General features: G+C 39.1%; 4 protein-coding genes across 4 annotated transcripts in view; 3 read left to right on the top strand and 1 right to left on the bottom strand.

The window, feature by feature from the left end:
- Positions 1-3,634: 3,634 nt before the first annotated feature.
- LOC139475497 (uncharacterized) lies at positions 3,635-8,495 on the top strand. Its single transcript, XM_071258694.1, has 6 exons — positions 3,635-3,689; positions 4,608-4,640; positions 4,863-5,180; positions 5,794-6,129; positions 7,901-7,976; positions 8,288-8,495. The coding sequence occupies exons 1-6, from the start codon at positions 3,635-3,637 to the stop codon at positions 8,493-8,495; spliced, it is 1,026 nt and encodes a 341-aa protein (XP_071114795.1).
- Positions 8,496-11,316: 2,821 nt separating this feature from the next.
- On the top strand, positions 11,317-20,293 carry LOC139475496 (uncharacterized). The gene is made up of 7 exons (XM_071258693.1): positions 11,317-11,334; positions 14,122-14,197; positions 15,584-15,616; positions 16,843-17,160; positions 17,589-17,987; positions 18,989-19,070; positions 19,722-20,293. Exons 1-7 carry the CDS (start codon positions 11,317-11,319, stop codon positions 20,221-20,223), a joined length of 1,428 nt encoding a protein of 475 aa, XP_071114794.1. The 3' UTR covers positions 20,224-20,293.
- A 7,606-nt stretch (positions 20,294-27,899) lies between these two features.
- Positions 27,900-46,833, top strand: LOC139474055 (mucin-7-like). The gene is made up of 6 exons (XM_071256916.1): positions 27,900-28,268; positions 38,788-38,814; positions 40,686-41,024; positions 41,371-41,820; positions 44,022-44,103; positions 45,122-46,833. Exons 1-6 carry the CDS (start codon positions 28,199-28,201, stop codon positions 45,375-45,377), a joined length of 1,224 nt encoding a protein of 407 aa, XP_071113017.1. The 5' UTR covers positions 27,900-28,198; the 3' UTR covers positions 45,378-46,833.
- Positions 46,834-55,970: 9,137 nt separating this feature from the next.
- LOC139476005 (uncharacterized) overlaps positions 55,971-61,520 on the bottom strand; it is a 14,269-nt gene continuing 8,719 nt past the window's right edge. The window contains exons 6-9 of the mRNA XM_071259235.1: positions 59,472-59,537; positions 58,642-58,940; positions 57,391-57,495; positions 55,971-56,504 (exon numbers count right to left, since the gene is read on the bottom strand). Of these exons, the coding sequence (XP_071115336.1) occupies positions 55,971-56,504; positions 57,391-57,495; positions 58,642-58,940; positions 59,472-59,537 (1,004 nt within the window). The remainder of the gene's footprint in view (positions 56,505-57,390; positions 57,496-58,641; positions 58,941-59,471; positions 59,538-61,520) is intronic.

Below are 61,520 nucleotides of genomic sequence, written 5' to 3'. Positions count from 1 at the left end.
TTATCAGTTGTCTTGTGAGAAAACACATGGTCACTGGTCCAGAAAAGGATCGAGCAAAACCTGGACAACCTTGAAAACCAGTTCATGTCGCGCCCGGGTGCTGATTCGTTTGACAAGACGCAAGCCGATGACACAGCTGGGGAACTGCGTGACCAATGGAGAGAGGGCTTCGGACTGTTGAAGGCTAAGAGAAACAGGACTGCGTACACGTCAGATGTCACCTACACGTCAGATAGCACATGCAGGAACGTCTGACGTATTCCGCAGAGTGATCTACCTTACACAGTCAATATCTAACAGAACAATAACGATTTACAACGATCATGCAAACAACTCGCAAATAATCCGAAATGTAAACAGGATTACATTATCAGGTCTTACAGAGATATTAACATTGTCTTTTAATACAAACTGGCAGGGCATGCTCATACAGTTCTTGGTATTCCCAATAGACTAATGTGCCACATCAATCGAGAAACATACACCCTCTAACACATTTGGCGTTTCATTTCTCAATTTACAATACACAAGGACTTTAAATACTACGAGCTGACTTGTTGAGAGCGTTATGATTATTAGGACACCGATATGGCAGTGCGCATGTCAGACAATATGTAATGTGTCTCTCCGGATTCCTGTATACAATGACAAAACTATTTGTTGAGCAAACAAATTAGAAAACACTTAATGACATGACATTAGTTTGACAGACGTTTCGAAAGTCACGCTACGCTGTTAACAAACGGTTCAAAACAATTTGCCATATGCTTTGTTTTTAATTTGGAAACCGGGGAAAAATCTATAAAACATCATAAGAAATAAATTGATTTCCTGTTCATCCAAGAGCGCTACTATTTACAACGTTTTACAGCTGTGTAACCTGCATGGCATTTGTCAGTTTTGCATTAGTCCACTGACTGGACTTCGTATATAGTTCAATCTGTCAATACAGAGATGTTTATGTATCTGTCAACCATGCAACAAAGACACGTTCTTAGCATGCTGCTTTGTCTTGTATTCGCCATATTGACACACCCAACATTGATTAACTTCCGATTCCCCGCTGGGGATTTGAACATAAATGGTAATGTACATGTACGTGGTCACGTGATCATCGAATATTTAATAACAAATGTACACGTATTATACACACGTATATGTACAGTTCATAATATCGCCCTAAAGGTTAATATTGACAATACAACATGGGAAGACCTAAAGTGTGCTTAATCTAATATTGATCGCATTATATTAATCCTGCTTCTGTTCAATGCAACGTTAACGTTATTCTCCACCCATGCTGGCGTCTTGATAAGGGTCATATAGCTGTAAAACGTTGTAAATAGTAGCAACCCCGGACGAACAGGAAGACAATAGATTACTCGTAATGGTAATTCTCATCATCTTAAGATAGACAACCGGAAGATAAAATTGACTGTGATATTCCTATTACACCCTACTGTCTCAGACATATTGTATTAGTTGTCTGAACGCCTCGGTGGTCTATAGGTAGAGCATCTGTCCGGTGAGCGAAAGTTCGGGGGTTCGATCCCCGGCCACGTCATACCAAAAGACGTTAAAAGATGGTGCTTGTAGTTTATGATACGGGTATTCATGTTAAAACTGCGACATTGTTTCTCAGTGGGCTTGCATTATAAAATAGGCATTAGTCCGGACAAGTACAAGCAGCCACACCCACACGCGCGCGAATGCACGCACGACGCTAATTGCAATAATCAAGAGCGCGAGGTTAAACCCCATTTCACCTCACTTATTTGTTATATAGTTACAGTTTTGCCCAATATATGAAGAAGGTTTTTTTGAAAATGAATATCTCTCTAGATGATCTCTCTGAAATACAATCGCTAGTTTATAAATACTTATCTTTGTACAGACAACACAGCAAAAGCCACATGTGATTACGGCATTTACTAATGTGACAGTAAATATAATTACTAAGTTTGCAATGTTTGTTCATCATGTAAAGTGTATCATAAATGTACATAGTTAAGGTCAACATGTATAGCATTAATTATTCTATGCTTTTAAATGTTGCCTCTGCCAAGTATGTGAACATGGGTCAATGGCCTTCATGAATATGAATTGAATACTACGTATTTCTGTCACAATAACACCGCAATATTTTAATAAGTAATCACTGTAAAATGCACATTTATGATACTAGTTTTTTTCCAAAATGAGCCTCCCCAACCTTCAGCGGCCGCCGTGGGAGAAGGCACACTACATAAAGTTCTTTTACTGCCTAATGCTGTTATACGTGGATGACGATATTGTCAATGTCAATATGAGTCATGTAATAAACTTGGCAGATGAAAGCATGACATGGTGTGATAGAAAAAAACCTTCAGAATATCTGTATGTAGTCCATCATGACATCAGCACAGTCTAGGGGCAACTGCTCGTGGAAACCTTTCACCTCTTCCATTCCTCGACTGCAGCCTCAGACACCAGAATCACCTTAGTTTCAGTGTAGCGATGTATTCAACGATGTGTTATACACAAATCCACGGTCTGATTTAGCAATAATGTTAATACGTTTTGATAATGTGTTTATATTAAGGTGAAAGATACCTTTCTTTGTTTAACCTCCTTTTGTAGTTAAACTTCTTCTTTTGGTCTTCTCCCTTAGATCTGCCAAAAATATCGACAAATCAGCACATGTTATGTTTTTTTTAGGAATGGTGGTTCGCTGATACATGACAGGGATTAGCCTTTCATCCATTCATATCCATGCTTGTATTTTTGCCTTGTACACTCAATGGATTCTGTTTCGGCAGATGAGCAAGACTGATTATTATCTGGACATGGAGTTGACGTTTTGTGTTAACTTGGAAGTGTAAACAGAACATATGACGATCTGTAATACAATGGACTGTTCGGCACACCTCCTGATCAACCACTGTAGTCACGAATGTCCCAGGCCATCACTGCAAGGTCTTCTACATGTAGTAGCAAGTCCCCCAGCCACGACATGATATTTTCTGCGATTATGCAAACCAAGCACCTTCACATCAAACAGTATGTAGGATTAGAGAGTAAAGTTAGTTTAACGCTGTTTACGGCTTTGGTGAAACCCGAGAGCATGGGTATGGTGCTGAGAAATCAAGAATTGGGATTTGAACCAACGCCCAAGGAACACAACTCAGCATCGGAGTACAAAATTTGCTGTCCGAGATATAATAGCGTCTGCTCATGCAGCCTCCTGAATTTACAAGCTTGACAAAATGCAACCCCACAGACTAGTTTGTGTCAGTGTGTGTCACAACCGAGGAGAGAGAGTTTTATCACTGAAGAATACAATATACAAGGACGTTAAATATTTTTCCGCTTGACTGATACAGATTATGATTCTCTGCAAGAGGGTTAGTGTTTAACAATTCTATTAGATATATAAAAGTTTTATCAGCAGTTGAATATGATGTCAGAACGAATAAACTAGGATCCTATTTTCTTGGGCCGCTCGTTCACGGGTGACTTGAGTACGTAATATGTGTATACATTGTCCTGTTAAACACACACTATTCAACTTAGCACGCTAACAAGGAAATAGAAGAAGAGGTATTGCTGTATCGCCGATGTTACAGTGTAGTCTGTGAATGAGAGACGATCAAGTATGGCATTTGGACGCATCATGATTTCTTTGTTTCTCCTGATTATGATCAAGGAAGGTAAAGTGAAATCTCTTCTATTTTAGCGGCACATACACATGTCCTGCGAGGAGCTACTTACACGGAATTGTTTATTGTTCGCATAATGCACTGTGGTTGACAAAATGTGAGTATACAGAAGTCGTATATTGTTTGTGTCTTCTTCCTTCTCCTTTGGCATAAATGCGAATATTAATGCGGGATGATTCTAATGTTCTCCTCCCCTCCCTTAACACAACAAAATACACAACTACAGCATATTGGGATACTGTACGGTGCACCGACTGACCGCAGGTTATTCTTCGACATTTATCCACATTATCACGAACATCGTCCGTATCAGAAACATTAACAGCATCATGTACATCAACACATCGTAACTTACATGCTCGATGCTTCACATTTCCAAAGTATACATATGCACAGGCATCGACGCCTTATCACGTATTCTAATGGCTCGTGATCAGCGCATACTCATCAGAGTATATCCCAAATCCATACTCCCACAACTGGAGTGTTAGAGATTTCAACTGTGGATACCGTTCCATCTCACAACGTATTATCATGGCTCGCCAGCACAACTTGCAAACAACGCATAACATCCTAGTCACCATATGGACAGCAGCAGCTACTACACACATGAATAATGAAAAATTATAAATTAACCCGACTTGTACTTCAATCGGCATCATACACAACTGACATGTTTAATATAGCCAGCCCTACTGCACCGCACCTGAGAATGAAGTTTCAACTTCGCGCCTTTACTTATATAACCCTTACGAAATCAAGTTACCTCCCTTTGTTGTGCTTTCCGAAGTTAGGAGAAAATAATTTCTTTCTAATTCGTCGCTCACACGAAAGAAATTATATTGTCACTGTATGTGATTATAATCATATTACGACATACATGAAATTATTGTCTTTTATGTTTTACAGTGAGAGCATGTGGAACGAACTCGGCATTGAGAGGTAATAACTCAACTATGTACATGTAGGCATGCAACTAATAATTGATATTTCAACATTTATCATATCAATGATAATCGCATGATACGTTTGTAACCGAGGCGCTGTGGTACATACACATTATGATATAAAGCTTATTGATTGTCTGTAAGATTATGAAGAACAAAAGGCTTACTACGGTACAATCGTTACCGTAAAATACTGTAATGCTAGCACATTTATCAGTTGTAGAGATGTGTAAAGGAGGTTCAACCACGGCCCGTCACTTCTACCTACACGGGTCTCCAGCAGGGGATGTACAGCGGTGTGACTGTAGCCTGACTATCACAGGTGCACAAGGGTCAGTGTATTTTGCACCCGTCCCCTTGATTGACACTACAGCAACCTGTGGAGGAACACTGACACTGTCCAATGGTGGTACAAGAGACTGTACACGGACTTCCAGGCTAGATGAATTTTTGTATCCAGGTACCACGATGCTTTCCTTTGCCTACAACACTGCAGATGTTAGGTGTTGTGTGGAGGTAAAGTTAATACCATCAGGTGTGTAGTCTTTGAAAATTCATAATTCAGGTATGAAGATAAAGTATAAAATAAATATCATTGCCGTCGAAACAGAGATAATACCTCAGGTATTTTAATGTCGATAAAATGATTTCGTTTTCGTGAACAGATCAATGTTAGAATTGCACCTCACCTCTAGATGAGTATATCATCACTAAGTTAATGTACATGCCATCACTTGAATTGAAAAGAAACATGTGTAAAGTGTTTTGTGTCCAGACAACAGTGTGGTGTCCACTGTGGATGTTAGGTGTTGATTTGGGGGTACAATTATTCACTGCAACTATGATATAACGTGATCATAAAGGGGGTAAAAAAGAAACAAGTGTAACGCAATGAGAACCAATGTCATTGCACTCGAAACAGGACACCACATGTATACCACATGTACTGCTATGTCGATAACATGATTTCGTGAACTATATGGAAAATGCACTATCATACAAAACCTCAGTATACACATGCTCGTGTAATATTACACTCACAGCAGTTCTTTACTTGAATATATTCGTGAACACAAACCACAATTTTCGACATGGAATCTTATATAATAATCGTATAACCTCTTGTTGTATATGCCTTTCACCTGCAGCAACCAACATAAATATAACATGCCCTGGTTCTGCAACGACCCCGACACAATCATCGCCAACAACAACTACAACGGTATCTGAAAGGACACCAACAGCGTCAACTACTACAACATCTGCACTACATGCCGATAAGCTCACTTTCTCTTCCACATCGACACCTAGTGCAAATACATCTTTTTCGATGTCTAAAACTGTGCCAATGTCCACGCCGTCGACAATGACGTCATCGTCGGAAAGCCAATCAACCTCATACGTCAGAGAGACACAATCAGCCAATGACTACAGTGAAAAGAACAGCACAACAGTGGCAAGTCAGGCTGTTTCATCTTTCCCTGGTATGAGCATATAAAATTAACTGACAAATAACATACATTATTAATAAATAAAACTACAACATATATACTATGTAGAGTGCTATGATGTATTGTTACAAATCATAATCATATTGTTCTACATAAAGGGACTGCTGACTGTTGGAAAGTTGATATCATCCACGTCAGAGTATTAACATGATGAGGACTCTAAATACGTGTAAAGTATGGGACAAGAAACGTGCTTAGTTTTGTGATGGAATCTAAATATATTTTGTATTTAGTACACTTGGAACTCCCTGGCAAGTTGTGGACTACACTCTCAGTGACACAAATCCATTTATCCACGGGCCATTGTTGATAAAATCTTATTGTCAGTACAACACCAATAAGGAAATCGCGTTAGTATTTGCAAAGTGGTTTCCCATTTTAAAGTCGAAACAGATATAAATGTTATACTGAACCAAATTCAAAACTTCACAATCCTAAAATTTTAACATTTTTACCAGTTATCATTGTGGGCCCTTATTGTGTATTTAAACAGTAATGTCGCGTATTGTCTTCAGATAACACCAGTTTTTGTGCAGGTGAATCGATCAAAATCATGTGCACAGCACTATAGTGCCAAAAGTTTTTTTCTCGTGCAAGTGGTCACGTGGCCATAATACCGCATGTGTTTTCAACCATAGTTGTTAGCAGTCATTAACAAATAAAATAACACACAAGAAAACAACGTGTGACGTCACATGCACAAGGATCGTCAGATTGTCTTACGTCACCTCGTAACCGATTTTTGACGGCTCCATCAACCAGAAATGAACTGTTTAGGGATAGACTGTGTGCGCAAACTGTTCGAAACCGTCTGAGAACTGCTCACCTTCAAGCGCGACGGCCATACTGCGGGCTGATTCTGACTCAATTACACAGACGTCAACGTCAATTGTGGGCACAGCGACACTTACGATGGACTCAAGTCGTCTTCAGTGATGAATCCCGATTTAATCTTAGATTTGCTGATGGTAGGGGGAGGGTGTGAAGGCGCCGTCATGAACGTTACGCCCAGTGTGGTGTACAGGAAGTTGACTGATTTCGCTGCGGAATGGTGTGGGGTGCTTTCTGTGGCAATGCACGTTCAAGGCTTCTTGTCATCCGTGGCAACCTCAACGCTGCTGCTTACTGCGACCAGGTACTGGCACCAGAAATTCTGCCTTTTATGGCAGCACATGGACCCGGTTTGATCTTCCAACACGACAATGCCAGACCCCACACAACAATTTTGACAAGGAATTTCCTTCAGAATGCGGGAGTCAACGTTAGGACTGGCCGTCAAGGTCTCCCGACCTCAATCCCACCGAACACGTCTGTCATGCTCTTGGCAGAAGTCTGCGCACTCTCCAGAACCAACAACAGAATTTGCAAGATCTTGGCACCGTTTTGCAGCAACGATGGCGTCGTCTTCCCAATCATGTGTTCACAAGCATCACAAGGTCCATGCGGAGGCGTTATGTGGCAGTTGTCAAGGCACATGGTGGCCATACTCGCTACTGAACTTGTGTGCCATCAGATTCTCGTGCTTGGGACTTATGATTTAAACTGTTGATGTTATACGAATACCGTAGGTGCTTGGAACAAATTATTGTTACAACCGTTAATTAAAATCCTTCTTTGGACATTAATGATTAAAAATTACCATCTCTATACATTTGTACGTTGTATATCATATATGGGATTACTTTTATAAATGTGAAGTTTTTAATTTGACTCAGTATATTTTACGTGTGGTGTTTAGTTTCAGGTTCCTTCATTGCCGGATGGGTGACAGTGGCGATTCTTGTTGCTGTCATTGTTGTGATGTCTGTCTTACTGATAAGGTACATTATCGATAAAGATAATAAGCGTTGATCTCAATTAGAGTGACTTACTCTGTGCTGCAATAGTATTATTATAGTTGACTCCAATGTGCTGTTCGTTTAATAAATACCACAGTCAACATGAATGTACTTGTCACAGAGGACCTAAAAATGTTGTCCTTTGTAACCCCGACACGTACACTTCCGTATCTGAATAATATGAGTTAGAAGAACGATCATGTTAAATAGCCTTCATACTGTGGCCTTGGGAGCAATAACATTGCCATGCAATAGGTATCGCCGGTGCCGTACAAGTGTGTTTGTCTTTACAGAAAACAAAGGGAGTCCAACTTTAAACCTAGAGATACTTGTCAAAAGTCTGTGTCAACAGAAACAGATGGTGGCTCCATCTATGAAGGGTTGGACCGGATCAATGTGACAATACCTGACACCATGTACGAGCGACTTGAAACACAGCCTGCAGAACGTGAAGTGAAGGATTATTACAACATTGAGATGGACGGCTATGCTAACCCTTAGTTCTTCCATTTATAAATTCTATGATGTGATTGGTTTATTTGCTTCTCACATGACTCGTTCATTTTTCTATGTCCCGAGTTGAACATTTCTCTGCTTACCATGATCTGGAAGATCGGCAATATAGGAAAATATTTAACACTTCTTTTTTACTTTCATTAAAACACTTATGTACATAAATGTATTCGCATTAATCCCTTCGATGCCACAGGAACATATATCTCCCTCCCCTCAACCCTGAAGTCGGATAAACATTAAAAATACATGTAGGATCTATCATGCACTCAAATACACTCTGCTGTGGGACATTTCATGGTCTTTTATATCCACTGTCATGTTAAGCAGAGGAAAATTACTGAACATTAGTATCATCGAAAAATCCCGCCTCACGTTTGCCGGTTTTGAATCAAATGATCATTGGTCTTTGTCACCAATACCAACAGTCTAGATGAACTCAAGCGAATATATTAGGTGTGAAAACGAACGTTGTGCCCGGATTACTGCACTCTTCTTCTATTTTGAGAGATACATTCATCTTTTGGTTGCATACAATGACTAAATGACCCATATACATGGGACGAGTCAGGGAAATAGATATAGATACGTTACAATAATTTAGTAAATTCAACAGAAATCGTCAAAGTTTCCGTCCTGTGTGACGACATTATAGACGATATATCACACAAAACGACAACGGTATTTATTGGCATTTCTTACTATTTCTCTTGGTTACAATGAAAAACATAAAAACAAATAGAAATACGTAGATAGTCAGAAAGTTCCTGATTACTTTACGCTCCCTGAATCAACGAAAATCCCCTCATAAAATCCCTCATACTGATGTCAGTGGACACACCATTTTGTAAAAATCGATCAACGGTGGTGATGTCATATGTCAACATTTTGGTACATATTTGGTAATTTCTTCGAGGTGAAGGTCGGCGAAAAAAGTAAGTCTTTTCTGATGTTAAAATTACTAAACTTAACTCTCGTTGATAAACAATGATTTGTGTATTTTTTATTTATGGAACTGAAACTACTTTGCGTAAGTGTAAAGAACATACCCGCAATATATCATTTAGCACCATACCATGCCATACCATACCATACCATACCATACCATACCATGAAAGGTATACTTGAAAACTGTTCCTAATGAGGTATATCAAGTGTGAAAAAAACACATACTGTGCACACATTTGTCTGCATACATGTATATTTCATGTAGATAAAGTGAAAAGCATTCATGATCAGATTGGTTTTTTTTTTACCGGTAGATGGGAAGTCACACATGAATCACGAGCAAAGCAAGGGAACGTTGTTCGGTGACAGTCTTCATAAAAAGGTTTTCACTTCATCAAGAAGAAGAGAGGACAATCTGTACAAAACAATTCCATCGGATATTTTACAAGTTGAATATAACTGTAATTATATATCTATATCTATATATATATATCTATATCTATATGGTCAGAAATCATTATAAATACAATGGTTGATGACAAGATGTTTAAATTTAAGTTTCTGTTTGAACTCGTGTAATGGATCCTATTGCGTTTATGTGAGAGTTACAAATACCAAACTCTTGTGATATGCCTCCACTTAGCTCCGATCCGTTTATAGTGTATTTTGTTACCCTACTCAGTACTAGTTTCCATCGCTATATGGCGGAAATATTGTCGATGCGATGTAAAATGTAACTCACTCACTCACTCACTCACTCACTCAATCATTCAGTCAATATCGCCAGCAGAACAATAACAAATTTTAACGATGATGCAAACAATCCACAAATAATTCAAATGTATATAGGATACAGGATAAATCACCTCTAATTGAGATAACATTTTCTGTTTCAACCATGGAGTTTCCAATTGACTAATGTGTCACACCAACTAAAAAAATACCACCTTTAATCCGTTTAGCTTTTCATTTCTAATTTAAAATTTTACAGGGATGTGAAACACTGCGAGATTACTGGTTGAGGGCGTTGTAACCTGATTCATAGTCTGTACAGGACAAATTCTTATAAAAACATACCAGGAGAAAGAGGAGGTGAGGTGAGGTGAAATGGGGTTTAACGTCGCGTCCAAGATTATTGCACTTATATAGCGACGTGCATGCACGTGTGTGTGTTTGTGTGGCTGCTTGTACTAGTCCGATTTATAGTGCTAGCACACTGAGATACCATGTCGCAGTTTAACATGAATACCCCACTCAGACACAGTACACTGACTCCGAGCCGACCAGTCCTTGTTTTAGCCCTTTAATGCCGAGCGCCAGACAGGGTAACAACAAGTACCATCTTTTAACGTCTTTTGGTATGACGCAGCCGGGGATCGAACCTCGGACCTTCCGCTATCCGGGCGGACGCTCTACCACTAGTCCACACTGAATATATTAGACTCAACAGATGCTATTTCACTAAATATTTCCGCTATAACCAAAGAGATTGCTTTGTCATTGTCATGGTAAAATGGAGATAAACCTGGTGTGTTTTTAATGAAGAGGTTTCCAGCTTCGATTAATACTTGTCATTTTCCAAATCCGAAAACTCATGTTCGGTATCCATACACATGTTTATGCATATCATGTACGGTGTATCATTGAGTCTTCATATTCACATATATACACTCCTTGATATTTACATTACACTCGACAAGCATTTACAACAATCACCAGTACACAGAATGGGTTGTATCATTCAAATATAAACAAACCCTAGCATCCCAAAATTAATGTTTGCGTGGCGAACACTGTACGAAATACATTCAAATAACCCGAGCGCTATACGGAGATATTCTACACATGTACGCCAATGACAATGGCGGTTGGCTGGCAGGTACAGTAATTTCCAAGTCTGTGGTTGCAAAGCGTTTATTTTTAAGAAGGTCGATTTAATGTAAAATCGTGCATTTGCATGAAAATGATGTGAAATTATGACAACAGCAGAATGTTCAGGAAATCAGGAACTGAATTAACCTACCCCTTGAGCCAAATGTAGCGTATTTTGTTCACATGTTACAAAGACTTACTTTTCCCGCAACAGGGCATTCATATGGGTGAATTAGTGAATTAGTCAAGTCACAGTCAGTTGTGACGCGACATATATGTAACATCACAATAAACAAATAACATTAAAACATACCTGCAGTGACGGCAACTGCAATATTTGATATCTTGATTACATTATTAACGAATATACAAAATAAAAAATTAGACTTGTTGTGATAACTCATTTGCGAGTACTTCATAATAGTAAACACAATTTCACGAGATTATTATCATTTTTCATACGAAGAAAGAGTTACACATTAGTTTACAGTGTCAATCCAGAAGACATGGTCGATCAAAAAGCGGTGCAAACAAAGAGAATAAGTTGCAAGAGAAACATCTAATAAATACATATGGAAAGGTTACATGTTTTGTGGTGTTTTATGTTTATGGTGTGAACACCGAATAATACTTTTGATGACGTTCTAAATCTTCAAATATACAGGTAATTTGTAAGGCATGGCTGCCAAAGGCCAGCACAGCGTTGTGACGATGGAAATGCTGAAATAATTGCCGTCGGTGAACGTAAAAGCTGTTGTGTGTTGACTTGAAACTGAATACGCCCATATGCATAGCCTTTGCATTTCTGGGTGACTGGCTTATTATGTCAGTGTATTATACATCCCTGGTACATGGCATCTTCGTAAAACTGGCTTGTACACACACACACACACAATGGAGTAGATGAAAATAGTTATATACATGTTTGTCACGTCAAATAACCGTGTCCTCGTTCAGTTGTGGCTTGCAATTGGATACTTAGTTTCCATACATGTTAAGCTTGGTGTATTTACCTGATAGCTATGATCATATGGAATAATAAAAACTAATGCGTTGTCGCCCAACGCACTTTGACAAAAACATACAGTACACTCGTTTTATTGCTTTCTCAATTGATACCGGTCTCCAACAATTTTACAAATCGATAATTGGCCCAGTCGTTAGGCGGCGCAATTCCTTGGGCAGAGTTGTCGGGTTATACTTATCGATAATTTTCAAAATAGATGTTCGTTACATCCCTCGGAAATTAAACCTTGTATATTTGAAATAGCATCATAGATAGTGTTTAGACTGTATTACATTCAATATTGAATTTGAATAATATCAAAATTTACTTGCTACCAAACCATGTGAGTCAGTTTAATATCCAATACCACACAAATTTCATAATTACGTATATGGGTTAAGGGGCATCAGTTATCTGAAGGTTGATGTACTTGTATTTTATACAGTTTTAAAGACATCGCAAAATCATTATTGTGAAATCTATTCTTAATTACCAAGCTCTGTTAGCGTCGTTTTTTCAAAAGGGGTATCATGAATGAGTGAATATTGGTTTACGCCGCTTTGAAAAGTATTTCAAATATTTCATTTCTTGTCCGCTTCATGTGGGAGGAACGACCGAATAACAGTAAGACATTTTTTCGTTTAAGTAATGGAAATAGTTGTGTCGGGAGAATCTATATCAACACACAAACAGAGAATTGAATAACCATAGCTTGTAAGCAGGGTATATTCCGCTTCACTTATTGTTCAGTTTTATAGTCGATTTAATGCAGAAACGCTCAGTGTATATGCAGGTATACAATATGTGTTAGAATAGTGGGGTGAAGGGGATATCTACAGTTGAATTTATCTTTACAAAATACTAAAACTAATGTCGTTGAAATATACCAGTGACAAATATTATTATTCAGATTTCGCCCATACGGGCAACAGAGATATTAAGTCAAGTCAGAGTCAGTTGAGACCTGATCACGATAAGCAAGTTGTTTGGCATCAAATTGATGTAGTGTTCCATGATATAGGTGCAGGCAACCTACAAGAACGGGATTGTACGAGACGGCAACTCCTCAATTTGTGTGGCAAACTCAATGATAAACGGACATACAAAACCTGAAAAATATGCATGCAATGACAATTCATATTTGAGATAGGACATTTACGAATATTTGATAATATTTAATTATTACACATGGTCATCAATGTAAAGTAAACTATAACGCATGCCACTATGCAAAGGTGGATAGCTTGTCAATTAGGTCCTGACACAACATGCTGATGGAAAAAAACCATAATGTATTTTGTGCTTTGTTATGAACACCGAGTGCGTGAGTAAGTATGGTTTATGTCATTTTTAGCAATATTCCAGCAATATCACGTCAGGGGACACCAGAAATGGGCGTCACACATTGTACCCATATGAGGAATCGAACCCGGCTCTTCCGGCTTTAACCACTAGGCTATCCAACCGCCCCTATGTAAAAAGAACAACAGCGTCGATGATGTACCTAATCTTCAATTTTTCAGGACATGTAAACGATCAGAAATAAAACATCGCTACCATAAGTGGCAATGTCGGCAATCGCATTGCTAGCATATTTGTATTCGGTAAATGTAAAGGCATTGTTTGTTTTGTTCGCTGTACAGCGCTTATATTTCCGGGTGACTTGGTAACGTCAGTGTAATATACCCCACGCTATCTTCTGTATAAGGCTGGTCTGGACGTAACCTACAAACAAGGAAGTAGATGAAGATAGTTGTTTCATCACAGCCATAACGCATTGTATTCCAGAACAGACGTGTGGCAAGGATGATCTCTCTACATGTCACACTTGGATTGTGTCACCTCATGTTTGTGATTAAAGCAGGTAATGTGACCTATCTTTCTTTTATATCTGTATCAATATCATGCGAGATGTTGAAGGGATATAAATAATGTCGTGAAAAGTAGGACAAGCAAACTCACTCATGTTTATCAAATTAAGCATTAATACAGGATGTAAAACGCACTGAAATTCATCAAATGTAAGCGTCTTGGGGGTGTATTACCTCATTTTTCATTAATTTTGTTGTACTTACTTACTTACTTTGGAGATTTAACGTGCGCTTTCCGACTGATGCGTATTTCGCACTAGGAATTTTGTTGTTGTTTGATACCCTTGATTAGAAGTGATCTGTTAGTTGCTGGGTCTCGAATGATAAGTCTGGTAACTGTCCGTGTTCAATGACATGCCTATTAAGTCACACTGAACCACCGTCATGTATGTTATCACATCTTATAGCTAAAATGGACAGAATTATCATTAAACCGCCCGCATGTTATGAAAAATGAGCGGGCCACTGTAACTTGATAATTCCCTCATATTGCTTGACGACGGGCCATTATCACGCCCGTTGTTAGGTGACGTCATAGGATAGGGATAGATGACGCCACGTTCAATAGTGACGTCGTTCGGTTTGTTCTATGACGTTTCCATATTTGTAAAAGTGGGTCAGTGACATTCGTGTTGATTGCAGTAAATGTTTCAAAACCGATATTGTTGTTTCTTTCTATTTGATAACAGATTCCATCCATTTTAGCTGTAATTACGGTAAAGCTATTTTTCTCGGTCATTTCAACAGTTAATGGAAGACCTCGGGCTTCTGCAAATGGTAATGAACTGAAAAATAGCCATTCGCCCATAAACAAACACACATGTTTATCAGCTTAAATTTGTTAGAAACAGCATAAAGGTGTCTAAGAGTTATAGCTCAGAGAGGGGGGCGGGGGGGAGTTGTCGGGTAGACATCATATTCAACATGTTACTGAACAAAGTTGCATAAGAATGATGTAAAATTTGATTTTGAGTTGTTATTAACATGAAAAAAAGCATATATTTTACAGATGTTTTGTTTCAGATTTTTTGGAAGTTTTCTTTGGCAGGCCCTAATATGCTGAAGTTTCCCTGACATCCTCAAACATATTATCGATAATCGAAATGGAAACGTGATCCCAGAAATATATACAACGGAAAGTGTCTACTTGTGTGCATCGTTTGATATTTAAATATAAAATCTCACTACGGTTAACTGAAACATTACCGATAAGCTTCCATGTTTGTTTCGTGTAATTGTTACAGGGATGTGAAGACGAATACCCCTGGGCCATAGTTGCTCGGTGCAGCCGGGACTTCAACCGATAAACAAAGGGAATATTATTATATTGGCTATGTCACATTGTTTATTTATAACATAAACAGTTTTTTTCTTTTTAGGGAGCTCCTGTGGGGGAAACTCTGCATTGCAAGGTAAGAAAACACACCTCTGCGAATACACATAACTGATTACATATCTAGAAATTACACCGCGAACAGGATGAAACAATCTGTACGTTTATTCGCCTTACAGTATTATACAAGTCTGCAGTGCAATCAATAGACCCAGCTGACAATAACATACACACAAATACAATCGGCTCTGCTCCCTGTAACACATTATCCCTCTCGCAACCCTTACCCAAATTAACTCCCCGACTATGTCACAGAATTACATCACAATCTCACAGAATCTATATACTTACACAACATAGATTGTAACAAATGCCAGGGTACCAACAAATCTCGAGCTTCAAAAGAAATGGGAAGCGATATTGTGAAAAATACGAAGGGAGATAACTCCGCCATGGCATAACGTATAGGCCACTAGAAAATATAGTCTGAAATATAACTTTACATCAATATAACTTTACACATATAAACTAATGTCTGAATGACATTACAATGTTGATATGGCAAGAAAAGAGAACAAAAATTGAATGAAGCCATTTGCAGTAGTCCAGTAAGAGACTGAGCGGACGCCAGGGAGGCCAAGAGCAGGAAGTTAGCGGGTTAGTAGGTTAGTCGAGCTTTATCTCCAGAATCCCTTCATATGTAAGCTTTCCATGATCATCCGCTTCAAATGCATTTTGTGTCGGCATACAGAGAGCAGTTGTATTCCATGTCTACAAACTATTCCTCGAAATTTGCTGACTACGGCGTTAAACAACAAACAAACAAACGGCACCTCGTATTTCTGTGTGAATGATTTTTCTTGGTATGACGGGTTGGTTGATTCAGCGAATACGATCAGTTACTTTACCATATGTAGTGTCTGTCGTGTTCGTCAGTTTTGTAGAAACACTCATGATCATATCAACAGGAAATGTTGATCTTGGACGTCAGTTGATATCATTATAGAGATTTGGATGTTAATCACTTAACTGCATTATACTATCGCTCATAGACAAACACTTATTCAAAGAAAACATTTCTTTGCTTCAATTTTGTTTTCGTCGAAAGAATTTTTCCTCTTCTCAAGCAAACTAGACTTGCTTTGTTTGATCTAGACTTGCCTAGGCTTTCAGTAAAAAATACCAAAAAATATAAATACGACAGTACTGGCGCACGACTCTTACGCTCATAATATGGTGGTAAATACAGTGGTCACTTTAATTACATGTGCATAAAAATTGCCCTTGAATATGACTATTTTGCAGTTGCAGAGATGTGCAGTGGAGGTTCAACCAAGGCCCGTCACTTCTACCTACGCGGGTCTCCAGCAGGGGATGCACGGCGGTGTGACTGTAGCCTGACTATCACAGGTGCAGCTGGGTCAGTGCATTTTGCATTCGTCCCCTTGACTGACACTACAGCAACCCGTGGAGGAACACTGACACTGCCCGATGATAAAATAATAGACTGTGCACAGACTTTGAAGTCAGATGTATTTTTGTATAACGGTACCACGACGCTTGCCTTTGCCTACAACACGGCAGATGTTAGATGTTGTGTGGAGGTCAAGTTAATACCAATAGGTTGGTAGTCACTTCAACACTCGCAGTACACGTATAGATCATAACAAAATATAGAACAGGTGTAAAACTGAGACAATCAATGTCATTGCAGTCGAAACAATACCACACGTGTTTTATGTCGATAAAAGGATTTCATTTTCGTGGACAAATCAGTCTGAGAATAGCAGCTCACTTCTCCATATGATTATCACCTAATTATATCATTGTTAATGTCATCACGTGATTTCAGGTGAAATATATGTTAAACTCACGTACCTACACAATTTCAGTTGCAGTACACACAGGCTCGTTGTTGTGCCGTTCACATTTGCAGCATCCTTTCTTGAACATAATCGTTGACACAAATTACAAAATTTGTCATGTCTGTATAGTGGCACCCCAAGAAATAATAATATAACCTCTTGCAGTATATTCCTTCCATCTTGCAGCAACCAACATGAGCATAACATGCCCTGGTTCTACGACAACACCGACATCAATTTCGTCACCACCCGCAACAGTAGTACAATCTTCGACACCGGCAACTACAATAACATCGATATCGTCACCAACAACAACGGCACCTATCACGACCACTACAGCGCAAACTACAACATCTCCACCACATACCGAAAAACTCATTTCATCTTCCACATCGACACCAAGCACAACTACGCCTTTGTCTTCGTCGACATCTGCAAATGTGCCGACGTCTACCACGACATCGCCAATGACGTCATCGTTTGAAAACCGATCAACATCATACGCCACGCAGACTCAATCAGCAACAGCTTACAGTCAAGGTGACATCACAACAATGGCAAGCCCGGCCGTTTCACCTTTCCCTGGTATGGGCATATTAAATAAACTGACAAATAACGTATACAGTCATTTAAAACTACAAGTAACATATAAACAATGAGCGAGGTCATTATTATATTATTTCGAATCATAACCAAATCAATCCATTAAATCTGTTACATTCAATAATAATCTGATTTGTACATAGTGAACATTCTACGATACAGTTTCGGTTATGTGCTTTTGATATTTACATTCGAAGGCAGGTGTCATACAATATATTGGGAGCACGGGTGGCCCAGTCGTCTAAGGCGCCGCCATTCGCTGTGCAGAGTTGCGTTCCTTGGACATGCCAGAAACCTATGACTGTGGGTTCGAATCCCGGTTCGCCCCAATTATGTTTCTAGGTTTGTCAGCACCATACCAGTGCTCGTGGGTTTCACCGAAGTGGTAAACGTCTGAGACCTGCATCACTTCGGGCTTTCCTCCCACATTAAGCTGACACGCCGCGATATAACTGGAATACTGTTAAAAGCGGCGTTAAACCTAACTCACTCAATTTCTATATATCATTGGTAATAAGATCTGTTTAGAGACTGTAAGGAGGCAGCCACATCCGCGGCGAAATAATCATCATATAAATGTATTAGAAATGCAGATGTTCATGATCGAAAAATATCTTACCCCGACGCCTTTCGTGTGTCTAAAATAGTCAAATCCATGGTTAAAAGTATAGACTATGATTCCACCCTCCTTGGTGCGATTTAACTGTCAATGAGCCAGGCCATAGTTGGTCCTTATCCATCAGTTCTCAACACACTCGACAGTGATCCACAACAATGTATTTTGCTAATTCAACCTGACAATTCCCATGATATTCGCATGTCATTGGTTTATAAGTAAAACCATGTTCGTTAAGATCCAGCTATTAAGTACTGACTTGTTAATTAATGTCAGACAAATTGACATTCATAAAGTAGTTGCGTCTAAAATGAGTCGTCAGGTTTATACGCATAACAGTAAAAACAACAATGTTTGTGTGTTTAAGTCGCTGCTGTTGCCGTTGGTGTCGGAGCTGGTATCCTGATTCTCCTGGTCGTAGTCGTCATCGTGGTGCTATGTTACTGCAGGTAGGTTAGTGGTTGTATTAAAGGCAGTGTTTCACTGCAAGTCGGTTGCTGTTGTCTTAAAGGCAGTGTGTCATGGCATTTACGATGAGTTCGTATTGGCACTTACTTAAAAACTTGTATGTTTTGGCAGGTGCTACCAGTAAAGCCGGACATGCTTTCCCTTTTTGCTAACACCTGGTGTCATTACAGATTTTAAGTTATCCATTCATATAACGTTCATCAGTCTAGCTTACCTTTCACGCGTTAAGGGATCTCAGTGAGCAAAATATTTTGGCTCATAGTATTGATTAAAAACATATATAGTTCTTGTTTTTAAGGTGAAGAAACCTAACCCTAACCCTCCAAACGAAATCTCAGCATCTCCCAGAACCCACCACTCCCCTCTCCACGCCAGCTCTCCCCTACCCCCCACCCCCGACACACACACACACGCACGCACGCACGCACGCACGCACGCACGCACACACACACTCCCAACATTAAGAATATCAAAAGATCGGTCCCTCAGACATTGTATTTTAGAAGTTAGCATTATTGACAACTGCCAAATTTATAAATATGCACCTTTGACTAAACTGTCACCATGAAATTGGTATTACATGTTCTTATGTTCACGGCAGTATTAGTATGCAATGTTGTAATTTCACTCAGGGGTCGTCATGTTGACAAACAAGAAGAATTGAAAGGTCCGACCAGCGTCATCACAGTTACAAACAGTCTATACGAATCCTCAGCAGCGATCAATTACACACATCCAACAAAACCACTAGCCATTGCTGAGCAGCAGGACAACACCCCAGTGGTTGAAGACCAAATTTCTCTGGGCCTGACATCTGAACACCAAGGCGGAACACCCGGTATTGCTGACCACCATGACGGAGCACCTAGAATAGCTAAACAACACGACGAAACACATGCTATTGATGAACACCGAGACGGGACAACTGACATGTACGCCCTTGTCAACAAGCCAAAGCCGTCGTCAGAAGCTACAACCACTACGGAACAACCAGTTCACACTGCCCCTAAAAAGCCTCTTCCCTACGTTGATTCTGACCTTTCAAAAGCCACCAAGACAATATCGCCTCCTCCGATTGGGGAAAATGATATATATGCAAAAGTTGACAAGTCATCCCTGAAAAATAAGCTATAGATTTGTTGATTGTTGTAATTTAGTTTTTTTCGAAAAAACAACAAATTATCAAATAACAAACATGTGACCATGTAACGTGAGAAAGATCATGAAGATGAACAAGTTCCATTTCTTAATCATGTGACAAATTTCAAGGTCGACTGTCGGTCTATGTTCACGGAATTGAAAATGTTTCTTATATGTGATACGCATAAACTCTGCAAGTATAATCCTCCCCTAAATGTATGATTAAAAATCTGAATCCACGTTGCAGGTTGGATAGATATTGGCATTGATAATCCATCAGCAGCTTAACTTTCATAACTTTCTGGATGACCTTTAGATTAATAATTTTTATTTATTTTATTTTTTATTAATTTGTAATATTCACTATTTTACCCGCTACTGTCACCACTAATATCACATATACATTTATAAACACTCTTAATAGATTCAACACTCTATAAGTTTTGTTTGTTTGTTGTTTAGCGCTTAACTCAGCAATATTACAGCTACATGACTGAGGTATGTAAATAATCGAATCTGGACCAGACAATCCAGTGATTATATGTAATATGGAAAATCTGACTGTGCGTCGAACAACATTTGCATGACCAAAATGAAGTGCGAGTATAAACATGTACGTTGTATTGTAATGGAAGGTTCAAATAAAAACATTGTTAAATGTATAAACATTGTCGAACTCAACATTTGTCTGCCCATCCTGTATATATGTCTTATGAAAGGAAGCACAACAGGGTTAGGGTAGCTCGAGCGACCAAGTCATCTAAGCTGCTTCCTTCAGTCTCGCAAGAAACCTAGGATCTGGGATCCCGCTTCGCACTAATTCCAGGTTCATTCGCACTATACTATTTCTCATGATACGTCATGATGTAACTAGAATTGTGTTCAAAGCGGCGTTAAACCAAAGTCCTTCGCTTACCATGCAAGTAATTCGTAATGAACCAAACGTCGATGACGAAGACATTCAAAATGCTATATACTGGTACATTACAAGCGTGTATCAGATATATTAAAGTTCAGAACTACAGAACAGCATCATTGTACATCTTGAAATTTAATAAGTACCTCTGAGACATACACGATTTAGAAATAGTGGCCAAAGAGGATTGTTTTAGATTAAAACTGTGTTAGTTATGTTTTATGCTTTCGATTTTTGTTTAGTTGACGACCCGGTGATTGGACTACGGAGACAAATTGACCTATTACATCACTTAGTTTTGCAAATTATCGGTTCTTCAGGTTATTAGGCGAAAACAGAAAATTTGGATTTTCAACGAGATCGAACTCTGCAACGTAATGAAGAAATGGTTCTTGGATGGTAATCCTATCAAGATCTCTTACTACAATGTTTAAGTATATCATTTTCACAAACACCTTTAAGGACCAAATGTATGGATACATGTACACCTGATGTCAAAGCTAATAAGGCACTACTTGCTGTAAACGAAATGCAATTTAAGTCTGCTAATATATCTTTTAATATACTGTTTAAACTCTTCAATATTTGTTCTTTATTGTGTCCAAAATTGGGGATACTCTCTTCGACAGTTTGTGGAATCATACAATTTGTTTTTATAAATTTGTTTTCTCATTAGCACGGTGTGGCAAAAACTTTATCCAGTACAGTAATGCTGGGCAATATGGGCGATGCATAGTGTTTCTTTAAATATCGTTAAACAACGTTCTCGGCATTGAATGTATCATGTAAAAATGTGTGAATCATATTATCAAATCAAATCATTATCTGGTGTAGAATATTATGTAACCGGTATAGAAAGTGAATATTTTACACGCTTTCTTTGTTTTTTAATAGTTTGTGAATCATTGTAACTCATGAAGACGATTTGGTATTGATTATGCATATGATTGATTGATTTGTAAAAGGTATACTTATGGTTGCATTAAAGATGCATACATTTCTTATTCACTTTGTCATAACAGTGAACATGTCATTTCATTAGACATAGGCCACAGCCACTGATTCCAAATGCTGAATATCAGCATTATCTATTTCGTGTTGTATATTCCCGTTCTCCAACTGACCATCTTCATGTTTCAGACCGCCTCCGTGGTCTAGTGGTAGAGCGTCCGCCCGGAGAGCGAAAGGTCCGGGGTTCGATCCCCGGCCGCGTCATACCAAAAGACGTTAAAAGATGGTACTTGTTGTTACCCTGTCTGGCGCTCGGCATTAAAGGGCTAAAGCAAGGACTAGTCGGCTCGGAGTCAGTATACTGTGTCTGAGTGGGGTATTCATGTTAAACAGCGGCATGGTATCTCAGTGTGCTAGCACTATAAATCGGCATCAGCCCGGACTAGTACAAGCAGCCACACACACACACGTGCTTGCACGTCGCTATATAAGTGCAATAATCTTGGACGCGACGTTAAACCCCATTTCACCTCACCTCACCTCTTCATGTTTCACAGCTGTACACTAACAGACAATTGAATATCATGGAGCGAACTATGCCACTGATATCAAAGTGTCATGAAATATACTTCCTTACATGTAACTAGAAATGATGATTAATTATCGAACAGGGCAAGTAGTTTCGCATGGCGTGGTGTCCTGAGGAAAGTGTACTAGGGTAAGAGGAAGTAACGCGATAACAAAAAGGCGTTGTGTGATAAAATGACAACAATGTTGCTATTTTTATGACACAATCTATGCAGGTAAAGAGGAATTATTTCAAGCATGTAAGTCTGCATGTATATCTAGATTTAAAGGAAATGATAGCTATCCGTCCTCTGTGTGAAACATGTTAAACAGTTCCTATTATAATATCTATTTTGCAGTCAGGTTTTAGTTTATATTTGAAACCATGGGTGATCAAACAATCTCTTGAAATAAGATTATATTTTGTCATTTTATTAATCTACCGCATGTATGGTTGACACAGCATTTCTCTGTTCATGGTTGCGTCCCTTAGGAGCACCAGAATGCTATGATCGTGTGTTCGAATCTCAGACTCACACTGTTATATTTGCTTTGTCAGCACCATACTCAGCCTTCTCGTGGGTTTCACCAGTTTTAGACATGACTACTGTTTTGCACTGAATAATTACGGACAAATATGACCTTTCTCCACATCTTAATATTTCCCACAGAAAATGGTTTGGCTGAAGTCTTATTTTATATTAAAAACAGAAATACAATATCTCATGGAGATCCACTAAACCCATGCAGGTGGATTTCAACAAATTTCTAAGACCTGCCTCGCTCCAGGTTTTCTTCCAATACTAAGCCGATATGCCATGATATAACTGATTCTGAAATACTGTCACTGTCAAAATGTTGATAAACCAAACTCACTCAACCGTTCACTCAGTCAAGTAAACGGACATAATTTAGCATGGATATCAACTTCTATACATAGTTCTTGTGTCCACGGTTCGGAGTCACCATCAATGGATCCATTTCCTATTTTTACATGAATCTTCAAGATCAGGTTCAACAAACCATCGAGGTAAAACTATTTTGTACGTTGCACCAGCAAATGGCACACACGTGTACTTGTAACTCAAAATATATTAACCGGTTGTGTATTACGAAGTATGGTGTCAGTGAGAAACGTGGTCTAGTGGACAGGGTGTCTGCCCAGAGAGCGCAAGAGTGATGGTTCGATATCCGCTTGCGCCATTCAAACGACGTTAAAAGATAGTACTTATAAGATAGTTTTATCCAGCCTGGTGCTAGTCATTGAAGGAATAAAAAATGACTGGTTGGCTCGAAGTCAACGAACAGAGTCCGAGTTGGGTGTCCATTTTAGACTGCGGCATGGTATATCAGTGGGCAAGCTTTTTTAAACCAGCTTTATCCGAACTAGTACAAACAGCAACAAACACGTTATATAAGTGCAATAATCTTGAACGCAGTGTTAAACCCCATTTCATCACCTCAGTGGGGTACAAAGGACACTGGTGTCATTTCGTAATCTGTTTGTTTTCATCTCCATTAACACATTTCTGTCAAACGAAGCTATATATCCTGGTTCAAAATAGTAACTTCTTCCAGACCAATGCGATTGTTATAACGGAATCGAGTTCTATTAATGATGGATAGCTCGTATTGATCAAAAGTGACTATTTTTTTAAATGTTGTAAGCGCTCACGAGGGACAGACGAACAAGCACCAGTAGTTTTCTCATAATATTGTAATAATGATATGACGACATGACAAAGACGACTTTTCGTTCGATCGACATACATTATTCGCAACAAAGCACTGATATAAAGTTACGTTGTTTGATCCGCTTCGCAGACAAGCTAAACACAACAGAACAATGTGCGTGCGTTAAGTAAAGCATAGATTTATCAACACAATTGCCACAAGATCCTGTTACAAAATGGATAACATTGCAATTGCAACATGATAAACCTCAATATGGTGGCAGCGAGATGAGTGAGTGAGTCTGTTTGTAAGCAGATTTTAGCAGCATTACAGCAATATCACGGTGGGGAGACCAGAAATAGGCTTAGATATAATACGACTTTCATAAATAACCCTGAGGCTTTGACGTTATGATGAAAGTATATAATTATTGTAAGTGTCCCAGTTTTACGACATGTCTTAGAAATTATAATTATGTATATCTCTGCAGGGGAGGTCAGGAGTAAATCGTTATTCCGGCTACACTTACCCGAGCCGAACCGTAAATCGTAAAAATCCCTAACCACTGGCATTGAACACAACCACGATGGTAATACATTAAGCTTGACCCTTCACCGACCTATAGGACAACAATGGTCACAGACCTCTCCGTTATGTTTCTGCCATCACCCAAACAAATGCTGCTCTCAGACAGAGAGGGTTGGCTTGACCTTGTTGTGACCGTACAGTAGTTAGTGATTCGTACTTCGAACTACGAGGATTAGTGAAATTCATTTTTCATGTGTGCCGACATCGTCAAACTAAAGTCCTTGGATTAAATATGAAAAATCACTGTATACGTTGCAAACACCACAACCTAATAGCCTTTTGATGGCTTATTCAATGAGACACATTGTATATCAATTGAATTGTTCCAGAAACCTTAATATTCGTCAATATTTCAATATAGTTTATGAAACGCTTCTTATGACACGGAAACAGATGGCACAAGCAACTGTTTCATGACGTTTTTCATATGTACAGCTCGGTGAGGAAATTGAATTTCGTATAACGTAGTTTGTTTTAGAGCAGTTCCCGGGCGACAAAATCTCAACATCCTTTGCAAATTGGAAAATGCATTAAAACAACAATTATAATTACCGGGCCACATACTTACAGGTTGTTGTTCATATCATTCAAGAATTCACCCGTTAGCATACAAATGTAACTCTAATCAACTGGTGGGCACCCTTATAAAATTATATTAAAAATACAGTATGACTATCGTACGGAAATGTGGAAAAGCGTTGATGTAAAATGTGGAATGTATGTTTTGCTCCATGGAGATCGTTAATAGGTTTAAGTACTGAAATGTTTCAAATGTAGCAACAGTATTTTTATCCATTTTTGCAAGTCACTACACGTGCAAGTTTTCCATAGTTAAGTCACTACTAATTTTCAGTTATAGGCACTTAACATTTGTGACACAATGCTATAAAAACGAAATGCGTCAGGCAATTTCTGTATAAAGAGAGGGACAAAAGAAAGTATACCCATATTGTGATTTAAATGTTATCGTGTTTCAAATGTTGTAAAGTTGTGCCGATAAAAGCAAATTCATTGATGGAAAGACAAGATGCCTAAGATAATTATCCATCAGCAGTTGTGTATTATGCGATTTTCTTAAAAACAACTTCTAATCAAATTTATTTTAAGAAAACAAGGCACGTGGAATTATTGTTTGTACACTTCATTTGGGAATATACATATCGCTAACTTAATATATTTTCAATTGAAAATCAAACATATGGTAAAATCGACTCAGATTTATAGTTTCTTTGGCTCCTAAGTTCGTTTGTTAAAACGTGTTGCAGTATTTTTTTGTTAAAACAGTTCAGTAACACCATAGAGTAGGAGGTGAACTGTCGGTATATATAAATTAATAATGTATCCTTTGTAATGTCATATTTATGTCACAATATTTTCACAAAATATCTTCAGGAAGCACAAAATACCTATATGCATGATCAATTCTATGTTCATCAACAATATGACTGTATATGTGTGCACAGTAGCTCAATGGAAGATGTGCTCAGAAGGTGCTAGTTAAAAAAAAAGATGATATTATGAACTACGATCCATTTGATTGTTTAAGGGTTGTTCATTTTATGTGTAAAGCTTTGACTTCATAAACACTTTGACTGTATTGAAACATATGATAAGGAATACTCCAAGCTGAAGATAATACGCTGAAGAACGTGGCTGTCAACAGTTGCTCACACATGCCTCATGTCAACTGTAAAGTCCCGTTGGGATTCCGATAAGTGCTGGTCCACTGTTATTAATATGCTCTCGTAAGAGTCTTCTGAACTGAATGGGTCGTCAGGCACGGTGACTTGGTTGATTGCTTATCATCGTACCCTGACAACGTAGGCTGTTGCTCATGTTTTCAGTCACTGGTTTGAATGGTCCAAACTCGATTATTTACAGGCCGACGTGCAAAACCTGGCATATCTCTGCAAATCAAATGGCATCATAACACGAAAACTGACAATATACTGTTTGGTATTTGATATACAAGTATTAATGGTTATTACATGGTTTACAAGTCAAGGTTAATCGACAATAAATAAATAAATAAATAATGTTTGCAAATTCCTATTTCAATTAAAATTCGTTTGATGAAAACTAATTAGTAAGTGTGCAGTTTTGTCAGCTTAAAACAGGAAGAGACCGAAGTGATGCAGGTCTCAGACGTGTACATCTTTCGTGAAACCACGAGCACAGGCGTGTTGTTGACATACCTAGAAATATAACCGGGGCGAACCGGGATTTGAGCTCACAATAATAGGTTTTCGTGCCCAAGGGACGCAACTCTGCACAGCGAATAGCTGCGTCTTGGCCACACGTGCCCCTCAAAAATAATTAGATAACGGGTATCACACATTAAACGAATCTACCAAATAACCACAAGTCTTGAGTGGCGAACACAAACCACAGATCTCAGGTAATGTGGAACTTATAATTAATCCTTTCACTCGGTCAGCATCAATTATGCACCAATTATTATTATTTATTACGTGCATTTTGACATGAACCTGATTTCCTAATTATCCATGTATTTCACAAAACGGTACACCGCCGCTAAGCTCCCCCCGCTTTTGTTTTTGTAAAACGTATTAGCCGGAGGGTTTATTTCAATAAAGTATTTAACGTGAAAGGCATCAGCGTCTGAACAAGCCCTCCGTCTAACAGTTCAGCTTCTCTTGTTTGTCAACGCGTCAGAACACAATGATTCTTAGCAGTGTACTTATTGATCCAAGCCTTCAGCCGGTTGACATTGTATTAATCTGTGACCGGACAGGTACATTTCAAAGCGTAATCAAGCCACGTCACGCTTCAATGTGCGTGGCGTCTATTTTCATTTCCACCCCAGAGTGTCCCTTGCGCCATTTAGTCTGCGCAACCGGTTCTGGAGCTAAATATAGCCACGTCCAAGGTCCTGCCGAGGTGTAAATGTTTTAACTAACAAAGGGGCAGAAGTCTTACAATGCATGTTCATGATTCACACAGTTTTTGATCATACGAAGAGGGTTGATTGAAGCGAAACGCCCTGCAACGCTCCTAGCCTCCCAGACCCTTCTCCTTTACATACCGCAGAGTAGAGCCCACTATTCTTCTCGGGATCTAGAGCGCGCACTCAATAAGCAACCTGTTTGGCGCATCAGGGCTGTATTGTAAAGATCCCATGGTATAGTTAGAAACTTGTTGAACGGGTGGTTTGCTTGCTGGATTTGACGAGTTTATCCATCCTCTACCCCGCGGAGTGGACTGAATTTTCGTTTCGTGGTTTACAGAACATTTTCGAGTGGACTAGTAAACATGGCTAGACAGGCCATGCCCTTCTTTGTGAGTCTTTTGACACTGTGTTCCTTATCAACTGTAACTGAAGGTGAGTTCATTGTTTATATTTTTTTCTCTAAAAAATCGTAGAAATGGCGGCGTGACCCTTCCCGTGTACACTGACAGACCGACAGCAACACTTCACTACCTTTAAACACTGTGATACACTTACGTACTGTGAATTTTGCATAGTTGATCGGGTTATTGCGCAGCAAGCTATATAGTTCTGTATTTGTACTCACATCCTCGTCTTGGGAATATTTGGAGTGATATATGGAGTGTTATATGTTAAACAGACGAAAATACATTAGGTGAGGTGAGGTGAAATTGGGTTTTACGTAAACTTATGAAGTTTGTTATCGATGACGCGATATATTCCGCAATTGTGTTAAATATCGTATATAGGACCCTGTAATGACAATATGCATTCGCATATAGATTGGACTTTCTTAACAACATGATTTTTCTGAGCAGTTTGATATCACACAACAAAATTACCATTGTGCATTTCAAGGTTCCTTTTTTTAGGATAGAGTCTTAAAGAGAGACGTACGAAAACACAACCGGGGATGTCAGTGAAGATTGAATTTGGGGCTCCGATGTGTGTTCACCTCTTTGTTACTGTACACAGGGAATGACTATTTACCTTTCTACTCTACCCTACCTTTTCATACATGCAAATAGAAAGAAAACGTGGACGGTAGAGGAACGCTTGGCAAATATTTGTTTTCGGAGGAAAGGACGATTTCTATTATATTGTCGATATGTGTTCGGGTATTCATTATGTGTCACTGAAGAGGTTGAAGTATTTTCTCTGTGAAGTGTGACCACATGTATGGTTTTAATTTGTTCAACCAAAACAACACGTCTCCATTTCTGTCCAGTAAATATTCGTCTTCCATGTCTTGCTTACGTCAGACGTGATGTTTGTACATCTACTTGATTGTATCAAACCCAGTTCTTCTAACCGTTCACACCATTTGTGAGACGGACAGATGTAAACACATAGTTTATGGGACTACTTTAAAATGAAAGTTGATAAAGACACTCTATGAGAAAGCATTGCTATATGTAAAATTGAAAGGCTCAATCATATGTAGTTTTTATTGTATACATTTATATGATTGGAAAACCGACGCACTAAAATATGTTTGGGATTATTTTGTCACGCTTGATGGGAGAGGGCAGAATCGATATGAAAGGTCATTGCTAAGTGGAAAATTAGAATGTCTGAAACGATTAATATAGTATGTGGTACGCCATTACAGCAAAATTATTATCATTAAAAAAGCCTCTTTATTCACTTAACTTGTGAATTTTATTTTGAATTTATTTTTCAAAAGGAACACTGTAAACACTGTATGACGCTCTTTGAGATCTTGGCAGAAAGATCATGTTCGATTGTACATTAGAAGTTGTGAAATGTAGACACCAAAAGATGGAACTGCTGGAATACTGCTCGACATAAAGGGGAAATTTGACTATTGCAAAGTTGAAGTCATCCCTTGTCTTGTTGAAAATGTAGAGATTTTCTTGTCACGCTGAATCTTAATCTATGCATAGACCTAAGCATGGAACAGATGAGGCGTGATCATTGGTGTCCTTTGTTTTTAGTTCAGTTGGGTAAATCAGTGGAAGGGAATCGGTCATATGACCGTTATTGAACGATATCAGATTAAGTTAAACTTCTTAGCCAAATTGCCTTGTTTTCAGTTTGACTTAACAAATGCAAGGGATAGAAATATATGAACAGTGACTCTTGATCATGACTCCTCTCTTTCCAAGTCCCTGCACACCTGTATTAATACCAATAATCATAGATTATTCGGCAAAAGTCCTTTTTAGCACTTTTGTTTACCACCCACCCCGTGTCTCTAATTACTGCAACACCTCCCCTGAAATTCAACCTTGAATGTTACGAATGCGCTGGTGATAAACATTTCTTCAAACGTGTGCTTCGCAAAATCTAGGCATCGCATAATGTACACGGTGTTGTTGTTTGAAGATTCCTTGGTCAGGGTCCGGAGCACTCAGGTAGACTGGTAGCATTTCGAAGATGCATTGCGCTAGCGTCGCTTCACAATTTGGTACCAGTCTTTAAATTAGTTTATTAATGTATGACGTAGATTGAGTCACTTGCTACGGAAACGAATTTTTAATAAATATAGCTGAAGAAAGATCAAGGTGACTTGGATTTTGTCATGAGTATGAAATGTAGTTTTTTAATTACTTCGGAGCAGAAGATTGAGGGCAGATTTTATTATTGCACATCGGAATGACTGAGACAAAATACGGATAACTTAGATCTGTACGGACATCGTGACGTAATAATGTTACAGGCGATGTCGCTTGCTTGTCAAGTCACAATTGCCTGCTCTTTTGGTTGCCATGCCTAATGCTTTCACACACACACAGGGGAACGTAGCATGCCCAGGTTATGACCAGTGCATGGATTAGAAGTGACGTAACTGAATGACATAAACAGTCATATACATTACCTGTTCTGACGAATGTAATCACAAAATCTCGGAGAATTGCGAAGTAGGCGTAATGTCGAAAGTGGACGGGAGACAAGCGGTAATCGCCAAAGTTACACAACTTCAGCAAGAAGGTCGATGACCTTGGATGTAATGACCCGTGACATTGTGCAAAGCATTGTTATACCAGTTTTAGTCCGGTTTAGAGGTTGTCGGAATGGAAGTGAACAATAGCAGTCGTGCGATGTTAGATGGTGTTACACAGAACGTCCTCTATCACCCGACCACCCCTTACTGGCAACAGGTTTTATTGTAGCAAATAAAACACATCCATTGCAGCTGGACTTTTGTTCGTCTTTTTAAGTCTAGGGTAGAGACAGGATAACTAACTGACTTTAAGTTTGTCCAGCTGGATAGTTTATCTTTTCGATTGTCACGAATGAGCATTTAGCAAATTGTCAGGTATAACACGACCGCTTGTGAGTCATAGAGACGGGAACAAGCAAACCATTGCTGGCACACGAGCAATATTCCACGCCGTCGGGCCACGATGACACACAGATAGACAATCAATGAGATGCTTGGGGCGACCGAATTTAACCAATATCCCTTAGGGGTATGGTTGTCAATAAAACACATGACATATGACATTCAACATTCTGTCAATGACTGTATGTGCATATGTGTCAAATGGAATCTTATATGAGTGTCTTGTCTTGTCTGAATATCTAATGTTCATTGAATACATACAATCGCAATGCATTAATCACACTGTTTGAGCAAATGATTGTATAACTGATGACATCTCAACCAATCAAATTCTGAAGGATAGTAATACTCATATATCTATCACAGTGCAATGGTCTTCATCAAACAAACTGGAATTTATAAATTCAGTAATTGTCATTAGTATTACGTCAATCAAACATGCAGTTAAGTTTAACCAGGGGGTGTTTATAAGAATCCTAACATTGTTTTAATATCAGCATTTTGAAGTTTGATTTTCATGATTACAAGTTGCTGACATTTAGCGCCACCTATCAAGGAACACCTCAAAGTAAACAATAATATTTGGAATGACAGCTTCATAAAACGCTATTACAAGCGGGGCTGCTGCTTCAGAGGATGTACTAGTATGTAATACTTTATAATTATCCTTCCTTGCAACCTTCAATGTTTTAGCTATTTAAAAATAATACTTCATAACCGTTTTAATTCAAGAGTAAAAGTGTTTGTTATGTGTAAACATATTCACATTCACGAGAATAAGAACATTTCGTTTTGTTCATATGTATATAATATATCAATAGTGCCGTATTTCACCTATTCTTTCATGACCATAGAAAAGGCTTGATTCTGAATAGTCCGTAGAGGTATAAAATCGCATTATAGGAACTCTGATTTTTTAAAGGCTATAAGGGATGTAATACACTATGCAATAAACGAAGGGGATATTCTGAGGTGAAACTACAGGAAAATACACTAATGTCTGTCGAATAAAGTAAGGAGCCTGAACATGTCTAACGTAATCAGCTACCAAACACAACATTGTGATAGTCATGAAGCACGTGACCTCGGGCAGGACGTGTGAGGGGTGGTATGCCAATTTACCATTGTCATGTAGTTGTCAGCAGACACAAACTCTCAAAGACAGACTATATGGGTGACGAGCAACCGCGTTTACCACGAGGCTACCATACCGACCCCCATTGTAAACTAAACTACTCAGACATATTTGTGACAATATCATTATGAATACACTCTTCAACAAAAGAAACGCACAGGTAGACTTTTAGTAAATTTATTGTATCTGATAAATTGATTTATTTGATTTATATCCTAGATACAAATATGAAATTTTGGAGCTCGATTGTCACATATTGTTGTACAAAGGCATTGAAAACTGTTCATTGTCATGTCACATAAGGCCAGAAGGTTGCGATGAACTCGTATCTCGTGTGACCGCCCCGGGCAGCAATCACGGCTCTGCATCTCCTCGGCACTGGCTGGATAAGTGTACGAATTCTGTCCTGCGGAATTCTGCGTCATTCTGCTTGTATGAGTGGGAGTGTCTGTGGCTTCGTCTGACGTTGACGTACACGTCGATCGAGTTCATCCCAGAGGTTGAGATCTGGAGATCTCGACGGCCAGGGCAAGACGTTGATGTTGGCATTATGAAAGTTGTATACCGTGACACGAACTGTGTGCGGTGCAGCGTTGTCCTGTTGAAACAGCTCCCTCTGGCGGTCAATGATTGGAAGCAGGTGAGGTAGAAGAATTTGATTCATGTAGCGATTTGCTGTCAAATTTCCCTGAACCACAACCAAGTCAGATCTCGTGGTGTAGGACATGGCCCCCCACACCATGACACTACCGCCACCGAAATTGTCGAATTCACACACACAATGTGGGGCAAAACGCTCGTGATTCATCACTAAAACGCACTCGTCTCCAGACTCTCAAATTCCAAGGCAGTAAGGTATGGCACCCTGTTGCAAAACAGGGACAATAACTGGTCTTCTAGGTCGGATTCCAGCTTCGCGAAGTTGGTTCCTGACATTCTGGTCCGATATCCACCTCAAACTGTCTCCGTAGCTGTGGCATTGCGATGACGTAGGAGGAACAGTCGAATGTAGCGATCCTGTGCAGGGGTGATAACTCTTGGTCGGCCGGTTCTCGGATGGTCTGCAGTGGAATTGAACTGTGTGTATCGGTCCCAAAGTCGGCAAATGGTGCTGTGGTTGACGTTGAAGTGGCGTGCAGCAGAAGACTGCGATTCCCCACTTTGGATGCGTCCCATGGTGATGTTCCGATCGGCAGCGCCGAGTCTCGGCACTTTCGAACTGGAAAAATGTTGACAATTGAATGAAAAATTATTGGCTTATGCTTGCCTTTTTATAGCCACTACCACGAGTTACGAATGACAGAACTTGCACGTGTGTTTACTTTACTGTTTTACTCCATGACATTCTTGAACAAGTGTGAAAACACCGTTTGTCGAATATCATGCCAACAACATTTCTAATAACATATATCCAATTTATAAACCTGATTGTTTGTGTAGTCAGGTTCAATGAACTACATACTACCCTTGCTTTTTTTTTTTGAAGAGTGTACATTGTGTGCGCTATTATATTCATGAGCGTTTTAAACATTTTACCTGTGTAATAAGTTCATGACAACCAATTGACAAATTTATGTTCATTCCTATCATTCAATTTACGTACTGAATACAAAAAAACCCAACAGAAATCTATTATGTATGTGACATTGTTGACATCAATAAGAATTACTTGACATCGATCTGCGACAACATATCCTCGGGTCAAATGTTATTATCGTGTGACAGTCCTTTTTACTCTGCAGGTATAAGTATTGATTGTATTGTCTATCATCACAATGTCAAGTGCTGGACAATAAGGCCTACACATCGATAGCTCCATTCTGACGCTGGTCAGGAATTTCTCGTCGTACTGTTTACTTACACTATATTTGCCTTAACACTGACTACAATGAGGTACCATGATATTGTCCGTGGCTTCAATATAATACCAGTCCCTGTACCAAGCTGTACGACTTAAGGATTTTCAATAGTATATTTCCCCTGCTATATACCTTCAGCTCCGGCTCATGGCGTCTACATTTATCAGTTGCTTAGGTACGTTAGGACATGTTCATTATTTTCAAACTGAAGGGAAAGAAACATTTGCTTACAAGTATACATTTTAATTAAGGTTTCACAGGCCCTCTTAGGTCATTCAAGAAAGTTTATTGTAGACATTCACAAGAATTTACCAAATCAGTGTTTTCACTGATTTTCGGTTATCCAGTCACATGACTCATCATTATTCAATTTTACGACCGATGGAACCTGTTTCGGCAGATATTCGAGACGATTTCCTTGATAAACAACCCCGAATCAAGCAATGAATATATAACTCTCGAGGAAACTGAATCCTCATTGTTCAAAGATAATAAAAACTCCATAGCCAAAGGGGTGTCCCTTCTCGTATCTCTGTCTCATAATCGCAAACATTATTTTCCTGTAGAACGCCCGGGGTGAGTGAACGCAGTCAAGGATATCGCAGCTACATATGTCATGTACATTTATGTAACGCTAATTTACGTCATGACGGACTGGACCAAACAAACCAGTGTTGATATCATGTTATGGAGAACAACCCACGGTGTAGAAATACACGCAATCAACCATATCACCATGCCTGACCACCTCTTTCAAATTAGTCACCTATCCTTTTACCACAAGCCATTCTCATTAAAATCAGACCTTAGTTCTCGCTACCGCTAAAAAAAGATCTGAGGACATCCCATTGGGGGTCACGTCAGAACAAACTTTCATCCAACCAATCTGAGCGTCGCTTACCAGATCATGAAAGTGACAGTCGGAATGTGATTTCTAATCATGCAACCTCAAAAACTTTAACACGGGGAATTCCGAACGATAGTTACGGGTTTAACGACCGAATCCACACCATCTGGACTCATCTATTAACCATTAACAATGTTCTTTTGTTCAGGTTTCAAATTTTAAATCGAGAATTTGTCGAAATATGTTTCGAAGTGTAGTCGCGGATTTGAAATAAGTGACGCAAAGCACGAGAAAACTGTCTGACGTGACCCGTAATGGGATGTCCTCAGATCTTTGTTTAGCAGTAGAGAGAACGAAGATGTGGTTTTAATGAGATTGACGACAACCATTACAGTTATAGATCTATTATAACATGGGTCACCACATAGGAATAAGCATAACTTATTACAAAATAGATTTATGTATCAAAATTATAGATTTAAAATATACATAGCATATCTTGGTATCACAACATAGATATCACAAGATATATATGTTAACATAAACCATTACGTGTTATAATCTACAAAGTGTGTGTATAATTGGTCTACATTATTCCAAAATACATGTTCATCTTTGTACAATCTCATTAAATTCAGATCTAAGTTCTCGCTACCGCAGAACTTTGTTAGCTAAGATCTGATTGGAATGGGATTGATGTTTGTACGCACTAAGATCAAGTATGTATGCGTTTAACAAACGTCAGGAAATACGATAATAATATATTCGGTTTAACAAACTACGCGGGTCATTAAGGTGCTCACTTCGTTTAACACTACTTTGTGTACCTCAAAGATTTTCCATTGCAATGTAAGCTTGTCGTGGGAATATATTCTGCGTGAGAAATAACTGTTCTGAGTTCATAACACCTTAACTAAAACATGCATGTGTAGTAAGTCAATTGATCAGTGCACAGCTTACAGCTGGGTTTAGACATGCAGTGTTTTGTTGTGTTCGTTGTTGTCTGACGTCACACCCAGCAATAGCCATTATGGCGGCCGCCTGTAAATAGTCTAGCCTTGACCACATAAACCAGTGAATGATATTATGAGCTACGATCCACGCCATCGGGCGCTGTGATGCACAATCAATGAGGTCACAGAGCATGAACACCCGATCCATCAAGTCACCCCTAACGACCAACATAGGTTGCTGGGGACCTATTCTAACACGGGATCACGATGGTAGGTCTCATTGTGAAATAACAATAGATTATTTCAGGTACAAAAGGTTCAAACTTTAGCCTGCGGCTAACTAAAACCGAGCTTGTAGAGCTAGAACTAGTTTACCTAGCAAGGCAATCAGATAATTCTTCACACACATCGGTACTTCAGAAGACACAATATATACATTGATTCAACACCTACATTAAAAATCATTCACAGGAAGCACATATATAGACAATGTAGGTCCCTGTTTGGGCAATTAAATACCACAATGAATTCTTTTTGCGACGTTGGGAATACAATTGCTTGCAATATTCTTGTATAGCATGAGAACTGCAAGAGATGTATACAAATAATCAATCTTCTCAATCTGCTCATATCTTACTGGTTATAAACATGCAGACGCAATGGGACCGATACAGCCCTGGTCATGGGTTCGAATCCCAGATGCACCCGGTTTATCGTCCTTGTTCTGTCAGCATTGTACCCAAATGAGTCAGTTTCATACTCCCACAGTAAGCTGACGCTATTTGATGAGATGGCTGAAAACATTTTTAAAAGCATCTGTAAACTGAATTTAATTATAATCCTGTAGTTATATCTTCATGTTACATGGTTAAAAAGTGAAAACAATATAACAATGGTGATAGTAAATTAATAAAAAATAATCTGGATTTATTTCAGCAGATCAGCAGGTGACTGGGTAAAGGGGTTCTGTATCATAGACTTTCGTGTTATCTGTGTGATATGTCACAATTGTGTGAAAAAACCTCGATTAATTAAATCACACACGGTTCCTCAATGTAAAACATATTTTCCCTGAAATGGGTTAGAAAGGTCGTGATATATGGTATATCCACTGGTCAAAACATGAACGTTTGTATGAATTACATTTACCTTCAAACACGTGTGTGCGCATGCTAATAATTGTCTTGATTAAAAGAGCAACCTACACGTATTAACTAAATTGAAAACTTACATTGTGACCCGGGTTAGACTAGACCCCCACAGTTCTATTGATTGTTTTTAGAGATCCCGAAATTTGATCGGCTTGTCTGGCATGGAACTTTGCTGACTGTGTGTCATGGTGTCCCGATGTTGCGGTTTAACGCTCATTTTGGCTTGCCTGGTCCTGTCTCGATTATTTACAAGCAGCCGTATGATAGATGAAATAATGCTGACCGTATCGTCATACAACATTAATCCACTCTCTCACTTACCACATAAAGTTAGTTTATCGAATGTGATACACATATGAGATTACTCAGACGAGTATATTTCTTTTATAGACATTTACATTTCAATTCATCGCTTCTAACTATTTACTTATTTAAAAATGAAATAGCCTCACATTGGCTAAGGAGGCCAATGTGTTTTTGCGCGAAATGCCAGGTCAGTTGTACCCGTCCACGCTTCGATACACTCAGATAAACACAGTCCTCCAGTATCAGTAAATAAAGGCTACACCTCCTATGTCCATGAAGCCAATAGGACATCGGATACGTAGACCCCTTCTTGTCAACTGTCTTCTACACATTTTTCGAATGAATCATGGAGTTTATCATTTAGAGCGTGGAAGGGCCCAGACAGCGTCTAGTTCCTAGAAATATAACTGCGTCTGTTCAAGTTAGGTTTGAGTTAGTTCAAATAAACACAGGAGTGGTGGGTTGGGCCGTGGAGTGGTACGTGTGACCGGAGACCATATAATAGATTATACGGTCTCTGGTGTGATGCAATAATCCGACTTGATAAACTGGTTTGGTATGGTTGAGGCGGATTTTGCGTTGGAATGTGCGCCTTATACTGAGATATATATTTCAGTACCCGGTTGAAGATTATATTACTTTTCTCGTCGACTGCAATCAAGTGTCCCGAGTATGCAAAACGCCGGGGCTCGTTTGTGCTGAATGTTTAATCTGTTCAGTGTTATGTAAACAAATGAAAATTAGATTGAGTGTTAGAGAAAATGTATTCTGAAATATGATGGCTTCACGTGTTGCCTGAGAATGTACACACAAGCGTAATATAAAGTTATCAGTCTATATAATTTTTTTTCTTTATTAGCACCCAAATGAAACAGAACTTGAGTGAGTGAGTGAGTATGGTTTTACGCCAGGTTTTGCAATATTCCAGCAACATCACGGCGGGGGACACCTGAAATGGACTTTACACATTGTACCCATGTGGGGAATCGAGCCCGTGTCATTGGGGTGACGAGCGAACGCTTTAACTGCTAGGCCACCCATCCGCTCCCAATGAATGAGGGGGCGTATCGGTAGCCTAGTAGTTCAAGCGGGTAGGTTTTCCTTCATAGATAAAACGAGTAGAGCTCATTTCATGGACCTCCCTCCTTCTCCAACTCCTCTTTGCTATTGCTGGAATATTACTATCTCAATTACTCATTTAATGAATGACAATAAGCTTTAAGCTACTGCATTAACATTTAAAGTTGTTTGGTCAATGACAGTATCATGATGATGTTTGATATAGTTTAGCCATTATGTATAAGTGACTTTGTTTTTATGAGTTATTAATCACAGTGTTTCCTTGTTCCAGCTGCCTGTTTCCCGGACCGTGATAAAGGTAAGCTGCTGTTCAGATATTTCTATAAATGAGTGCAAACGCCTACATGAATGCTGCAGAAATATTGTGTCCTGATTCGTCTGTTGTTAGCTGCATATACTTACATGTATACTATATGTGAATAATGCATTGGCGCAAAGAAACGTCTACAGCCATATTGTTCAATCGTCAACAGTTGCTGCCGTATGCCTCCTTGTATTTACCCTGTTTAGGTCACATTAATATATGTTTTGAAGTTCAGATGACTGTTTTCATCCCCCGTCCCCCCACCCCACCGCTTGTAGACATTCAAAGTGTTATTTATGTTCCCGCCAATGAGATATAGGTTTTTCAGATACAAATGACATTGTCTATGACCAATAGTATGAGTGGACAGTGTATTCAGAAAACGACGGATTGCATATCGTGATAAACTTTTATCACATAATTTCATTCATGACTTCTGTCGTCGAGAAAGTATTCTCATCTCTTACAAACGATACCTTACTTTGCAAATGTACCCGTAATGACTACTAGTAGTCAGTCGGGCAGTGACAACAGTCAATAGAGCTCGAAGTAAAACTTTTGTATTAGACGGTGGCGTAATTACCACAAAGGCAAATAGAATTGTGCAATGCCAATGGTCGCCTTCTGCGTCAATCCATTGGTCCGTCCGCTGTAATTGTAATTGTCCTTTGCCAAAGGGAAGCTACTCAAGTCTTGGAGCGATCATGTATGTTTAGAGTCTGCTCGGTCTCTCATTTAGTGACAAAATGCAGTCAAATATCCCATACACCGACAAAAATGAAATTTGATCAAACATTTCATGCGAATCCAACTGTATTTATTTCGATAAAAAGACCTCATGCCGCAGAGGTATACATACACAGACATGCATATGGTATCCCAGTACTTTGTCCAGAAGACTGATTGTCAGTTGTGACTCAATCGTCGATAGGAAAGGGCGACACTATGTTTGTTTGTAAACGTCGAAAGTAGTACCGACCGGACGAATATATTTTCATATTTATTCGTAATGACCCCACTCGATACGGTTTTTGTCCACTGGCTTTATTCTACCGAGAATCCGACCCATTATATGATAAAACCATGTATAAACGGTAATATTGCCAATGGTCATATACGCTCACTACGGACTTGTCCAATAACAGTTTTTCATGAAACGAGTGTCGCTCGATTAGCGCATATGGTGACAACAACGTTATGGCTTTGGATATAACATCAAAACATAGGTCATGTAAAATATCTTATTTAGATAAAATAAGTTAACGTCTACTCTTTGCCTGCCTTATTTCATCCAAGAAAAAGTATCTTATGTGACGATATTTCCGAAAAACGAGCCCTATATATTCAGTCTACATGTTTGTTGAATATCAGATTGAATGACTTGATCCCCCTCCGAATATTAACCTTATGTGGTCATCCAAACTATGCGATGATATCATGTACAAACTATTTCATTCTTTAAACACTTAAATACAACGCGAAACAACAATCACGTGTGAAATGTTTGTGTTTTGACACATCAGCAATAATAAGTTGGTGTATTCCAAAAGTTATTGAAACTTCTGAACGTGTTTAGGTGGTTAATAGCAGTTTATTTATTGTACATACTCGTAGCATTCCTATCAACATTTTTGACTGTATGTTTGTATATCAATCGGACATCAATCTTGTCACTGATGCGTCAATTTGGGAAATGTCCTCCACATGTCTACCACAGAACACATGCTCATGGACTATTTCAATGCAATGCATATGCTTACAAGAAAAGTATTTTGTCGCTTTTATCTAAACATCACCTGCATTGTGGAAATGAAAGTTATGATTAATTAATCCACATATGTCTTTGTAATGTGTTTGTATTGCAGTTATCCCAATGTGTGAGAGCAAAACAATAACGGGGAACACCCTCTACATCGAGGCCAACACCACCGTCCAGGGCAATGAGCTGTGTTCCTGTACCGCCACTAGCTCTCGGACTGGGGAGGTGGAGATATTTGCTTTAACTGGCTCTACCTTCAGTGACTGTTCAGTACGAGTGGACGTGTATCAACGCATGTCAAGCCAGGATTCAAACATATACAGCATACACTGTCTGCAGGATGCATCGTATAGCAGGAGTGTGGCAGCAAACACGGAAGTCATGTATAACCTGACTGGTCCCGGAACCATTAACTCCTGTATCACGATGCGCACTTTTGCCACGGGTATTTATCACTTTAGTCTTCTGCATATGCTATCAACATACCAATACAAGATTGTTAAACTTACTATAAGTATGTATAAACTTATTATGGTTATAAGCATCGAAGCGATTTCACAAAAATAAGAAACATCAAAAGAAATATTAAAAAATAAAATAAAATGTGACTATTTACCTGTACAGTGTAGTTACTACGCTATGGACTCAAGCATAGATGTTGCCCGCTAGGAAGCATATGCAGACTTTGTCCTCTCAAAGTATGTGCATCATAGATCAAAAGATGAACTTTGTTATATGTTTGCATTGATAGCTTTAGTTACCTTTGATCGTTATTTTCATGTTTTCGTCAGGGTCAACGATAACGATAACGTGTTCACCAAAGATCCAAGTCGCCACAACCATTGCACCATCAACTACACCTGCACCTACGACTGAAGCCGCTACAACACCAGCTCCAACCACACAGGCACCGACCACACAAGGACCAACACAGTCACCCGGACCAACCACACAAGCACCTGTAACATCATCACCAACCACACAGGCACCTAGTACACCCGGACCAACAACACAAGCACCGACAACACAGGCACCTAGTACACAAGCACCAACCACACAGGCACCTAGTACACAGGCTCCAACCACACAAGCACCGACAAAACAGGCACCCAGTACACAAGCACAAACCACAAAAGGACCTACAATACAGGCGACAACCACACAGGCACCGATCGGACCTACCCAGACATCCTCAACCCCTGTCGCAGGATCAACGCAATCACTGTATGACAAGTTCCCAGGTACGTTAGCTATATTGCTACGCAAGATGACAATTGTCCAGTTATGTTAGGCATGCTGTTATTCGAGAAGACAGGTTCCAGGTACGTTAGCTATATTGCTTCTCAAGATGACAATTGTCCAGTTATGTTAGGCATACTGTTATTCGCGAAGACAAGTTGCAGGTACGTTAGCTATATTTGCTACTCAAGATGACAATTGTTCAGATATGTAAAGTATGATGTTACTCGAGAAGACAAGTTCCCAGGTACGTTAGATATATTGCTACTCAAGATGACAATTGTCTGGTTATGTAAGGTATACTGTTATCCGCAAGGAGACAAGTTCAAGGTACGTTAGATATATTGCTACTCAAGATGACAATTGTCCAGGTATGTTAGGTATGGTCTTACGCAAGAAGACAAGTTCCCAGGTTCGTTAGAAATATTGCTACTCAAGATGACAATTGTCCAGGTATGTTAGGTATGGTCTTACTCAACAAAACAAGTTCCAGGTACGTCAGATATATTGCTACTCAAGATGACAATTGTTCAGGTATGTTAGGTATGGTCTTACGCAAGAAGACAAGTTCCCAGGTTCGTTAGATATATTGTTACTCAAGATGACAATTGTCCAGGTATGTTAGGTATATTGCCACTCAAGATGACAAGTGTCCAGGTATGTTAGGTATGACGTTGCTCGAGAAGACAAGTTTCCAGGGACCAGTCTCCGGAGATATCTGTTTGTCAGTAAGAATTATATATACCAGTATATTTGTTGTACGATGTCTGCAACTTTGAATGATTCCTTTGCTTTTGCTTTTGTGATACTTTGTTGTAAACAAGATTCATCCAAGCGGATAATGTTGGTAAATGGTACCTAAAGTATATGTAATACATAGTCTGACCAGAAATTATTGAGAATGAGAACATTGTAAATTATAGATTTATTGAGTCATACACCAAGAGATGTACAAAGCAGTAAACTGTTCAATAGTGTGTCAGACCACATCTTTTGCCAATACATGCTTCAATGCGACGAGGCATACTGCCTATCAAGGAAGTGATATGTAGGACTGTACATTTGTATGAAGTTTGGATAAAGCCACTCGGAACATTAACCTGAGAACATTGTCTCATTGTCCCAATTGAAATTGAAATGTCTATGATTCAAACATAGTCCATTGCATGCAAATGCGTTCTTCATAAACATGAACTGTTGCTCTATTAATGATTTTATGCTTAACATGTTCTATGCTCAACAGACACAACAGTCACTTTTTTGACCTACCTGTTCCCTTTTTGTGCTCAATTCCATCTCCACTCTCAATAACTTTCAAAACACGGTACACGGTTGATAGTGGAATGTCTGTTCTCTCTGTAATCACCTGTGCTGATCTGATTCTTTTATTGTATAAATCAGACATAATCTCTCTTTTTCCCAAAGCTGCCATTTTCTCAGTGGCCTTGTTTACCGTCTGCTGACTTTTTCCCCCAAGGGAGACAACTCTGGTCATGCTTTACAAATATGACACGCGGAGTCGGAATTGCGGTTTGTCTGTCTCTCGTGAAATGATGTTCAATCACTGCATAGTTATTTGACGGGACAAATAATATGTCATTCCTCGTAGCTCGTTAGCTATTTTCTTATCAATTTCCAGCACAAAAAATCGCTTCCATGACATACAAACCAAATTGAAAATAACATGGACAGGCAGGCGAAGGTTATTCACACGATGAATGGGACTAAGGGTGACATAACTATCTGTTCTGAACAGTTGAGATATGGTAATGAAACTTACAAACTAGGATGTAAAATATGGGTTCGTGTTGACTCGCATGAAATACAATTGTTTATTAAAGTTATTGGACATGTTGATTTGGAAAAGAAATGTACCGACATGACTTATGCCGGCTCCATTTTGTTAGGTCCTTGTCGTAAGAGCCAGCTAATGAGGATCGAGTGGCATTGGAATATTGCTGGTGGTCGCCTAAACCGGCATTCATTTACTCACTGACACACTCATTTTTGTAATATTCGCCAGTGTAAACATAATGATTTTGTCTCTCTTCTCGGTTATATGGAAACCCGCTACGTTGTAAATGTTTCCCTCTTGAACTAGGCGCCAAAGACAGATATCATTCAGCTTCGTTTAAGATCTATATCTTAGGGCAGCAATTTCTGTTATTTTGCATCGATGTCATGAATCCTATATATTCTGCAGTGCCTGAGGTTGCTGGTGGAGTGGCTGCTGGCATCATCGTCATCATTTTGTTGGTCATCATCATCACATGCTGCACGAGCAGGTAAGACAAGCATAATTATATGGCAAGCAAGCTTTCAAAAGCCTGATTGGTAGACATGTGGAGGACATGTACAGATTTGACGCAAGATGATGTGAAATACAATTCTCTAATATTATTATTTTGACTTGTTACCATATGTTTCCGTGTTTTGTGGGATAAGCAACTTACTTGCCTTTGCATGTGTTTTCATGGGTGCCGCCGTTGGTGCAGGATACGCTCACTTTTCACGATCACTTGGTGTCAACACTATCAGCTATTCATAAACACATGCTAATAATATAGTCGGAATCGTACAATATGCTTAAGTTTTCCAATGATTATGGAAAGAGTTCTGTCGCTTTTATTCTCGTGTTGAATAAAATAAAAATTGAATTAAATCTGCGATACAGTGTCTGCCAGTGTTGTAGCAGGGAGAAAGCATGCGCTAGTGCATTAATAGGGTGCACACTTTATTATTTATTTAGTTCCATACCACGATGCATGACATTTACAAAACATGAGGGTTGACTGCGGGTAGACAGATGATGATAAAGCTAACATCACCTCATTAGTTATCATAAACTAACATTTGTCGATTAAGATAAAACAATGACCCCCAAGAAGGGAATGCTGTTGAAAGAGAAATGACATAAATAAATGAAATGAAAGAATATGTACCTGTATATACATATTTAGAATGATTAAGTTCAAGCAGACTTCATATTGAATATCCAAAGGCTACAATGGTGTTCGACAAGAGTGGGCCAGTTCGTTTGTTTTCACGTCGCTCTGAGGGCTGTTTATTTCTAGTTTCCTCATAGAGGAGGTATCTTCAAATTGACACAGGTCGTAGAGTTTGATCATTTGGTGAAATCCTCGAGCACAGGCATGTGGCAGACTTTCCTGTCCAGAATTACGGTGACATTGCGGATTCGAATTTTTTTCATGGGGCTTTTCTGGTGATACTTGCCAAGTCATGTACGTGTTAGAGACTCATATGTCAATCCTAGGTTCTGACAGACTATGTCCCACGTTTCAGGAATCGGTCAGAAGGGAAGTCTGACGAAGAGATGCTGAGAGGTCGCGAGAGCCCAGACACTGAGATGACAGAGAAACAGGATGGAGAAGGCTACGCCTTCGACAACATCCTCTACCATGCCACGAACAGCACCGGTAAATCTGTGACCCCGACGGTGAGCGACGCAGATACCCAGGATTATCAGGCAACCAAAGGCCTTGAGGAGTTGTACGCCTCTGTCAATAAAACCATCACTGACTCAACTGATATCATGTAAAGTGCATGTATGGTGGTTTAAGATGAAACTGGCATTGATGGCATGCGGAAATAATTACCCCCACGTGAAGGATTATTGTAAGATATTGAAACTTCTGTGAGAAGTTTAACTCCAGTTTCTTGCTACTGATACTCAAAAGGAAATATTCTGACATGGACATGAGATTATATGCTCATGCAGTATTGATAAACATTGCAATGACACAACGTCGTTATTTCGGCAATGCTGCATTCTACACCGCGGCTTATTTTACACGAAGAACGCAAATACGTTGTTACACCTCGTTATATTCACTTTTCTAATCTTGAATGAGTTGATAATCAAAGCGTCCCATTGCACAAAAGGGGTAGGAAGCAGTTGTATATAACTCATCGCACATTGTTACGTTAGTGATATGTCTTCGCATCTGAACATATTATAGTTCACGGTTTGTATACACTGAACGTTTCACCAATACCAATGAAAAATCAACATCGGTGAAGCAGTATCGCGTATCTATGTTGAGCTCGCTAATAAAATATTGCCGTCAGAACGCATGGAAGGCCAAATGAACCTAATGGTGGAGGGACGTAGCGTGTACAAAGTATTGAAATACTGATGATCAGAATCTTACATATGAGAATACACACCAGTTCTAACGTCAAACCACATGACAATATCATGACAATGCCACGGTGTACATGTGGCACATCTGTGATTTTGTGATCAATATCTGTGTCTGTTTCATCAGGCAATTGCTTAAAATTAGGCATTATCTATAACTAAGACATATTGGTATTAAATATTTGATCTGAAGAACAAAATGGTATCAATGGATTCTTTAAGATACCAGTCTGTGTATGTTACTAGTGATTTCATAATGGCATGCTTTTAATAAGTCAATAGCAAGATTACCGTCATCATCTACGCAGATTATATTCTTGTTCGATGCAATGTTAATCTATCATAAACGTCATCCTAAACTTTACACGAGCACAACTCTTAGAAATTTACAGTCGAGCGTTTCTTGGGAGAAGACATAATTACTAAACCATTGGATATTTTTTACTGGGTAAAATGTGAAAGAGATACACATGTTGAAATATGTGTGTGTGTTATAGATGAATCGGGGACCAAGTGAAGAACCCTTTGTTCGGCATATGCGAGTGCTCTGTTAAAGTGCTTCATGACTTCAAAACCAGACTGCTGTAAATAAATTTATATTACAAAATTGTTAAGAAAATAGTCTGTGTAAAGTCATTGGCACTGTAATATTCAATATGGCGATTACCTGTGTGTTGTTTTAACATTGTCAATCCTTTCGCTTATGTTGTCCGGCAGACTGTAATATAAACAAGCTGTAGAGATGTGATATTAACCACCACCTCGTTTACATGTTTTCTTAAATAAAATATATATATATATGAATCATTTGTATATTTTTCCTTATACTTTAATAAAATATTACACCATGGAACCTGTCTTCGTGTCATTAGAGCAGACTTGCAGAATATTGTATATAATATCTGAAGCAGTGATATCTTTGCATCTTTTCGACAAACCACATTCAATCCATCTTATTACTTCAACACCGACACCACAATGCGTCGTGGCTTTATGCACTGTTAAATATACACTTATAACATACACAAGACGCTCTGCTTTTGATAATGCTAATCCTAATGTATGCCAAACTAAAACCATTTATCAGTGGATATAATACTACATTAAAGAAAAATCAAGACCTTTTTGTGTTGTTTTGTGTTTTGTTTAGTGTTTATGTATTGTCTATGCATAAACCCTCGTTGGAAATGGCGTGTTAGAAATGATTACAAGTGTTAGTTATGCTTGTCGTACGAAGCGGCTTAAGGGATTAGGTGGTCAGGCTGGGTGATCACCATGTGATGATTTCATGTCAATGTTAACAGACGGCGTGGATCGTTGCTAAAAATATCTAGTGTTTGCCTTGACCAAATTCGATGAGTTACAGGTCTCTGTCATACAGCTGGATATTGCTGAGCGTGACATAAAGCAGGAAACGTTTATACCTGGTAAAATTCTAAAAACATTGAATCAAACAGGTAGAAATGCAATCACAGCTAATAACGTGCAACCAAGGACTCAGAATAAAAAAACACAGTACATATTCCAGTGCTCCAATGAACGATGTAAATACCTTAAATCGATGAAGTATTAGAGACATATTTATACAAACAATGCAACTCTGTCAAAAGAAAGTGACAAATTCACTTTCATATTCAGGTATATATTGACCTGTAAGTTTTTAGTACAATGTGTGTGTGTTCAGTCAACTCAGAATATATAACCTTTCGAATTCACTGACGATGGTAGGAAAGGAACGTTCTTGTACATAACAGCGAACTTACAATATTTTAAGGTACAGTAAACTACGGTTATAACGAACACGCTTATAACGAACTGACGGATATAACGAACTTACCTTTTTGTCCCTAAAATCTGCTGTAGTGAGAGAGAGAGCAGGGGGATAGATGATGGATTAAACAACAAGTAAGGTCATCTTGAGCGGGACGGTTTTCGTAGATGGAACTATGATTCTCTTTAGGTAGAAAATAAAGATCCAAGATGTTCGACCTGGTAGAAGTGTGTAATCAAACTGCACAGCATTGGTCTTTGATTGACCGGGGCGTCAAACCAAACTCATTCATGTACTTGATCTGAATGTTCATCTAAATTGTTATGGATAGTCACGAAGCCGTGATCCAGAGAACAGGATGAAGTAATAATAGGATTACCAGAAAAACGGGGTATAACACTCAAGCCAAAAAGCTTTGCTCAGGAACACCAGAGTAAGGCAGTACACGATTGAAAACTGTCCCATAAGTATGTATGACAGGCCAGTCGGGTATTGCTACTTCTATATATAAAACAAAGTTATGCTGTATATATGCTTATTACGAACTACGGTTATAACGAACTAAAACTAGTGGTCCCTTTGAGTTCGTTATAACCGTAGTTTACTGTATCATGTGGTTATATGTTGTGCAGGGTTGTCTATATCTGAACAGCGCGCTGTGTATTCATTATGCAGCATAATAACTCTGTATCGAGTCTACCCAAAATAGTGTGAATATGAATCTCTTGTTACGCATAAGGTGATTGATTGGTTGGTTGGAAGTCACACGGTTTATACAAGCTACTGAATAGTGTTACGCATGAGTTTTCAGAGTTATGTGGACCCAGGGCGTTTGTGCTGAAGTTGTATAGAAGGCGTCAGAGCCCAAGGAGATGGGTAATTATACTTGGGTGACGTCTCAGTACACAGCTTTACATAATAGAAACACCCCAACCCGAGGACAACAGAATACCATCGTCATTATCCGGTGACGCGTGCGATGTATTAAATATTTCCGAGATAAATTATTTTCATTATCTACAAACTTGAAGCTTCAGTGTTAAGTTACCAAGAATCAGTTAAACACATTTCACATATAGAGCGTACCTTACATTAATTACTACACATTATCATAATAACCTCTACGTGTTCTCTTATGTGGTAATTTAAATAACTTCAACTATGTACAGACTTTAAAATCTAAGGGTATCAACTATCACGAGGCTTTATTTAATTTAAGTGTTTCAAAATGACCTGTTGTCGGTGAGTCAGGGCAACTTATTTTTACTCAGGCATTCACAACGTAAAAATAAATACTGATTTCGTGCCTGAACACAAACTGTGCAGTTGTGCAGTGCTATTTAATAAGCCACTATGAGGCGTCTTGTTTTCCTTGTCAACTTTTTCTATGTCTAGTTCGTTAAGATTAAACAGTGTTTTTGTTAAGTAGAATGTTGTGGTCAGGCTGTTTAAGAAATCTTGAAACGCCGATACCAACGAATATGGAAACTAAAAATAGATTGGGATATCCGACCTTCAATCACAGGAGGCCATTCGTGATATAACAACAACAGCAGCTACATTATCATGATAATAATAATAATAATATAACAGACATGACCAGGATCATCTCAGAGGCGTCAGAGAGCTAACCCGACAGCCGCTGTCCAAGGGCCAAGTTCCAAACTAACACAAAACATTCCAGCTTCAACTACCAGTCAAATCACCCCAAAGCTGCTACGTATCGATCAACCTCTCTGGTCAGTCAGCAGTACCCCGCACCTCATTCACAACGTCATGCCACTGTCTGACAGACAGATATAGTAATAATAGCCAAGCTGCTGTTTTGTGATTTGATATTGACTTCACTGTGAATATATATATACTCAACACATGGAATTTATCGTATATAAACTGCCTGTTAAAACCCATACCCTTCCAATGTGCCTACGTTGCTCGCTATTCACATAGCGGGCTAAACCACACACACACACACACACACACACACACACACACACACACACACACACACACACACACACACACACACACACACACACACACACACACACACACACACACACACACACACACACACACACACACACACACACACACACACGGTTTAACATCACAACCTTCCATAGTCCTGCGGTTTGTAAAGCTGTGGTGAAAATATGAAGAAAATGAGTTCGCATGACCGCTTTCTGAATCGCCCTTGTTATCGTGCTGCAACTTATTCAAATTACCTGTTGTAAGGCATCTTAGCAATTTGCAGACGGTTTCCAATTGAAAACCTGAAAAAGTATTGACGGATCCAGATCACAGTGAGGAAAAAAATGCAACATGCAAAATTGCAACACAAGTCAAGTTTATTCCTAAATCTATACATTGACTAAACATCTCAGCAACCAAATGACTGAAGACGCGCTCGCTGCTAGCCTAACATGAAGTCAATATTTACACAGGCGATAATTTACAATACGTGACAAATTTACAACTTCCTGTACCTGTTGTTGTCTAACAATTTGACCAAGGCGATGAACTTCATGCAAGTGTTGAGTAAAACACCAGATCACTATCGGGCGTTCTGGTGTTTCGTTTCATGTCGGCGGACCGCCTCCGCGTCATGCCAAATACGTTACAAGATGGTACTTGATGTTAGACTGCCTGGCGCTCGGTATTAAGGGTCTAAACCGTCTCTCTGAGTCAGTATACTATGTCTGAGTGGGGTATTCATGTTAAGGTGTGGCATCTTATCGATCAGTTGTATAAATAGCTGTATGAAACCGGCATAAGCCCGGACGAGCACACACACGCACGCACGCACGCACGCACGCACGCACACACGCACGGACGAGCACACGCACGCTCGCTCGCACACACGCACGCACACACACACACACACACACCCCGTCCCTCCCCACCGACCAAACACACGCCACGCCATAAGAAACCATACCCTATCCCCTATGTATTATAGCGATGGTTGAGTAGACTAGTTACTTATTTTTCTTTCCTGTGTGATTGTCGATATCAGAATCCCTTCTCTCTCACTCACTCAGAATATCAAATACGTTCATATATTGTTGCAACTGTTTTACTGGAAACATCATTTTGATTTATATATCAAACAAGTTCTCACGACATATCTTTCCTCGAATAGTGTTGCTGTATCACTTGAAAGCATTACGTACATTGTCAATAAACTTAAAACATGCTTGCCAGGGTCACCCAATAAAAACGTAACACAAAGTAACACAGACTGAAAATCGCTCCATAAGCCGACAAGGCAAAATTCGACAAATGTTGTATTTGTTATATTCGACAACTTTCAAAATGAGATTGGGTATTAACAGAGTAAACGATGCTCTCGTAAAATGACTCATAAACCATACATGTATCATGTCGCCATGTCACACATAGCAGGTGAAGCGTCATGAATATGTTTTCATGTATTTATGTATGTATATGCACATGTAACAGTTAAACCTTCTGTTCATACTTGCAATTTTCATTCGAAACCCGATGCTTAAGCATATTTACAGAGGTGAGATTAGCTAGTGTACATTAGTAATCACTCGACACGAATTGTTCTACATGTTTCATTTGTGACGTCATAATAAAGTCACGAACAGAAATAACTGCCACTCAAAATGAGTTTGGAAGGTGTTATTTATTAAAGAGAAATATTCTGATAATTCAATAGAATGCGTTTCCAAATATCCATGATAGCAAATCAACTGTCCTCAAAAAAAAATATTTATCGACGAAACTATATGATGAAAACGATATATGTCATTCTGTTCAGCTGGAGGTTTAAGCTGTGTCAAACCCAATTCACTCACTCACTGCATAAAGGTGGAACAAATGTCCTTGATGTAGTATATCACACACAGTTTGGAACACGGTAGTGGTGCATGTTTCTACGTCTCACATGCGTTGATCGCTTTACATTTGTACTGATTAATCAATGTCTAAAACTGATTGATCAATAAATTGTCGGAAGCAAACGTGAAAATGTATGATTTAAACAATATATATTTTTAGAAAAACAGGAATGGGATTGGTGAACAGTTTAAACCTATTTAAACACCTCTCCCGATTAAGGACATTTAACAATAATAAGTGTAAACTGTACATAAAATAATCAATTTAGATTAATTGTACCTACTGTTGCAAATATTATGATGCGATGATGCGGTATTATAATGTGAAAATGTATTTGATTATAACGTTGTGAACCATGTCGTGTACATGTTGATGTGCTAAATTAAACAATACAAAACGTGACGTGTCTTTGCAGATAGGTAAAACCAGAAAGAGTTCCCCAGCAGTTTCAATTAGGTGGCTGTGACTGGACATGTGCTTTAGTCGGTTTGGTGCTTCATACCTCATCTGATGGGACGCCAGAACATTATCTCTCTTGGGTTTCCCCTGTGAACTGCAAAGGCACCCGCGTCGATGGTGAAAGGCATTATCAAAAAGGACAAACTGTGGGGTGAGGTGGTTTTAACGCCTCATGAAGATTATTCATACATGTTACGACCTACATGTACACGATTCTTTGTGTGTGGCTGCTTGTACCTATATGGACTAGGCCAACCCACTGAGATATCATGCCACAGTTTAACATGAATACCTCTCAGAAACATTATAGTACGTGCGGTTGATTATTAAATATTGAGTGACGAAATTCTGATGGGCCCAGTTGAAGTGAAGTGAACAACTCTTAGAGCAGACCACATACAGTTTTCAGTAGATTATTTGATTGTATGAGATTCGTAACCTGACACGCAAGGTTTAGTTTTACAGTTTAATATGTTTATAATAATGTGTAGTCTATTCAAAATCATTCAGTGTTACCTTATTGATTACCTAGATTACTGCGCCGACACTGACTAGACTATGAATAAATACGTCACCACTTGTGGATGATAACACCTTAGAATGATATTCAGCATTGATAAGTACTGTATTCAAAACGTAAAAAGATTGCCCAGCACAATCACTAAACATTTTCAAGAAAATAAGTACTTGCATATCGAACTTGAGAATACAAAATTGAAGAAGTCCTTTTAAAGGTTACAAAAACGCTGACATCGAAAACAATCAAAATAGTCAGTACGTTTTATTTAAAAGATATTTTACAAATACTAGTATATAAAAAACCCATCTTCAAATAAAAGATAAACTAATTTTCGCCTTTAATGATACAGTCAAAACATTATCCATGCAGTATATTTACAGCTTTTACGGTTTCTAGGTGAGCGTCCAAGCCAGGAAGTAATGTATGGTCATTAATCATCATGCCCCATGCATATGTTTCTGTGTTGAAGTAACACTTAGCTACATGTTATAAACCATTGATGGAAGCCTGGCGATAATAAGTCTGGGACATGTACATGTGCAGAGCTCGATAAGGCAAACTGTAAAAGTAATATGCACGTTGTTGCTCAATGTACGCACATACTGGCCAACGTCATCCACATATATAACTCTCTCCAGAATCAGAATTTTAGTCAAATCCTGTATTAAAATAAGTTTTGTTTCAATAGTATTTAATAATCCGACAGTGAGTCGGCTCTTGGAGATAAAAACTAGCAAAAGTTGAATCAACTGAATACCACCAGTACATAGCTATTCTACTATGAGCTTTCTCATGTAGTGTCATTCATAAACACTGTCGGGAAAGGCACCACAAACCCGTTTCAGTCTTGACAGCCCACATGTATATTAACCGTGCAAAATACTTTTAATCTTGCTCTTTTCACCACCAAGGATTTTACATTAACCTATAAACCTAGATTTTATGGTAGACCTATTGAACTATTTTATTCTTTCTTTACTCAACCCATCTTCAGATATATTCATTTGATTCACAAAGCAAAATAGCAAAGTTATTTTTCTTACCATTCATGTTAGCGTGTGAAATATGTTGATGTCACACTCTTTGTTTGAAAAGTCACCGCGTGAGCCGTAGAGACTCGGGATTTTGTAGGAATGAAAAAACTTTCCACTATGACATGAGCATGTCACGGTGACCCCATTGAAGGCACAGTTATCTGACAATTTTTCAAAACAAAACGGCCACCCCCTCATACGCGTGGCATACTGATCTCAACATGATACAATCACCACGTTGGAGATGAATCAGTTACTGCATCTCGTAGCCTTATAAGTAATACACTACAAAATATTGTCATAATAAAATATTAGCGTAGATCACATAATGTACACCAATGTATATGAGTGAGTGAGTGAGTTGGGTTTAACACCGCTTTTAACAGTATTCCAGTTATATCACGGCGTGTCAACTTAATGTGGGAGGAAAGCCCGAAGTGATGCAGGTCTCAGACGTTTACCACTTCGGTGAAACCCACGAGCACGGATATGGTACTCGCAAACCTAGAAACATAATCGAGGCGAACTGGGATTCGAACCCACAATCATAGGTTTCTGGCGTGCCCAAGGGACACAATTCTGCACAGCGAATCGCGTCGCCTTAGACGACTGGGCCACCCGTGCCCCCAATTGTATGTCAGTACTGATGCTAAACTTTTCTTCACAACGCACTTGTTATAGATTGGTTTCTGATATGTTACACTGACTCACCTTACCAAATACGGTTTATTGTTTTAAAGAAGCCACAAATGTTTTCCTTATTTGATATGGAACAATGCATTCAACATGAACTGCCGAACAAAAGAAAGCAATCATTGTTAGACTATGAAAAGGTTTTTTAAAACCTTGAGAAAAGGAAACTGAATTATTATTGACAACGACTACTCCAACACACACAATATCGTCTGACTGTTAGAAATCCGTGCAGTTTGAGAAAACATGTTAGCAGGAGAAGAGAAAATACATCGAGAATAATAATAACAAAATAGCATGTGAGAAGAATGTCAAGGTTATAAGGTGAATAGAGAGAGAGAGCTGTATTGGAATGGCGTTGATGTGGGCTGCACAGGACCATATTGCAAGAACGCTTAGGTGCAGTCGACTGACCATTGCTAGACTGTGCACACAAGGAGCATGGCACGAACCGGTAGACCAGGTGTCACTACCCTACAAGGGGACCGTCATTTGCGCAACTGCGTCCTGACGGTGACGTCATTGGTGTTCATAGACTGGGATTCCTCATCAGCAGATACACAGTGTCACGACGATTACGACGTCCTGTGGGAATTCGGGCCTACAGAGTCCCTCGTGGAATAGCCTTGACCCGCCATCATCAGTGAAATAGACGTCAGTGATCTTGAACTATGCGACGTTGGCTGCGACCTGATTTATTGAGGATAATGTACAGTGAGGAGACTAGATTCAGCTTGTGTTCCATCCTTATGCGGATGCGGACGAATCCATGGATAGGTGAAGTATTGGCTCCAGGATTCATCTGGGAGTTTCACCCTTCTGAAGACGATGGTTATGGTGTGGGGCGGGCTTTGTGGTTAAAGAAGACACGTCTTTTCATCATCCGTGTAAATTCGACGTTGCAGGGATGTCGTTCTGCAGCCATTTGTCCAGAATGGATACTGCGTAAACAGATCAATTCCAGGCTGCACACTGCTCGAATTCTCCAGGATTTTCTGAACACAAATAACGTACTCGTGTTATCCTGGCCGTCACGCTCACCCGACCTCTAACCGATAGAATATCTCTTGGATCATCTGCCGGAAATCCTACAGCAGCTGGAACCGTATGTCAAAATGACGCAAAAATGAGGCTTACGTCCTTGTGGACGCCCGAGGATATTGATCAAAATATTTATGCCATTATCGAGGTGTCATGGAAACGTTCAGAAGCAAATTGTATGAGTGGCGGGTGCTACCGGTACACACCTGGTGTCATCACTGATTCAAAGTGATGCATTCATACCATTTTCACAGCTACGTTTTCTGTTACGCCCAATGGAAGCTGTTTCGTTTGCTAATCGAAACTGCCTATTCTCTGGCGTTGATGTTTTATGTTTATAGAACTAACCTACTTGGATAAAATGACTCCGAGCCAATCAGTCCTTGTTTTGTCCCCATAATGGCAAGCGACCTTCTGCTCTCCGGGCATAGTCTTTATCCACCAGACAACGAAGACGGTCTTATACCATCATAAACACATTTAATTTACTGATAAATATACATAAAAACATCCAACATGTCAGAATGGACCAACGCTCCTATGGCAACTGCTCCTACATAACATGTTCCAACGAGACGAGATGGCCACTTGTCAATGAATTATCATATTTTTCCTGTACTGCTTTTTCGCTCAAGTTCATGAAAGTAATTATCACGTTGATCACGCATTAACATTACTTTTGGGTGCATGCCGTATGTCGAATAAAATGTAGATGTGCGACCGCGAAATAGTTTGGTAAGTATGATGTTGATAGCTGACTGATCAAATCGATGACACTTATTGTAATTGTGGATGTAAATATTACAGTGCAAGTCAAGATGTGGGTCTCGGGGGCACATACACTTTGGACTCATGGCACAGGCCACCCAGGGTTTGACAACAGCCTCTCTTATCAACAGTTCGTTCCGAAACACCATGAACGTTGCTTGGTGTTCAAGGACTGGAGCGAGGCTGCAGATGTCCTCTTTCATGTACTTCATTGCAACCTGCAGAGTATGTTGTGCCACCGAGTTCACACCTGGGTAAATGACCATGCCACGTCTTTCTACGTCATCCAGCAGGGGTTTGATGACATTGTTTGAAAATCTAACAGAAGCGTCCATCCATACCAATATGTCTGCTTTAGGTAGGTTAGCCTGAAAACACAAATATATATATACCTTTTCTGAGACATTCACAATTCACGAAGTGTTACAATGGATCATCAAGATTTCGCAAGATAGAGATACTGCTATCACCATTTCAAGGTATTCTTGTACATGTAGTTGAATACGCTGTTTGGCCAATTTATCGTTTGACAAAATTTGGAATAGCAAGGAAAAGGGTTTCAACCTTTAAGGATGGTATATTTTGGTTGATTTGATTTGGTTGTGGCTCTTTCTGCGACACCTTTATAGAGAGTTACTATTGCTGATATGTTGTTTGATCAGGGTTACCCCATTCTTGGCCCCAAAATACAGCTTTCAAAACGTGTTTATGGTAGCGATGTGAAGGACATGTCCAAATTTGATGCATGAGTGACAAATACGACTCCCTGTTTTGATTTGTACCATATGTTCACGTGTTTGTTTATATGAACAATTTACTTGTCTTTGCATGTGTTTGTGACGGTGCCCTCCTTGAGGCAAAATACGGACATCTTCTTTGCGAACACCTCCTATCATGACTATGTTATAGTGATGCGTACATGCTTATAATAAAGTCGGAATCTAAAATAGACTACTGTTTTAATCCAGATGTCTTATGATGATACCGTTGACTTTGGCTTGTAAATCAACATGGTGGTTAAAACATTTGGATAAACATTCAGGTAGGTATATGTTCATTTGAAAAGTTACAGAAAGATAATTTTTAGTATTTAATTCTAATTCCATTGTCTTGTCCGCTCGTGAACTAATCTTGTCATGTATTTGTGTTCATTCGATATTAGCTTCGATCTTGTAGCTACTACTTGACATATATAACTTGCAATTGATTTTACCAGAATGAATGTACGTAGTTTCATTACAACAAGGAACATACTTGCACAATCATTGGCTTCCACGTGTAGCACTTGAGATTCTGTAATCTGGATGGCATAAACTTCAACGGAAAGCTTCTCACTTCACAACGACAATGTTTCTTGAGCTGAAGGAATGAGAGAAAGTTACCAAATAATCGAAATGTTTCAACATTTTAGTTAAATACATACCAATCAAATGTATTTTGGATGGGTTGGGTTCGATTGTTGGAAATAACAGGCCACGCGTACCTCATGCTTGTCTACACATTCAATTGAGTGGGTCAGGCTGTTTAAATGTACACCAATGTCATGGTGATGCGGTGGTGTTGATATTTGCTATGTTGTCAACTGGTTTGCCTGTCCAGGCTTGACGCCCATTTAAGCTGACTATGGCTCAAACCAGATTCACCCACTCCAATACTTTGGTTGGAATTCTAAATGGATATCTATTGGAAATTACTTTAATACGTTTTGACATTGGTATTTGCGATAGTATGACTGCTAAGAAAAGGGATTACGTTTACATTTTCTGTAGGACAGTGATCAGTTGTCATGTTTCATTTGTACATGTACTTAATATTTTTGTCTGCAGACGGTGATTTGTTTGGATTGCGAAGTGAAAGATAATCTAATTAGCATGTGGGTGTTTGTAACATGAACTACATAGCTTCTCGAACACTCAAATAAATTGTTTGCAGTTCTGTCTTCCAAAGTAAAACTCATTACTATTACTGCCTTAGAAGTGAACACAATTGTACAGGTATATGTTAAATGTGATGTTCAGGTAAAGTTTGCGTATGTTTTCCATTGTCAGGTTCATGCATAAATAGGGATTGTAAGCTCTGAGGCTGCTTTTACAGTAGCTACTGATCATGATATATTGGTGTTTATATATTTCTGTGTATATGTGTATGTGTTCCTATTTGTAGATACTTGGTGGCATTTACTTGACTTCACTTGTGTATTGGTATGTTTTGCTTCTGATGTGCTATGAATATATAAATATAGTGTTGTTGTTGCTTTGTTCTCATTCCAAAGTGAACATATTATCGCGTTTGCATTGTTCGTGTCGTGTTAGGATATATATTGCTTTGCCGTTGCATGGAGAGGTTGAGCAAGTGACACTTGTGCCTATAAATATGCAGCCTTTCACATGCTACTCAGTTAACTGTAAGAGAGGGATGAAGCAATACAACCATATTCTTTCCGTGAATTTCTGGATGTGAGATTTAGAAGTTAGTTTCATAGTTAACAACCGTTACTGAAATCACCTGTTGTCGTTGCCATGGCAACAATCCGAGATCATAATATACAAATGTGTAGTTATTAATCAGTGGGAAGACATTATGTTGGAGGTTCCTGATCAGACCCTGAGACTCATTGTAGTGGTTGCTGGAAGCGGCAGTGACGAACATTGCTCTCCTGCCGGTAGGGGGCTCTGGGAACAGCCCCATTAAGAGTCTGAGATCCTCGGTGTTCAATCCTGACATGGTGGACAAGACATTTTTCAGGCTTTCTTCGGGTGTTGCAGGCTTGGGTTCGCGGCAAATGGATTCCATACAAGCTCTACCTGAAATGAAATATATCACCTATAAAGCAAATCTGCAATAAATTATGGTATTGAATGCTGTTAAGATATTATAAAGTCAATATATCAAACGCTCCAGGTCATGTCGTCTACATTTCTTGATTTGTTTTTTGTATTTAAAAGAATGTACATTTTATCCAAATTGCATGAAACGACTCATGTTTCACCATCTGGTTAAGTCATTCCAGAAATGTTATGCTTGACATCCAGAGGAATTAAGGATTATGACACGTCGCTTGTCAACATCATGTGTGATCCGTATCCCCTGCTTTGAACTTTACATTGAGTTTTCACGCCTTCCAACTGACTGGCACTTTCTATGAAAATTGTGTGAGTGGTGTGTGCTATCGGTAAAGCAGAGCTTGCTTATATTATCCTTTCGCGAGCACCTCAGGGATTTTCATTGATCTATTCATATTATTTTTCATTCTACTTTCTCTTTGCGCCCTTTGGAATATGTTTCAGCAGATTGTCAAGACTGAGTATTCTCTGGCGTTGATGTTTTGTATTTACCTGCTTGGTTTTCCTTTTCACACGGTTTAACATCATTCACCTTCCATAGTCCTGCGGTTTGTAAATCTGTGGTGAAAATAAGATAAACATGAGTTTGCAACAGTGCACGAACGCTTTCTTAATCGCACTTGTTATTGTGCTGTAACTTATTCAAATTACCTTTAGTAAGGCATACTAGCAATTTGCAGACGGTTTCCAATTGAAAACCTGAACAAGTATTGACGGATCCAGATCACAGCGAGGAAAAAAATGCAACACGCAACACAAGTCAAGTTGATTCCTAAATCTATACTTTGACAAAACATCTCAGCAACCAAACGACCGAAGGCAGCCGCGTTGCTAGCCTAACATGAAGGCAATATTTACACAGGCGATAATGTACAATGCATGACAATGATTTTCTGTTTTACGCTTTCCTGTACCTGCTGCTGTCTAACAATTTGACCAAGGCGATAAACTGTATGCGAGTGTTGAGTAAAAACACCAGATCACTATCGGGCGTTCTGATGTTTCGTTTTATGTCGGCGGGCCGTCTCCGCGTCATTCCAAAAACGTTTAAACATGGTATTTGTTGTTATCCTGCATGGCGCTCGGTATTAAAGGGCGACACCAGGGACTTGGGCGGCTAGGAGTCAGTAAACTGTGTCTGAGTGGGGTATACATGTTAAGATGCGGCATGGTATCGATCAGTTGGCACACACACACATACACACACACGCGCGCGTCGTTATACAAGTGCAATAAACTTGAACGCGACGTTCAACCCCATTACACCTCACCTCACCTTTCATGTCTGTGGTGCGTGGATGAGATTTTCAACAAATTGATTTCGGAGTCAGACGTTAGCATTACTCAAAAAAGGAAAGGCATAACCATATCTGTGGTGTTTGAAAAAAACAACACTTCTACAAACAGCACAACAATGAACAGTGGAAAAACAAAAACAATGACAACGGTCAAGGACAAGAGCAATCACCATCTCGGGTGTCCACCATTAGCGTTAAAAATTGCGTGCCCATGGACGAAAGTACGGATCACATATTGGGCACTATCAACCTACATGTACTTTAATGGCGTTGAGATCTGGTGATATAGGGTGCCGAAAGAGGATTTGTACATTGTGGTTCTTAATAAATATGTTCGAAAGTACCCTTTCCATAATTATAAGAAATCTCTGCTAAAGACAGAGTCCATTGTACGATTCTGGCTGTTTCATATGTGTGTTTATGAATCACTATAAACTATTACTGGTAACAGGTGTTACGTATCCTGCTCATCCAGTACCTACCATCACAAACGCATGCAAAAGGCAAGTCAGTTGTCCACGTGAAAAAACACACACACGGGAACGGACAGTATAAATCAAAACAGAGAATTGTATCTGACATCAAACCGACGCCTTTTCACCCACGCCTTTGTGTTACATTACCAGTGGCAATGTGGCAATGTGAACTTTTGCGTTGTCTTTAGTAAACTATATATTATTAATAAAATGTGAGGAAAGGTTTCTGATGATGCTATAAATTCATTTGTGATAATTGGTAAACGAACTAGATACGCACCACAACAGCGAAAGTCGAAGTATTTCGTCCGATACATGTGTATTAACAGATTAACCCCCCCGACTGCATTACAAAAAGGAATACACGCCATGTTGGATACATGTATTTTCATTTGATAACACATATAACCATCTTCTGTGGAGTACGGTCACGCCATAATGGGAATACGCTCATCAATGTTCGGGTGATTCCGAATAGCGTAAAATATCAGTAGGGGTTCTAAAAAAGCAATATTGTAGCAAAATCTGACATGAAATAATGATATTCGGCGACTAAGAAACAACTTTGTGGTAATAGCAATGTGTAACTTGTCTCATTAACTGATGTACGACCTCTTCCATGTAACGATTACAACTGAAGAACACAGCAACAGACGATACAATTGCAATCAAAATAGGGAATTGGATAGAACAGCAAACCCACGCCTCTTGACCCACACTTTGAATTGGTGTCAAATATATACTGAACAACAAAAGGTCCTGTGACA

The sequence above is a fragment of the Haliotis cracherodii genome, unplaced genomic scaffold, assembly GCF_022045235.1.
Source record: "Haliotis cracherodii isolate W230 unplaced genomic scaffold, xgHalCrac1.p SCAF_3, whole genome shotgun sequence".
Classification (NCBI taxonomy): domain Eukaryota; kingdom Metazoa; phylum Mollusca; class Gastropoda; order Lepetellida; family Haliotidae; genus Haliotis; species Haliotis cracherodii.
Note: the sequence above shows the minus strand (reverse complement) of the source record. Positions and strands in the feature narration are given on the sequence as shown.

Bases quoted from the DNA above. Each gene is read 5' to 3' on its own strand.
- LOC139475497 (XM_071258694.1), top strand. From the start codon at position 3,635: ATGGCATTTGGACGCATCATGATTTCTTTGTTTCTCCTGATTATGATC. The intron at 6,130-7,900 runs GTATGAGCATAT...GTTTAGTTTCAG, and splicing joins GGCTGTTTCATCTTTCCCTG to GTTCCTTCATTGCCGGATGG. The intron at 7,977-8,287 runs GTACATTATCGA...TTGTCTTTACAG, and splicing joins ATGTCTGTCTTACTGATAAG to AAAACAAAGGGAGTCCAACT.
- LOC139475496 (XM_071258693.1), top strand. The intron at 17,988-18,988 runs GTATGGGCATAT...TGTGTGTTTAAG, and splicing joins GGCCGTTTCACCTTTCCCTG to TCGCTGCTGTTGCCGTTGGT. The intron at 19,071-19,721 runs GTAGGTTAGTGG...AATTTCACTCAG, and splicing joins GTGGTGCTATGTTACTGCAG to GGGTCGTCATGTTGACAAAC.
- LOC139474055 (XM_071256916.1), top strand. From the start codon at position 28,199: ATGGCTAGACAGGCCATGCCCTTCTTTGTGAGTCTTTTGACACTGTGT. The intron at 41,025-41,370 runs GTATTTATCACT...TGTTTTCGTCAG, and splicing joins GATGCGCACTTTTGCCACGG to GGTCAACGATAACGATAACG. The intron at 44,104-45,121 runs GTAAGACAAGCA...CCCACGTTTCAG, and splicing joins ATCACATGCTGCACGAGCAG to GAATCGGTCAGAAGGGAAGT.